We start from the raw sequence: 71,898 nt of genomic DNA, 5'->3' as shown, positions 1-71,898 counted from the left end.
TCCTGTATGTCAGTCAGTTGTGTTGTTCACCCTGTTGGTTTTTGTACTGGCACTAAGGCAGTCTGCAGCGCTGTGCTCCCTGGCTGCACAGTAATACACCGCCGCATCCACAGCCTTAACCTTGAGGACCCTCAGGCTGCATCGTTTGTCCTCGGGCCTTATAATCTTCACCTCCTCTTCAAATTTTCCTTCGTACGTGGGTGAGCTTCCAGTGTAAGAATAGCCCATTAGGGTGAGCCCCTGCCCGGCATACTGCCGATACCACAGCATAACGCTCTTACTACTGTCATTCTGGTAACAGTTTAATTCTGCTGCTTCGCCTCTCTTCACTGCCACCAGAGTTGGCCACTGGTGTATCACCTCTGCTAGAGTTTTGCCTTGAGAAATAAGGAGAATAGTTTAAAAAAGTTTAGAACATATTGTGACATATGATAACCAACTATAACTATCAAAATAGATAATTAGATAATACTAGATAACTATATAGGCAGACAATATATAGTTAAATGATATATTGGTAGATATATAGATAATAAACAGATAGATATAGTGACTGAAAAATAATGTAGCAAGTGACATGAGAGAGACAAATTAACCCAGAATTAGGGCAAACTTATCGGTTAAAGATAGCTGTAGTAGCGTCACGAATATATAAGTAACTTTCATTCAGTCAACAATTTCATTAAGTAAATATTATTTACAGTGAAAGTAAAGTATGTAGTTTAAGAAATGACAGAAAATCGACTGCAATGATGTTTTATCAATCTAGTTTGATAGAAGTTAGCAGTGAATGAAAACACAGCATGTATTTTAGCACAGGTATCTTTATGAACAATGAATACCTACATGGAAGAAGAGAGCAGACGATTAGGAAGAGTTTGACTAACTGCATCCTGCAGACTGAAGGCTGAATCTGTTCATGAACCAATATCAGGCGGCTGAAGATAAAGCAGAGAGCGGAAATGACAGCACTGGAAACAGGGTTTCCTTCTGACACCTCACTTCTGGGTATGACAGAATAATAACACCCCCTGGCCGAAAGGAGCTTGAATAAGGAACTGCTTCCCGTCTGTATCTGGCTCCCGTTGCTTGTGTCTGATTGGTGTTGAAGGGTAGCTCTTTCGAACAGCCGGGCCAGGCTCGATGGGCTGAATGGCCTCGGCTCTGCTGTAGGATTCTATAAATATATAAGGCACATTAAGTTGCTTGTTTGTATTCGGCAGATCAAAAGTTATTTCCCCTGTGCTAAACGACAATTCAAGGGTTATGTTTTACATTGGGGTGAAATCTTAGATACTTTGAAAAGCGACAGTGTCATGAAGAAGTGGGTTAACTGTTTTGAACAGATGCTCAAACCGCCGTCAGGAGGCAGGTGTTCCAGTGAGAGACCTATCTGGGGAGGTGTCTCACTTTTGCATTGTATGAATCATTGGGGACATGTACAACAGGGAGCTATGTGTAACTCTTGTCAAAAACCACCGACAGCTCATTCAACAGGACCATGAACCCATTTACCCCACCTCGGAATCTGTTCTTTACAGGTAGAGGCTGCCTTAACGAGAAGGATCTGAGCACATTGCTGCAGCATTTTTAATAATTCATAATGTATTGATGTACTCTGAGTCGAAGGAGAGCAAGAAGATGAAACTGTGAGAGACAGAGATGACAAATATATATATATGATCGAGATAAATAGATAGATAAATGGTGCAAATAACCAAAAATGGACAGCGAGATCGATAAATAGATAGATACAGATGGATCGATAGATAGATACAGATGGATTGATAGATACAGATAGATAGATAGAGACAGAGAGACAGACAGACAGACAGGTAAACACAAAGATAGATAGATACAGATAGATTTATAGATAGATTGATAGACACGTAGATAGATGGAAAGATAGATAGACATAGATAGATACAGATCGATAGACAGATAGACAGATAGATAGATGCAGAGACGCACAAAGAGACACAGAAACTCGCAGATAGTCCGAGAGACAGAAAGACACTGAGATAGACAGACAGGTTTATCTCCCACAAGTGCTTTCCTCCCCCTTTAGAGTATTTGCTGAACTCCGGCGCCTTTCTGAGTCACTGTGCTGACTCCAGGCACAGTAATACACGGCTGATTGATTCGCCCACAGGCTGGAGGACTCCAGGTAAAAATGGGTGTTGTCGGGTCTCCTGGCGGTGAAACCGTCCACCTCACCGGAGGGAATGACCGTTCCGGGGACGTTGGAATAGAAAAGGTTCTCGGGCTCACGGTCCAGATGCCACCGGTACCAGTAGAAATAGGAGCCAGCTGTTGCTTCAGGGTAAATACACTGGATACTGACTGGAGAACCTGGGGAATGGGATAGGGAAGCGGGAGTCTGTTGTATCAGCACGGCCCCCACATCTGTAAAACAGAGAGAGAGAGAGAGAAAGATAAACCCAGAGACAATGTTTAAATTGACATCGGCCACAAAGAGGGGAGAGGCATGATGGGCTGAATGACCTCCTGTGTGTTCTCAATGTCCCGTGTTCCTATGTAAGAAGGGAGAGGTGGGAGACGGGGAGATGCACAGAGAGAGAGAGAGAGAGAGAATGAAAAAGAGTGAGAGAAAAGGAGAGAAGCAGAGACAGAGAGAGAGAGGGGGAAGCAAACACACAGAGGGAGAAACACAGCAACAATCTATGCATGGGCAACATACATGAAGGAACTAAGAGGACAGGGAGAGAGAGCAAGAGAGACAGAAAGAAAAGGAGAGTGGGAAGGACAGACATAGAGGTACATATATCGTTAGACAGAGAGAAAGAGAGAGGGGGAGAGAGAAAGGAATTCAAAACGAGAAAGAGAGCAGCTGAATTAACAATCACAGTGACGGTGCCTAGTAAGGGGGTAAACCCCCAATGGGGTCACACAGGCAAAGAGCAGTGAGGATGACTGACAGCTCCCAGTCCAGTTCCACCTTACCCCTTAACACCAGTAACACAACCCAGAGGTGAGACACAGTCATCTCTGGAGGGAGACAGATCCATGTGTTCATTGTGTGAAATCACTGAGCTGCTTTATTGCAGAATATCTCAATGTTCTGAGTGACATTTACTGTCCCCTCCTCCCCAGTGTTTCATGTTCCCATTGGGGGGGAGGCGGGGGGAGGGGCAACTTCCTGATGGTTCATTGGTTCCCACATGTTGACATGTTGACAGGTCATTTCCGGGGCTGAGCGAAGGAGGCCTCAGGGGAATCCGGGGGGCCTCTGGTCAATATTAAAGACCAAACATGATGAAGTCTAACTGCTTTTTTTTGTGTGTGTCTGTCAAATAGTTGAGAAGTGAAACATTTCAGAAGCAGCCAAGTTGACCTGTGGAGCTGCTGTGGGGAAAGCTCACTCTGTCTGAGCATGTTCTGGGCAGCGGCGACAGTGGAGTAACACTGGCACCTAGTGGCTCCAGCTGCAACTGCAAGTACCGATTCTGCAGGCGTTTCAGTGTCAGACCCTGAACCTGTTTCAGTCATTAGTTATATTCTCCAACTCGACTCGTGTTGGCGCTTGTGGCACAGAACCAGATGAAAGTCAATGCACAGATCCGCGCCATTCGGCCCCACAGCTCTCTGCTTCACTCCAGCCTCAAACAGTCAAATACATTTTGAAGTGCAGTCACTGTTGTAATGTTGGGAAGGAGGCAGACAAGCTGCAAGATCAAGTGCAGGGTTATTCAGAAAGAACAGGGAGTGGGAACAATTGGACAGGGAGGATGGAAACCAGGGATCATAAATGTAAGGTAGTACTTAATAAATCCAATTGGGAATTCAGGAGGAGGTTCTTTAACCCAGGGAGCGGTGAGAATGTGGAATTACAGACCAAATGGAATGGGTTGAGGTCGAATAGAGACGATGCAGTTAAGGGGGAGCTGAATAAATACATGAGTGAGAAAGGAATAGAAGAATCTGTTGATAGGGTAAGATGAAGAAAGATGGGAGGAGGTCGCTCTTTCGAGCTGCCAGGCTAGGATCGATGGGCTGAATGGCCTGGATTTGACCTGCATGACACTATGACCCAATAAGACCCGTCAACCTGCTGCCTTGTTTTGGGGCCAAGACAGTTTCTTCACTGTCACTGGGTCAAAATCCTGAAACTCCCTTCCTAACAGCACTGTGGGTTTACCTACCCCACGTGACTGCAGCGGTTCAAGAAGGCAGCTCAGCACCACCTTCTCAATTAGATGATTAGGGATGGACAATAAATGCTGGCCTCAACCAAAATCTCATGAATGAATTGAAAAAGAGAAAATAAACTCAGCAGGGGAAAAAAAACTCCAAAAAATACAACAACAACCTCAACATGCAAAAACCAAATTGAACAACAACTTAAGCAGGGAAGGAACCAAGTACAACTAAAACCTCAGCGGGGAAAACACCAACAAAAACAACAACTACCTCCACCAGTGTATTAACACCTAATCTGTACTCATGCTTTGTCTTTCAACACACCATTAACATATTGTTTGCCTTTGCTCCGTGCCCTTTTGGTCAGCTATGTGGCCTGGTCCAATCTAGACCTCCTTTGTTACCTCTAGCCCCACCCCCACGTCACTTGCTTATAACCTGTGACTTTTCTAATATTTGTCAGTTCCGATGAAGGGTCACTGACCCGAAACTTTAATCCTGCTTCTCTTTTCACAGATGCTGCCAGACCTGCTGAGTGGTTCCAGCATTTCTTGTTTTTATTTCAGATTTCCAGCATCCGCAGTATTTTGCTTTTATTACAACAACTACCTCAGAAGGAGATTCAAGCAACAACAAATCCAACAACCTCAGTCGGAGAAAAACACCAGCAAATACAACAACAAATACAACAACAACTTCAGCAGCAGAATGATACCAACAAATGCAACAGCAACTACTGGCAGCCAATGGTAGAGAGAGGGGCGTGGGTTCCCCATCAGGGAGGGAGGTGTTGGGCAAACCTCAATCACTTGCTTGAGTCTTCATGTGGCTTCTCACAAGACTCAACTCTCTTCTTTCCACTGATTTCCCAATTGCAGGTTCAGCTTCCAGTGAAAGATGTATCTGTTACTGAGTCTCATGGTCTTATTTCAAAGTAAGGGATCTTTCTCACCACCACCCCACACCCCCATTATTTGTGTCAACAGCTGTCTTTCTTATTTTCTTTCTCTCTATCGTTCTCTCGTTCCTTAATTCTTCACATCCCAGATTGTCCCTGTTCACTGACCTTCTTCTCTCCCGGTCTCTTCCTTCAGGCGCGATCTCAGCGAGGGTCCACCAGACTCCCACCGCCGTCTCCAGATTTCCTGGGGAGGGAGTGGGACTGGAGTGCCGTGTGGAGGGCCAGAGTAGCGGTTACATGTTCTGGTACAGACAGGACCTGGGGAAGGAGCTGCGGCTGATGTTTTACTCCGCAGTTACACCAAGTGTGAACTCAGAGGGGACGGTGGAGGGTTTCACTGCCAAACGACCGACTGGTTCCCAGTTCAACCTGGAGTCCTCCAGCCTGCAGGAGAATCGCTCGGCGCTGTATTTCTGTGCCTGGAGTCAGCACAGTGACTCAGAGAGATGGAGCAGTTCAACAAAAACACCAACAGAAACACCTGTTTCAGATAAAAGCCTGCAGCTCTGTATCCTGTTTGGTTTATCTATTGCAGTGTGAACATGTCTTCGACATGAAGAAGACACAGAAAGATGTTCAAGGATGATATCAGAACTGAGAGGTTATAATGATCAGGAAAAGACTGAACAGACTGGGGCTCTTTTCTCCAGAAAAGAGAAGGCTGAGGAGTGACCTGATAGAGCTCTTTAAGATTATGAAAGTGGTTTTGATCAGTTAAATGTAGAGAAGATTTTTTCCATTTGCGGGTGAGTCCAGAAAAAGGGGGAGGGGTCATCAATATAAGACAGTCACCAATAAATCCAATTGGGAATTCGGGAGAAACATCTTCACCCAGAGAGTGGGGAGAATGTGGAACTCATTACCACAGGCTGAGGGGAATAGGCAAGATGTATTTAAGCTGGGGGGTGGGGGTGGGGAAGCTGCATAGGACATGAGGGAGAGAGGAACAGAAGGAGATGTGGCTTGTGGCGAGATGAAGTGGGCGTGGAACGACGTTCGTGTGGACCAAAAAGGCCTGCATGGACGTGTCTGGCCGAATGGTCTGTTTCTGTGCTGTAACTTCCCTGCAGCTGGAGCGAGGAGCAGGAACACCAACACTGTGGGACTAGTCAGTGGAACTGGGGAACTGACTCCTGGGTGAGGAGCAGCTTTCCTTTGTGATCCTCATCTAAACCTGTCACAATCTTGTACACCTCTATCAGGTCTCCACTCAATCTCATTTTCTCCAGGTTTTCCAACCTAACCTTGTAATTAAAATCCCCTATCCCCGGAACCATATTGGTAAATCTCCTCCACACCCTCTCAAGGAAACTCACCTCCTTCCTAAAGTGTGGTGTGCAGAACTGGATGCAATTGTCCAGTTGTGGCCCAACTAGAGCTTTATAAAGATTCAGCATAACTTCCCATATTTTGTAGGCAGTGCCTCTATTTATGAAGCCCAAGATCTCACAGTTTTGCTAATCTCATATGTTTTGCTATTCCCATATTCTTTGCTACTGTTTCGAAGTACAGCCACTGCTGTAATGCAGCAAGTGTGGCAGCCAGTTTCTACAAGGCAAGATCCCACGAACAGACAACGTGCAGATCCTGCTGAAGTTGTTGTTGAATTTGTTGTTTTTTTCTCCTGCTGAAGTTGTTGTTGACTTTGTTGCTGTTTTCCCTGTTGAAGTTGTTCTTGCATTTGTTGCTGTTTATCCTGCTGAGGTTGTTGTTGAATCTTTTAATTTTTTCAAGTGCTTGTCACTATTACAATGTTAGAAAAGCTGCAGGCTGTTTGTGAACAGTAACATGCCACAAGCAGCAGTGTGATAACAGGCAGCTACCCCCCTCCCTTCCTCCCTCACTCACTCCCTCCACTCCTCTGATTCCATCCATGTTTCTCTCACTCTCCTGCCTCTCTCTCACTCACTCACTCACTCACTCCACTCAGAGAGAGAGAGAGAAATCCACTCTCCCAACTCACTGTCAGGTTAAAATGACTGCTGAACGTTTCATTTCAGCCTCCGGTTCAAGGCACTGCCCACAAACAGCAGCTTTATTGGGGCAATTGAAACAAGCCTTTAGACACCTTCACCTTTGCCCAGGTTTCATTTCCTCGCTGCCCCAGAGAGGAAAATGAAAGCTGGGCCGCTGATACAAAGCGACACAACTCACGTGGAGCCACTGGGCTGCAGCCTGTGGACAAGGCCTCACTCTGTCCCCTCTGCAGGAAGGTCCTGTCCAAGGGATTGCTCATCGCCAAACTTTCCCTCTTTCCACCTTCACCATGCAGTTTTCACCATGAAAATTCCTCCAGGCAAAGAAGGAAAGAGAGAGAAACAAAAATAAAAAAAACACATTGCATTTTAAATCCAAAGCGAGGACATTTTAAAACGAATTCGCACAGCAAGAGCCCAGGGTTTCCTCTCTCAGTTCCAGAGACATCAGCAATATTCAAACTGAATCAAATCACAGTTTATAAAGCAGATTGAGAGAGAGAGAGAGAGATCTCCCCCTCACCCTCACCTCACACTGAAACAGACTGCTGGGCTGTCTCTCAATCTCTCTGCCTGCTAGAGCCTGTCCATTGATATGTTAATCCCAGGACAGAACCTTCCTGACTCTTCCAGTCCTTTCATATGTTAATCCCAGCACAGCAATTGCTTTCAGCTATCTCTTAGTTCACTTTAAAACCTTTAACTCTTTCCTTGCTGTTTGAAAATTGGAAAGACTGATCCAACACTCTCACCCACTAAAAACCTTGACACTAAACCCCACAAGACAGGACTGAGCAGATAATGGGGATTAATACTGAGGTTGTGTTTGGGGATTTTTAACTGACATCAGTGTGGATTTTAAAGTTTCTCCCCCCCCTTCTCCCACTTCTAAAGTCTCTCAGGCTTCTTCTTGTTGTTGTGCACTGACAGCTTTTGCAGTGTCTAGTCCCTTGCAACTTTTTAATAAAATCTGTGGAACACAAATAAATGTCAAGTTTCTCCTACAAGCTGTTTTGTATTCCCTCTTCCACTGTCTCTCTCTCTCTCTCTCTCTCTGTCACTCCCTATATCTCTCTCTCAGGACTGGGCAGACACTGGGGATTGTTACTGAGCTTCTGTTGGCCAGTTTTACTAACATCAGTATGGAATGTAAAATCTGTGTGTGTGTGTGTGTGTGTGAGTGAAAATTCCTAAGGCAAGAGAGAGAGAAAATTGATTAAAAGGCATTGTTAAAGAAAATATCACAGCAAGAACCCAGGAATTGACTTTGGTTACACAGACACTCTCTCAGCAGCACGCAAATACAAACAAATCACAGCTAATAAACCAGAGACTAAAAGGGTTCAGACAGTTCCCTCCACCAGTGTGTGTCTGGCTCTGTATCTCTCTCTCTCTCCTGTCTCTCTCTCTCTCTCTGTCCATATCTGTTTTTGTCCTTCTATCTCATATGTGATGTTAACTGAAAATAGCTATGAAATATTTCTGTCTCACCATTTAAAAGTACAACAAATTGCACTGCTGTGTGTGTGTATTTTGACTATTAAAGATCCCACAAGCAGCAGTGTGATAACAGCCAGCTATCCCTCTTCTCCCCCTCTGATTCCCTCACTCTCCTGCATCTCTCTCCCTCCTGTTCCTCTCGCTCAGAGAGAGAAATCCACTCTGCGAACTGACTCTCAAGTTAAAATGGCTGCCGGATGTTTCATGTCACCCTCAGATTTACAAAATTCTTGATAAAAACACTGAGGAATCCACACTCAGACCCTCAGGAAGCTGAATTTTAAAGTGTTCTCATTGTTGTCATGTTGGAAAATTCTGCAAGCTCTTTGTACACAGCAAGATCCCACAAGCAGCAGTGTGATAACAGCCAGCTATTCCTACTCTCCCCCTCTGACGCCCTCACTCTCCTGCATCTCTCTCCCTCCTGTTCCTCTCACTCAGAGAGAAATCCACTCTGCGAACTGACTCTCAAGCTAAAATGGCTGCCGTATGTTTCATTTCACCCTCAGATTTACAATATTGTTGTTAAAAACACCAAGGAATCCACACTCAGACCCTCAGGAAGCTGAATTTTAAAGTGTTCTCATTGTTGTCATGTAGGAAAATTGTTCAGGCTATTTGTACACAGCAAGATCCCAAAAGAAGTAAAATGATAACAGCCAGCTATCCCTCCTCTCCCCTTCTGATTCCCTCACTCTCCTGCGTCTCTCTCCCTCCTGTTCATCTCACTCAGAGAGGGAGAGAAATCCACTCTGCGAACTGACTCTCAAGCTAAAATGGCTGCCGGATGTTTCATGTCACCCTCAGATTTACCAAATTCTTGATAAAAACACTGAGGAATCCACACTCAGACCCTCAGAAAGCTGAATTTTAAAGTGTTCTCATTGTTGTCATGTAGGAAATGTGCAGGGCAAGATCCCACAAGCAGCAGTGTGATAACAGCCAGCTATCCCTCCTCTCCCTCTCTGATTCCCTCACTCTCCTGCATCTCTCTCCCTCCTGTTTGTCTCACTCAGAGAGGGAGAGAAATCCACTCTGCGAACTGACTCTCAAGCTAAAATGGCTGCCGGATGTTTCATTTCACCCTCAGATTTCCAAAATTGTTGTTAAAAACAACAAGGAACCCACACTCAGTCCCTCAGGAGGCAGAATTTTAAAGTGTTCTCATTGTTGTCATGTAGGAAATGTGCAGGGCATTTGTACACAGCAAGATCCCACAAGCAGCAGTGTGATAACAGCCAGCTATCCCTCTTCTCCCCCTCTGATTCCCTCACTCTCCTGCATCTCTCTCCCTCCTGTTCCTCTCACTCAGAGAGAGAAATCCACTCTGTGAACTCGGTCTGAAGCTAAAATGGCTGCAGTATGTTTCATTTCACCCTCAGATTCACAAAATTGTTGTTAAAAACACCGAGGAATCCACACTCAGACCCTCAGGAAGCTGAATTTTAAAGTGTTCTCATTGTTGTCATGTAGGGAAACTGTGCAGGCTATTTGTACACAGCAAGATCCCAAAAGAAGCAAAATGATAACAGCCAGCAATCCCTCCTCTCCCCTTCTGATTCCCTCACTGTCCTGCATCTCTCTCCCTCCTGTTCCTCTCACTCAGAGAGAGAAATCCACTCTGCGAACTGACTCTCAAGCTAAAATGGCTGCCGTATGTTTCATTTCACCCTCAGATTCACAAAATTGTTGTTAAAACACCCAGGAATCCACACTCAGACCCTCAGGAAGCTGAATTTTAAAGTGTTCTCATTGTTGTCATGTAGGAAAATTCTGCAAACTATTTGTACACAGCAAGATCCCACAAGCAGCAGTGTGATAACAGCCAGTAATCCCTCCTCTCCCCCTCTGACACCCTCACTCTCCTGCATCTCTCTCCCTCCTGTTCCTCTCACTCAGAGAGAGAAATCCACTCTGCGAACTCACTCTCAAGCTAAAATGGCTGCCGTATATTTCATTTCACCCTCAGATTGGGAGAATTCTTTTTAAAAACACCAAGGAATCCACACTCAGACCCTCAGGAAGCTGAATTTTAAAGTGTTCTCATTGTTGTCATGTAGGAAAATTGTGCAGGCAATTTGTACACAGCAAGATCCCAAAAGAAGCAAAATGATAACAGCCAGCAATCCCTCCTCTCCCCTTCTGATTCCCTCACTCTCCTGCATCTCTCTCCCTTTTCTTTGTCTCACTCAGTGAGAGAAATCCACTCTGCGAACTGACTCTCAAGCTAAAATGGCTGCCGTATATTTCATTTCACCCTCAGATTGGGAGAATTCTTTTTAAAAACACCAAGGAATCCACACTCAGACCCTCAGGAAGCTGAATTTTAAAGTGTGCTCATTGTTGTCATGTAGGAAATTTGCAGGGCAAGATCCCACAAGCAGCAGTGTGATAACAGCCAGCTATCCCTCCTCTCCCTCTCTGATTCCCTCACTCTCCTGTTCCTCTCACTCAGAGAGGGAGAGAAATCCACTCTGCGAACTGACTCTCAAGCTAAAATGGCTGCCGTATGTTTCATTTCACCTTCAGATTTACAATATTGTTGTTAAAAACACCAAGGAATCCACACTCAGACCCTCAGGAAGCTGAATTTTAAAGTGTCCTCATTGTTGTCATGTAGGAAAATTGTGCAGGCTATTTGTTCACAGCAAGATCCCAAAAGAAGCAAAATGATAACAGCCAGCAATCCCTCCTCTCCCCTTCTGATTCCCTCACTCTCCTGCGTCTCTCTCCCTCCTGTTCCTCTCACTCAGAGAGAGAAATCCACTCTGCGAACTGACTCTCAAGCTAAAATGGCTGCCGTATGTTTAATTTCACCCTCAGATTCTCAAAATTCTTGTAAAAACACTGAGGAATCCACACTCAGTCCCTCAGGAAGCTGAATTTTAAAGTGTTCTCATTGTTGTCATGTAGGAAAATTCTGCAAACTCTTTGTACACAGCAAGATCCCACAAGCAGCAGTGTGATAACAGCCAGCAATCCCTCCTCTCCCCCTCTGACACCCTCACTCTCCTGCATCTCTCTCCCTCCTGTTCCTCTCACTCAGAGAGAGAAATCCACTCTGCGAACTGACTCTCAAGCTAAAATGGCTGCCGTATGTTTCATTTCACCCTCAGATTCACAAAATTGTTGTTAAAAACACCCAGGAATCCACACTCAGACCCTCAGGAAGCTGAATTTTAAAGTGTTCTCATTGTTGTCATGTAGGAAATGTTCAGGGCTTTTGTACACAGCAAGATCCCACAAGCAGCAGTCTGACAGCAGCCAGCTATCCCCCCTCTCCCGCTCTGATTCCCTCACTCTCCTGCGTCTCTCTCCCTCCTTTTCCTCTCACTCAGAGAGAGAAATCCACTCTGCGAACTGACTCTCAAGCTAAAATGGCTGCCGTATGTTTCATTTCACCCTCAGATTTACAAAATTGTTGTTAAAAACACCAAGGAATCCACACTCAGACCCTCAGGAAGATGAATTTTAAAGTGTTCTCATTGTTGTCATGTAGGAAAATTCTGCAAGCTCTTTGTACACAGCAAGATCCCAAAAGCAGCAGTGTGATAACAGCCAGCTATCCCTCCTCTTCCACTCTGATTCCCTCACTCTCCTGCGTCTCTCTCCCTCCTGTTAGTCTCAGAGCGAGAGAGAGAGAAATCCACTCTGCGAACTGACTCTGAAGCGTAAATGGCTGCCGTACGTTTCATTTCACCCTCAGATTCACAAAATTCTTGTTAAAAACACTGAGGAATCCACACTCAGACCCTCAGGAAGCTGAATTTTAAAGTGTTCTCATTGTTGTCATGTAGGAAAATTGTTCAGGCTATTTGTACACAGCAAGATCCCAAAAGAAGTAAAATGATAACAGCCAGCTATCCCTCCTCTCCCCTTCTGATTCCCTCACTCTCCTGCATCACTCTCCCTCCTGTTCCTCTCACTCAGAGAGAGAAATCCACTCTGCGAACTGACTCTCAAGCTAAAATGGCTGCCGTATGTTTCATTTCACCCTCAGATTCGGAGAATTATTTTAAAAACACTGAGGAATCCACACTCAGACCCTCAGGAAGCTGAATTTTAAAGTGTTCTCATTGTTGTCATGTAGGAAATGCAACAGGAGATTTGTACACAGCAAGATCCCAAAAGCAGCAGTGTGATAGCAGCCAGCTATCCCTCCTCTCCCCCTCTGATTCCCTCACTCTCCTGCGTCTCTCTCCCTCCTGTTCCTCTCACTCAGAGTGAGAAATCCACTCTGCGAACTGACTCTCAAGCTAAAATGGCTGCCGTATGTTTCATTTCACCCTCAGATTCACAAAATTCTTGTAAAAACACTGAGGAATCCACACTCAGACCCTCAGGAAGCTAAATTTTAAAGTGTTGTCATTGTTGTCATGTAGGAAATGTTCAGGGCTTTTGTACACAGCAAGATCCCACAAGCAGCAGTCTGATAGCAGCCAGCTATCCCCCCTCTCCCGCTCTGATTCCCTCACTCTCCTGCGTCTCTCTCCCTCCTGTTCCTCTCACTCAGAGAGAGAAATCCACTCTGCGAACTGACTCTCAAGCTAAAATGGCTGCCGTATGTTTCATTTCACCCTCAGATTCTCAAAATTCTTGTAAAAACACTGAGGAATCCACACTCAGTCCCTCAGGAAGCTGAATTTTAAAGTGTTCTCATTGTTGTCATGTAGGAAAATTCTGCAAACTATTTGTACACAGCAAGATCCCACAAGCAGCAGTGTGATAACAGCCAGCAATCCCTCCTCTCCCCCTCTGACACCCTCACTCTCCTGCATCTCTCTCCCTCCTGTTCCTCTCACTCAGAGAGAGAAATCCACTCTGCGAACTGACTCTCAAGCTAAAATGGCTGCCGTATGTTTCATTTCACCCTCAGATTCACAAAATTCTTGTTAAAAACACCCAGGAATCCACACTCAGACCCTCAGGAAGCTGAATTTTAAAGTGTTCTCATTGTTGTCATGCAGGGAAACTGTGCAGGCTATTTGTACACAGCAAGATCCCAAAAGAAGCAAAATGATAACAGCCAGCAATCCCTCCTCTCCCCTTCTGATTCCCTCACTGTCCTGCATCTCTCTCCCTCCTGTTCCTCTCACTCAGAGAGAGAAATCCACTCTGCGAACTGACTCTCAAGCTAAAATGGCTGCCGTATGTTTCATTTCACCCTCAGATTCACAAAATTGTTGTTAAAAACACCCAGGAATCCACACTCAGACCCTCAGGAAGATGAATTTTAAAGTGTTCTCATTGTTGTCATGTAGGAAAATTCTGCAAGCTCTTTGTACACAGCAAGATCCCACAAGCAGCAGTGTGATAACAGCCAGCTATCCCTCCTCTCCCCTTCTGATTCCCTCACTCTCCTGCATCTCTCTCCCTCCTGTTCATCTCACTCAGAGAGGGAGAGAAATCCACTCTGCGAACTGACTCTCAAGCTAAAATGGCTGCCGGATGTTTCATGTCACCCTCAGATTTACCAAATTCTTGATAAAAACACTGAGGAATCCACACTCAAACCCTCAGGAAGCTGAATGTTAAAGTGTTCTCATTGTTGTCATGTAGGAAATGTTCAGGGCATTTGTACACAGCAAGATCCCAAAAGCAGCAGTGTGATAACAGGCAGCTATCCCTCCTCTCCCCCTCTGATTCCCTCACTCTCCTGCCTGTCCGTCTCACTCAGAGAGGGCGAGAAATCCACTCTGCGAACTGACTCTCAAGCTAAAATGGCTGCCGTATGTTTCATTTCACCCTCAGATTCAGAGAATTCTTGTTAAAAACACCCAGGAATCCACACTCAGACCCTCAGGAAGCAGAATTTTAAAGTGTTCTCATTGTTGTCATTTAGGAAAATTCTGCAGGCTATTTGTACACAGCAAGATCCCAAAAGAAGCAAAATGATAACAGCCAGCAATCCCTCCTCTCCCCTTCTGATTCCCTCAGTCTCCTGCGTCTCTCTCCCTCCTGTTCCTCTCACTCAGAGAGAGAAATCCACTCTGCGAACTGACTCAAGCTAAAATGGCTGCCGTATGTTTCATTTCACCCTCAGATTCAGAGAATTCTTGTTAAAAACACCCAGGAATCCACACTCAGACCCTCAGGAAGCTGAATTTTAAAGTGTTCTCATTGTTGTCATTTAGGAAAATTCTGCAGGCTATTTGTACACAGCAAGATCCCAAAAGAAGCAAAATGATGACAGCCAGCAATCCCTCCTCTCCCCCTCTGACACCCTCACTCTCCTGCATCTCTCTCCCTCCTTTTCCTCTCACTCAGAGAGAGAAATCCACTCTGCGAACTGACTCTGAAGCTAAAATGGCTGCCGTATGTTTCATTTCACCCTCAGATTTACAAATTTGTTGTTAAAAACACCCAGGAATCCACACTCAGACCCTCAGGAAGCTGAATTTTAAAGTGTCCTCATTGTTGTCATGTAGGGAAACTGTGCAGGCTATTTGTACACAGCAAGATCCCAAAAGAAGCAAAATGATAACAGCCAGCAATCCCTCCTCTCCCCTTCTGATTCCCTCACTCTCCTGCATCACTCTCCCTCCTGTTCCTCACACTGAGAGGGAGAAATCCACTCTGCAAACTCACTCTCAAGCTAAAATGGCTGCCGTATGTTTCATTTCACCCTCAGATTTACAAATTTGTTGTTAAAAACACCAAGGAATCCACACTCAGACCCTCAGGAAGCTGAATTTTAAAGTGTTCTCATTGTTGTCATGTAGGAAATTTGCAGGGCAAGATCCCACAAGCAGCAGTGTGATAACAGCCAGCTATCCCTCCTCTCCCTCTCTGATTCCCTCACTCTCCTGTTTGTCTCACTCAGAGAGGGAGAGAAATCCACTCTGCGAACTGACTCTGAAGCGAAAATGGCTGCCGTATGTTTCATTTCACCTTCAGATTTACAATATTGTTGTTAAAAACACCAAGGAATCCACACTCAGACCCTCAGGAAGCTGAATTTTAAAGTGTCCTCATTGTTGTCATGTAGGAAAATTGTGCAGGGCATTTGTTCACAGCAAGATCCCAAAAGAAGCAAAATGATAACAGCCAGCAATCCCTCCTCTCCCCTTCTGATTCCCTCACTCTCCTGCGTCTCTCTCCCTCCTGTTCCTCTCACTCAGAGAGAGAGAAATCCACGCTGCGAACTCACTCTCAAGCTAAAATGGCTGCCGTATGTTTAATTTCACCCTCAGATTCTCAAAATTCTTGTAAAAACACTGAGGAATCCACACTCAGTCCCTCAGGAAGCTGAATTTTAAAGTGTTCTCATTGTTGTCATGTAGGAAAATTCTGCAAACTATTTGTACACAGCAAGATCCCACAAGCAGCAGTGTGATAACAGCCAGCAATCCCTCCTCTCCCCCTCTGACACCCTCACTCTCCTGCATCTCTCTCCCTCCTGTTCCTCTCACTCAGAGAGAGAAATCCACTCTGCGAACTGACTCTCAAGCTAAAATGGCTGCCGTATGTTTCATTTCACCCTCAGATTCACAAAATTCTTGTTAAAAACACCCAGGAATCCACACTCAGACCCTCAGGAAGCTGAATTTTAAAGTGTTCTCATTGTTGTCATGTAGGGAAACTGTGCAGGCTATTTGTACACAGCAAGATCCCAAAAGAAGCAAAATGATAACAGCCAGCAATCCCTCCTCTCCCCTTCTGATTCCCTCACTGTCCTGCATCTCTCTCCCTCCTGTTCCTCTCACTCAGAGAGAGAAATCGACTCTGCGAACTGACTCTCAAGCTAAAATGGCTGCCGTATGTTTCATTTCACCCTCAGATTCAGAGAATTCTTGTTAAAAACACCCAGGAATCCACACTCAGACCCTCAGGAAGCTGAATTTTAAAGTGTTCTCATTGTTGTCATTTAGGAAAATTCTGCAGGCTATTTGTACACAGCAAGATCCCAAAAGAAGCAAAATGATGACAGCCAGCAATCCCTCCTCTCCCCTTCTGATTCCCTCAGTCTCCTGCGTCTCTCTCCCTCCTGTTCCTCTCACTCAGAGAGAGAAATCCACTCTGCGAACTGACTCAAGCTAAAATGGCTGCCGTATGTTTCATTTCACGCTCAGATTCACAAAATTCTTGTAAAAACACTGAGGAATCCACACTCAGACCCTCAGGAAGCTGAATTTTAAAGTGTTCTCATTGTTGTCATGTAGGAAATTGTGCAGGGCATTTGTACACAGCAAGATCCCAAAAGCAGCAGTGTGATAACAGCAAGCAATCCCTCCTCTCCCCCTCTGATTCCCTCAGTCTCCTGCGTCTCTCTCCCTCCTGTTCCTCTCACTCAGAGAGAGAAATCCACTCTGCGAACTGACTCTCAAGCTAAAATGGCTGCCGTATGTTTCATTTCACCCTCAGATTCAGAGAAATCCTGTAAAAACACCAAGGAATCCACACTCAGACCCTCAGGAAGCTGAATTTTAAAGTGTTCTCATTGTTGTCATGTAGGAAATGTTCAGGGCATTTGTACACAGCAAGATCCCAAAAGCAGCAGTGTGATAACAGCCAGCAATCCCTCCTCTCCCCCTCTGATTCCCTCACTCTCCTGCATCTCTCTCCCTCCTGTTCCTCTCACTCATAGAGAAATCCACTCTGCGAACTGACTCTCAAGCTAAAATGGCTGCCGTATGTTTCATTTCACCCTCAGATTTACAGAATTGTTGTTAAAAACACCAAGGAATCCACACTCAGACCCTCAGGAAGCTGAATTTTAAAGTGTGCTCATTGTTGTCATGTAGGAAATTTGCAGGGAAAGATCCCACAAGCAGCAGTGTGATAACAGCCAGCTATCCCTCCTCTCCCTCTCTGATTCCCTCACTCTCCTGTTTGTCTCACTCAGAGAGGGAGAGAAATCCACTCTGCGAACTGACTCTGAAGCGAAAATGGCTGCCATATGTTTCATTTCACCCTCAGATTCACAGAATTCTTGTTAAAACACCAAGGAATCCACACTCAGACCCTCAGGAGGCTGAATTTTAAAGTGTCCTCATTGTTGTCATGTAGGAAAATTGTGCAGGCTATTTGTTCACAGCAAGATCCCAAAAGAAGCAAAATGATAACAGCCAGCAATCCCTCCTCTCCCCTTCTGATTCCCTCACTCTCCTGCGTCTCTCTCCCTCCTGTTCCTCTCACTCAGAGAGAGAAATCCACTCTGCGAACTCACTCTCAAGCTAAAATGGCTGCCGTATGTTTAATTTCACCCTCAGATTCTCAAAATTCTTGTAAAAACACTGAGGAATCCACACTCAGTCCCTCAGGAAGCTGAATTTTAAAGTGTTTTCATTGTTGTCATGTAGGAAATGCTACAGGAGATTTGTACACAGCAAGATCCCAAAAGCAGCAGTGTGATAACAGCCAGCTATCCCTCCTGTCCCACTCTGATTCCCTCACTCTCCTGCATCTCTCTCCCTCCTGTTCCTCTCACTCAGAGAGAGAAATCCACTCTGCGAACTGACTCAAGCTAAAATGGCTGCCGTATGTTTCATTTCACCCTCAGATTCAGAGAATTCTTGTTAAAAACACCCAGGAATCCACACTCAGACCCTCAGGAAGCAGAATTTTAAAGTGTTCTCATTGTTGTCATGTAGGAAAATTGTGCAGGGCATTTGTACACAGCAAGATCCCAAAAGCAGCAGTGTGATAACAGCCAGCTATCCCTCCTCTCCCACTCTGATTCCCTCACTCTCCTGCATCTCTCTCCCTCCTGTTCCTCTCACTCAGAGAGAGAAATCCACTCTGCGAACTGACTCAAGCTAAAATGGCTGCCGTATGTTTCATTTCACCCTCAGATTGACAAAATTGTTGTTAAAAACACCAAGGAATCCACACTCAGACCCTCAGGAAGCTGAATTTTAAAGTGTTCTCATTGTTGTCATGTAGGAAATGCAACAGGAGATTTGTGCACAGCAAGATCCCAAAAGCAGCAGTGTGATAACAGCCAGCTATCCCTCCTCTTCCACTCTGATTCCCTCACTCTCCTGCGTCTCTCTCCCTCCTGTTCCTCTCACTCAGAGAGAGAAATCCACTCTGCGAACTGACTCTCAAGCTAAAATGGCTGCCGTATGTTTCATTTCACGCTCAGATTCACAAAATTCTTGTAAAAACACCCAGGAATCCACACTCAGACCCTCAGGAAGCTGAATTTTAAAGTGTTCTCATTGTTGTCATGTAGGAAATTGTGCAGGGCATTTGTACACAGCAAGATCCCAAAAGCAGCAGTGTGATAACAGCAAGCAATCCCTCCTCTCCCCCTCTGATTCCCTCAGTCTCCTGCGTCTCTCTCCCTCCTGTTCCTCTCACTCAGAGAGAGAAATCCACTCTGCGAACTGACTCTCAAGCTAAAATGGCTGCCGTATGTTTCATTTCACCCTCAGATTCAGAGAAATCTTGTAAAAACACCAAGGAATCCACACTCAGACCCTCAGGAAGCTGAATTTTAAAGTGTTCTCATTGTTGTCATGTAGGAAATGTTCAGGGCATTTGTACACAGCAAGATCCCAAAAGCAGCAGTGTGATAACAGCCAGCAATCCCTCCTCTCCCCCTCTGATTCCCTCACTCTCCTGCATCTCTCTCCCTCCTGTTCCTCTCACTCATAGAGAAATCCACTCTGCGAACTGACTCTCAAGCTAAAATGGCTGCCGTATGTTTCATTTCACCCTCAGATTTACAGAATTGTTGTTAAAAACACCAAGGAATCCACACTCAGACCCTCAGGAAGCTGAATTTTAAAGTGTGCTCATTGTTGTCATGTAGGAAATTTGCAGGGAAAGATCCCACAAGCAGCAGTGTGATAACAGCCAGCTATCCCTCCTCTCCCTCTCTGATTCCCTCACTCTCCTGTTTGTCTCACTCAGAGAGGGAGAGAAATCCACTCTGCGAACTGACTCTGAAGCGAAAATGGCTGCCATATGTTTCATTTCACCCTCAGATTCACAGAATTCTTGTTAAAACACCAAGGAATCCACACTCAGACCCTCAGGAGGCTGAATTTTAAAGTGTCCTCATTGTTGTCATGTAGGAAAATTGTGCAGGCTATTTGTTCACAGCAAGATCCCAAAAGAAGCAAAATGATAACAGCCAGCAATCCCTCCTCTCCCCTTCTGATTCCCTCACTCTCCTGCGTCTCTCTCCCTCCTGTTCCTCTCACTCAGAGAGAGAAATCCACTCTGCGAACTCACTCTCAAGCTAAAATGGCTGCCGTATGTTTAATTTCACCCTCAGATTCTCAAAATTCTTGTAAAAACACTGAGGAATCCACACTCAGTCCCTCAGGAAGCTGAATTTTAAAGTGTTTTCATTGTTGTCATGTAGGAAATGCTACAGGAGATTTGTACACAGCAAGATCCCAAAAGCAGCAGTGTGATAACAGCCAGCTATCCCTCCTGTCCCACTCTGATTCCCTCACTCTCCTGCATCTCTCTCCCTCCTGTTCCTCTCACTCAGAGAGAGAAATCCACTCTGCGAACTGACTCAAGCTAAAATGGCTGCCGTATGTTTCATTTCACCCTCAGATTCAGAGAATTCTTGTTAAAAACACCCAGGAATCCACACTCAGACCCTCAGGAAGCAGAATTTTAAAGTGTTCTCATTGTTGTCATGTAGGAAAATTGTGCAGGGCATTTGTACACAGCAAGATCCCAAAAGCAGCAGTGTGATAACAGCCAGCTATCCCTCCTCTCCCACTCTGATTCCCTCACTCTCCTGCATCTCTCTCCCTCCTGTTCCTCTCACTCAGAGAGAGAAATCCACTCTGCGAACTGACTCAAGCTAAAATGGCTGCCGTATGTTTCATTTCACCCTCAGATTGACAAAATTGTTGTTAAAAACACCAAGGAATCCACACTCAGACCCTCAGGAAGCTGAATTTTAAAGTGTTCTCATTGTTGTCATGTAGGAAATGCAACAGGAGATTTGTGCACAGCAAGATCCCAAAAGCAGCAGTGTGATAACAGCCAGCTATCCCTCCTCTTCCACTCTGATTCCCTCACTCTCCTGCGTCTCTCTCCCTCCTGTTCCTCTCACTCAGAGAGAGAAATCCACTCTGCGAACTGACTCTCAAGCTAAAATGGCTGCCGTATGTTTCATTTCACGCTCAGATTCACAAAATTCTTGTAAAAACACCCAGGAATCCACACTCAGACCCTCAGGAAGCTGAATTTTAAAGTGTTCTCATTGTTGTCATGTAGGAAATTGTGCAGGGCATTTGTACACAGCAAGATCCCAAAAGCAGCAGTGTGATAACAGCAAGCAATCCCTCCTCTCCCCCTCTGATTCCCTCAGTCTCCTGCGTCTCTCTCCCTCCTGTTCCTCTCACTCAGAGAGAGAAATCCACTCTGCGAACTGACTCTCAAGCTAAAATGGCTGCCGTATGTTTCATTTCACCCTCAGATTCAGAGAAATCTTGTAAAAACACCAAGGAATCCACACTCAGACCCTCAGGAAGCTGAATTTTAAAGTGTTCTCATTGTTGTCATGTAGGAAATGTTCAGGGCATTTGTACACAGCAAGATCCCAAAAGCAGCAGTGTGATAACAGCCAGCAATCCCTCCTCTCCCCCTCTGATTCCCTCACTCTCCTGCATCTCTCTCCCTCCTGTTCCTCTCACTCATAGAGAAATCCACTCTGCGAACTGACTCTCAAGCTAAAATGGCTGCCGTATGTTTCATTTCACCCTCAGATTTACAGAATTGTTGTTAAAAACACCAAGGAATCCACACTCAGACCCTCAGGAAGCTGAATTTTAAAGTGTGCTCATTGTTGTCATGTAGGAAATTTGCAGGGAAAGATCCCACAAGCAGCAGTGTGATAACAGCCAGCTATCCCTCCTCTCCCTCTCTGATTCCCTCACTCTCCTGTTTGTCTCACTCAGAGAGGGAGAGAAATCCACTCTGCGAACTGACTCTGAAGCGAAAATGGCTGCCATATGTTTCATTTCACCCTCAGATTCACAGAATTCTTGTTAAAACACCAAGGAATCCACACTCAGACCCTCAGGAGGCTGAATTTTAAAGTGTCCTCATTGTTGTCATGTAGGAAAATTGTGCAGGCTATTTGTTCACAGCAAGATCCCAAAAGAAGCAAAATGATAACAGCCAGCAATCCCTCCTCTCCCCTTCTGATTCCCTCACTCTCCTGCGTCTCTCTCCCTCCTGTTCCTCTCACTCAGAGAGAGAAATCCACTCTGCGAACTCACTCTCAAGCTAAAATGGCTGCCGTATGTTTAATTTCACCCTCAGATTCTCAAAATTCTTGTAAAAACACTGAGGAATCCACACTCAGTCCCTCAGGAAGCTGAATTTTAAAGTGTTTTCATTGTTGTCATGTAGGAAATGCTACAGGAGATTTGTACACAGCAAGATCCCAAAAGCAGCAGTGTGATAACAGCCAGCTATCCCTCCTGTCCCACTCTGATTCCCTCACTCTCCTGCATCTCTCTCCCTCCTGTTCCTCTCACTCAGAGAGAGAAATCCACTCTGCGAACTGACTCAAGCTAAAATGGCTGCCGTATGTTTCATTTCACCCTCAGATTCAGAGAATTCTTGTTAAAAACACCCAGGAATCCACACTCAGACCCTCAGGAAGCAGAATTTTAAAGTGTTCTCATTGTTGTCATGTAGGAAAATTGTGCAGGGCATTTGTACACAGCAAGATCCCAAAAGCAGCAGTGTGATAACAGCCAGCTATCCCTCCTCTCCCACTCTGATTCCCTCACTCTCCTGCATCTCTCTCCCTCCTGTTCCTCTCACTCAGAGAGAGAAATCCACTCTGCGAACTGACTCAAGCTAAAATGGCTGCCGTATGTTTCATTTCACCCTCAGATTGACAAAATTGTTGTTAAAAACACCAAGGAATCCACACTCAGACCCTCAGGAAGCTGAATTTTAAAGTGTTCTCATTGTTGTCATGTAGGAAATGCAACAGGAGATTTGTGCACAGCAAGATCCCAAAAGCAGCAGTGTGATAACAGCCAGCTATCCCTCCTCTTCCACTCTGATTCCCTCACTCTCCTGCGTCTCTCTCCCTCCTGTTCCTCTCACTCAGAGAGAGAAATCCACTCTGCGAACTGACTCTCAAGCTAAAATGGCTGCCGTATGTTTCATTTCACGCTCAGATTCACAAAATTCTTGTAAAAACACCCAGGAATCCACACTCAGACCCTCAGGAAGCTGAATTTTAAAGTGTTCTCATTGTTGTCATGTAGGAAATTGTGCAGGGCATTTGTACACAGCAAGATCCCAAAAGCAGCAGTGTGATAACAGCAAGCAATCCCTCCTCTCCCCCTCTGATTCCCTCAGTCTCCTGCGTCTCTCTCCCTCCTGTTCCTCTCACTCAGAGAGAGAAATCCACTCTGCGAACTGACTCTCAAGCTAAAATGGCTGCCGTATGTTTCATTTCACCCTCAGATTCAGAGAAATCTTGTAAAAACACCAAGGAATCCACACTCAGACCCTCAGGAAGCTGAATTTTAAAGTGTTCTCATTGTTGTCATGTAGGAAATGTTCAGGGCATTTGTACACAGCAAGATCCCAAAAGCAGCAGTGTGATAACAGCCAGCAATCCCTCCTCTCCCCCTCTGATTCCCTCACTCTCCTGCATCTCTCTCCCTCCTGTTCCTCTCACTCATAGAGAAATCCACTCTGCGAACTGACTCTCAAGCTAAAATGGCTGCCGTATGTTTCATTTCACCCTCAGATTTACAGAATTGTTGTTAAAAACACCAAGGAATCCACACTCAGACCCTCAGGAAGCTGAATTTTAAAGTGTGCTCATTGTTGTCATGTAGGAAATTTGCAGGGAAAGATCCCACAAGCAGCAGTGTGATAACAGCCAGCTATCCCTCCTCTCCCTCTCTGATTCCCTCACTCTCCTGTTTGTCTCACTCAGAGAGGGAGAGAAATCCACTCTGCGAACTGACTCTGAAGCGAAAATGGCTGCCATATGTTTCATTTCACCCTCAGATTCACAGAATTCTTGTTAAAACACCAAGGAATCCACACTCAGACCCTCAGGAGGCTGAATTTTAAAGTGTCCTCATTGTTGTCATGTAGGAAAATTGTGCAGGCTATTTGTTCACAGCAAGATCCCAAAAGAAGCAAAATGATAACAGCCAGCAATCCCTCCTCTCCCCTTCTGATTCCCTCACTCTCCTGCGTCTCTCTCCCTCCTGTTCCTCTCACTCAGAGAGAGAAATCCACTCTGCGAACTGACTCTCAAGCTAAAATGGCTGCCGTATGTTTAATTTCACCCTCAGATTCTCAAAATTCTTGTAAAAACACTGAGGAATCCACACTCAGTCCCTCAGGAAGCTGAATTTTAAAGTGTTTTCATTGTTGTCATGTAGGAAATGCTACAGGAGATTTGTACACAGCAAGATCCCAAAAGCAGCAGTGTGATAACAGCCAGCTATCCCTCCTGTCCCACTCTGATTCCCTCACTCTCCTGCATCTCTCTCCCTCCTGTTCCTCTCACTCAGAGAGAGAAATCCACTCTGCGAACTGACTCAAGCTAAAATGGCTGCCGTATGTTTCATTTCACCCTCAGATTCAGAGAATTCTTGTTAAAAACACCCAGGAATCCACACTCAGACCCTCAGGAAGCAGAATTTTAAAGTGTTCTCATTGTTGTCATGTAGGAAAATTGTGCAGGGCATTTGTACACAGCAAGATCCCAAAAGCAGCAGTGTGATAACAGCCAGCTATCCCTCCTCTCCCACTCTGATTCCCTCACTCTCCTGCATCTCTCTCCCTCCTGTTCCTCTCACTCAGAGAGAGAAATCCACTCTGCGAACTGACTCAAGCTAAAATGGCTGCCGTATGTTTCATTTCACCCTCAGATTGACAAAATTGTTGTTAAAAACACCAAGGAATCCACACTCAGACCCTCAGGAAGCTGAATTTTAAAGTGTTCTCATTGTTGTCATGTAGGAAATGCAACAGGAGATTTGTGCACAGCAAGATCCCAAAAGCAGCAGTGTGATAACAGCCAGCTATCCCTCCTCTTCCACTCTGATTCCCTCACTCTCCTGCGTCTCTCTCCCTCCTGTTCCTCTCACTCAGAGAGAGAAATCCACTCTGCGAACTGACTCTCAAGCTAAAATGGCTGCCGTATGTTTCATTTCACGCTCAGATTCACAAAATTCTTGTAAAAACACCCAGGAATCCACACTCAGACCCTCAGGAAGCTGAATTTTAAAGTGTTCTCATTGTTGTCATGTAGGAAATTGTGCAGGGCATTTGTACACAGCAAGATCCCAAAAGCAGCAGTGTGATAACAGCAAGCAATCCCTCCTCTCCCCCTCTGATTCCCTCAGTCTCCTGCGTCTCTCTCCCTCCTGTTCCTCTCACTCAGAGAGAGAAATCCACTCTGCGAACTGACTCTCAAGCTAAAATGGCTGCCGTATGTTTCATTTCACCCTCAGATTCAGAGAAATCTTGTAAAAACACCAAGGAATCCACACTCAGACCCTCAGGAAGCTGAATTTTAAAGTGTTCTCATTGTTGTCATGTAGGAAATGTTCAGGGCATTTGTACACAGCAAGATCCCAAAAGCAGCAGTGTGATAACAGCCAGCAATCCCTCCTCTCCCCCTCTGATTCCCTCACTCTCCTGCATCTCTCTCCCTCCTGTTCCTCTCACTCATAGAGAAATCCACTCTGCGAACTGACTCTCAAGCTAAAATGGCTGCCGTATGTTTCATTTCACCCTCAGATTTACAAATTTGTTGTTAAAAACACCAAGGAATCCACACTCAGACCCTCAGGAAGCTGAATTTTAAAGTGTTCTCATTGTTGTCATGTAGGGAAACTGTGCAGGCTATTTGTACACAGCAAGATCCCAAAAGAAGCAAAATGATAACAGCCAGCAATCCCTCCTCTCCCCTTCTGATTCCCTCACTCTCCTGCGTCTCTCTCCCTCCTGTTCCTCTCACTCAGAGAGAGAAATCCACTCTGCGAACTCACTCTCAAGCTAAAATGGCTGCCGTATGTTTAATTTCACCCTCAGATTCTCAAAATTCTTGTAAAAACACTGAGGAATCCACACTCAGACCCTCAGGAAGCTGAATTTTAAAGTGTTCTCATTGTTGTCATGTAGGAAAATTCTGCAAACTATTTGTACACAGCAAGATCCCACAAGCAGCAGTGTGATAACAGCCAGCAATCCCTCCTCTCCCCTTCTGATTCCCTCACTCTCCTGCGTCTCTCTCCCTCCTGTTCCTCTCACTCAGAGAGAGAAATCCACTCTGCGAACTGACTCTCAAGCTAAAATGGCTGCCGTATGTTTCATTTCACCCTCAGATTTACAAATTTGTTGTTAAAAACACCAAGGAATCCACACTCAGACCCTCAGGAAGCTGAATTTTAAAGTGTTCTCATTGTTGTCATGTAGGAAATGTTCAGGGCATTTGTACACAGCAAGATCCCAAAAGCAGCAGTGTGATAACAGCCAGCTATCCCTCCTCTCCCCTCTGATTCCCTCACTCTCCCTCCTGTTCCTCTCAGTCAGAGAGGGAGAGAAATCCACTCTGCGAACTCACTCTCAAGCTAAAATGGCTGCCGTATGTTTCATTTCACCCTCAGATTCACAAACGTCTTGTAAAAACACTGAAGAATCCACACTCAGACCCTCAGGAAGCTGAATTTTAAAGTGTCCTCATTGTTGTCATGTAGGAAAATTGTGCAGGCTATTTGTTCACAGCAAGATCCCAAAAGAAGCAAAATGATAACAGCCAGCAATCCCTCCTCTCCCCTTCTGATTCCCTCAGTCTCCTGCGTCTCTCTCCCTCCTGTTCCTCTCACTCAGAGAGAGAAATCCACTCTGCGAACTCACTCTCAAGCTAAAATGGCTGCCGTATATTTCATTTCACCCTCAGATTCGGAGAATTCTTTAAAAACACTGAGGAATTCACACTCAGACCCTCAGGAAGCTGAATTTTAAAGTGTTCTCATTGTTGTCATGTAGGAAATGTTCAGGGCATTTGTACACAGCAAGATCCCAAAAGCAGCAGTGTGATAACAGCCAGCTATCCCTCTGATTCCCTCACTCTCCTGCGTCTCTCTCCCTCCTGTTCCTCTCACTCAGTGAGAGAAATCCACTCTGCGAACTGACTCTCAAGCTAAAATGGCTGCCGTATATTTCATTTCACCCTCAGATTCGGAGAATTCTTGTAAAAACACCAAGGAATCCACACTCAGACCCTCAGGAAGCTGAATTTTAAAGTGTTCTCATTGTTGTCATGTAGGAAATTGTGCAGGGCATTTGTACACAGCAAGATCCCAAAAGCAGCAGTGTGTTCACAGCCAGCTATCCCTCCTCTCCCCCTCTGATTCCCTCAGTCTCCTGCGTCTCTCTCCCTCCTGTTCCTCTCACTCAGAGAGAGAAATCCACTCTGCGAACTGACTCTCAAGCTAAAATGGCTGCCGTATGTTTCATTTCACCCTCAGATTTACAAATGTGTTGTTAAAAACACCAAGGAATCCACACTCAGACCCTCAGGAAGCTGAATTTTAAAGTGTTCTCATTGTTGTCATGTAGGAAATGTTCAGGGCATTTGTACACAGCAAGATCCCAAAAGCAGCAGTGTGATAACAGCCAGCTATCCCTCCTCTCCCCCTCTGATTCCCTCACTCTCCTGCCCGTCCCTCTCACTCAGAGAGAGAGAGAAATCCACTCTGCGAACTGACTCTCAAGCTAAAATGGCTGCCGTATGTTTCATTTCACCCTCAGATTCAGAGAATTCTTTTAAAAACACCCAGGAATCCACACTCAAACCCTCAGGAAGCTGAATTTTAAAGTGTTGTCATTGTTGTCATGTAGGAAATTGTGCAGGGATTTGTACACAGCAAGATACCAAAAGCAGCAGTGTGATAACAGCCAGCTATCCCTCCTCTCCCCCTCTGATTCCCTCACTCTCCTGCGTCTCTCTCCCTCCTGTTCCTCTCACTCAGAGAGAGAAATCCACTCTGCGAACTGACTCTCAAGCTAAAATGGCTGCCGTATGTTTCATTTCACCCTCAGATTCAGAGAAATCTTGTAAAAACACCCAGGAATCCACACTCAGACCCTCAGGAAGCTGAATTTTAAAGTGTTCTCATTGTTGTCATGTAGGAAATGTTCAGGGCATTTGTACACAGCAAGATCCCAAAAGCAGCAGTGTGATAACAGCCAGCTATCCCTCTGATTCCCTCACTCTCCTGCGTCTCTCTCCCTCCTGTTCCTCTCACTCAGAGAGAGAAATCCACTCTGCGAACTGACTCTCAAGCTAAAATGGCTGCCGTATGTTTCATTTCACCCTCAGATTTACAAATGTGTTGTTAAAAACACCAAGGAATCCACACTCAGACCCTCAGGAAGCTGAATTTTAAAGTGTTCTCATTGTTGTCATGTAGGGAAACTGTGCAGGCTATTTGTACACAGCAAGATCCCAAAAGAAGCAAAATGATAACAGCCAGCAATCCCTCCTCTCCCCTTCTGATTCCCTCACTCTCCTGCATCACTCTCCCTCCTGTTCCTCTCACTCAGAGAGAAATCCACTCTGCGAACTGACTCTCAAGCTAAAATGGCTGCCGTATGTTTCATTTCACCCTCAGATTTACAAATTTGTTGTTAAAAACACCAAGGAATCTACACTCAGACCCTCAGGAAGCTGAATTTTAAAGTGTTGTCATTGTTGTCATGTAGGAAAATTGTTCAGGCTATTTGTACACAGCAAGATCCCAAAAGAAGTAAAATGATAACAGCCAGCTATCCCTCCTCTCCCCCTCTGATTCCCTCACTCTCCTGCATCTCTCTCCCTCCTGTTCCTCTCACTCCGAGAGAGAAATCCACTCTGCGAACTGACTCTCAAGCTAAAATGGCTGCCGTATGTTTCATTTCACGCACAGATTCAGAAAATTCTTGTAAAAACACCCAGGAATCCACACTCAGACCCTCAGGAAGCTGAATTTTAAAGTGTTCTCATTGTTGTCATGTAGGAAATGCAACAGGAGATTTGTACACAGCAAGATCCCAAAAGCAGCAGTGTAATAACAGCCAGCAATCCCTTCTGATTCCCTCACTCTCCTGCATCTCTCTCCCTCCTTTTCCTCTCACTCACAGAGAAATCCACTCTGCGAACTGACTCTCAAGCTAAAATGGCTGCCGTATGTTTCATTTCACCCTCAGATTTACAAATTTGTTGTTAAAAACACCAAGGAATCCACACTCAGACCCTCAGGAAGCTGAATTTTAAAGTGTTCTCATTGTTGTCATGTAGGAAATGCAACAGGAGATTTGTACACAGCAAGATCCCAAAAGCAGCAGTGTAATAACAGCCAGCAATCCCTTCTGATTCCCTCACTCTCCTGCATCTCTCTCCCTCCTTTTCCTCTCACTCACAGAAAAATCCACTCTGCGAACTGACTCTCAAGCTAAAATGGCTGCCGTATGTTTCATTTCACCCTCAGATTTACAAATTTGTTGTTAAAAACACCAAGGAATCCACACTCAGACCCTCAGGAAGCTGAATTTTAAAGTGTTCTCTTTGTTGTCATGTAGGAAATGTTCAGGGCATTTGTACACAGCAAGATCCCAAAAGCAGCAGTGTGATAACAGCCAGCTATCCCTCCTCTCCCCTCTGATTCCCTCACTCTCCCTCCTGTTCCTCTCAGTCAGAGAGGGAGAGAAATCCACTCTGCGAACTGACTCTCAAGCTAAAATGGCTGCCGTATGTTTCATTTCACCCTCAGATTCACAAACTTCTTGTAAAAACACTGAAGAATCCACACTCAGACCCTCAGGAAGCTGAATTTTAAAGTGTCCTCATTGTTGTCATGTAGGAAAATTGTGCAGGCTATTTGTTCACAGCAAGATCCCAAAAGAAGCAAAATGATAACAGCCAGCAATCCCTCCTCTCCCCTTCTGATTCCCTCAGTCTCCTGCGTCTCTCTCCCTCCTGTTCCTCTCACTCAGAGAGGGAAAGAAATCCACTCTGCAGGGACAGAGAGATCTGGGATTTCATTTGCGTCACTTTTTTTATATCGGGAAGATTCAATTTGGGGCTTGGAGTCTTGTCAGTTGAATCGAGCTTCATCGTGAAAAGTTTTAGCAAACGTGTTGGGAAATGTGTCCAAAGCTGTTTCCATTCAGACATTCCTGCATTGGGGAAGTGTGAGCTATCTTTGCAGAGACAGGAAATAGGGGGTGTTTGAATGGACCTGTAGCTTTTGGTTGATGCAATAAGGTGAGAATTTGAATTGTGTCCCTTGCAGATACACAGAATGGAAGTTATTTACAGAACACCACATGAAGTAGTTTACCAATGTCTGACAAACTTCAAAGACTTCAGACACATGGAAGAAGTGGAGAATGGAACAATATTCAAAAAAAACCCTGAGACAGTCAGACAAGAGGAGGAGGAGGGAAATGAATCTGTGTTTATGTTTTAATTTGAAGACCCCCCCAGGAACAGAGTCACATTTAAATACTTCCCCAGGAACAGAGTCACATTTAAATACTTCCCCCGGAAGAGTCACATTTAAATAGTTCCCCCGGAAGAGTCACATTTAAATACTTCCCCAGGAACAGAGTCACATTTAAATACTTCCCCAGGAACAGAGTCACATTTAAATACTTCCCCCGGAAGAGTCACATTTAAATACTTCCCCCGGAAGAGTCACATTTAAATACTTCCCCAGGAACAGAGTCACATTTAAATAGTTCCCCAGGAACAGAGTCACATTTAAATAGTTCCCCCGGAAGAGTCACATTTAAATACTTCCCCAGGAGCAGAGTCACATTTAAATAGTTCCCCCGGAAGAGTCACATTTAAATACTTCCCCAGGAACAGAGTCACATTTAAATACTTCCCCAGGAACAGAGTCACATTTAAATACTTCCCCAGGAACAGAGTCACATTTAAATACTTCCCCAGGAACACAGTTACATTTAAATAGTTCCCCCGGAAGAGTCACATTTAAATACTTCCCCAGGAACAGAGTCACATTTAAATACTTCCCCAGGAACAGAGTCACATTTAAATACTTCCCCAGGAACAGAGTCACATTTAAATATTTCCCCAGGAACAGAGTCACATTCAAATACTTCCCCCGTTTACAGAGTCACACTTAAATACTTCCCCAGGAACAGAGTCACATTTAAATACTTCCCCAGGGACAGATTCACATTTAAATACTTCCCCAGGAACAGAGTCATATTTAAATAGTTCCCCCGGAAGAGTCACATTTAAATACTTCCCCAGGAACAGAGTCACACTTAAATACTTCCCCAGGAACAGAGTCACATTCAAATACTTCCCCCGTTTACAGAGTCACACTTAAATACTTCCCCAGGAACAGAGTCACATTCAAATACTTCCCCCGTTTACAGAGTCACACTTAAATACTTCCCCAGGAACAGAGTCACATTCAAATACTTCCCCCGTTTACAGAGTCACACTTAAATACTTCCCCAGGAACAGAGTCACACTTAAATACTTCCCCAGGAACAGAGTCACATTTAAATAGTTCCCCCGTTTAGAGTCCCACATTTAAATAGTTCCCCCGTTTAGAGTCCCACATTTAAATACTTCCCCCGTTTACAGAGTCCCATTTAAATAGTTCCCCCGTTTAGAGTCCCACATTTAAATAGTTCCCCCGTTTAGAGTCCCACATTTAAATAGTTCCCCCGTTTACAGAGTCCCACATTTAAATAGTTCCCCCGTTTACAGAGTCCCACATTTAAATAGTTCCCCCGTTTAGAGTCCCACATTTAAATAGTTCCCCCGTTTACAGAGTCCCACATTTAAATAGTTCCCCCGTTTACAGAGTCCCACATTTAAATAGTTCCCCCGTTTACAGAGTCCCACATTTTAATAGTTCCCCCGTTTGCAGAGTCACATTTAAATAGTTCCCCCGGACTCTGTTCGACGGCGGCTGATGACGACACGCAAACATGGCGGCCGATGACGTCTCCTTCCCGCCAGGGCGTCAGTGTGAGCTCTGATTGGCTGCCTCTCCCCACGTGTCTGGAGATCAAGGGTCAGAGAAAAGGCGCCAGCCGAGATTCCCCGGTTTCGGGTGGGGTCGGCACCAGATTCTTAAAGGGACCCAACATGGAGAGACAGAGCGAGTAATAGAGAGGGAAATAGAAATATTCCCACTCCCCCTGGGTCACAAGGAGACAGGCAGAGATAGAAAGGATGTTGAGAGATACAGAGATAGGGATTTAAAGATGTGAAGAAACACAAGTTAGGAAGAAGGTTCAGGGAACAAGTTGCAGCAAGAGATGGAGAGAGAGAGAGAGAGAGAGGGGGAAATGTAGGGAATTACATTGACTGTCCTGGAGCAGCTCTTCCCAAACTATTCCCTTTGGGAGCAAACACTCCAACCCCCTCCCTCGTGGATAAAATAAATCCACAGACCCCCCCCCGGAAAACATCAAATCAAAATAGTGCGGATACTGGAAATGTGAAATAAAAAGTGTGTTCGAAATACTGAGCATTTGCAGCACTTTGTTTTTCTATCAGCCCCGTTTTCTGCTCTGTATCTAGAAATGAATTTGACAATGACACATATCTATTTATTATTATTTTCCCTCCCTTGTCTGAGAATTCCACGCGGCCAAAAGATTCTCCCTCTGCATCGTCCGAAAAGATTCTCCTTGGGAATAAGAGAAATAAAATTGATTCAAACACAGCAAAGCATTTTTGAAGAGAAATAAAACACAGCGAGAGCCCAGAGCTCTTTCTCTCACACACTGACATAAAACAATCTCTCAGTGACTCCCCGTCTTCCAAATACATCCCTCGACACAGAGCCAGAGACTGGGAAGCGTGGATGTGTTTACCCTGTCCTTTCCTGCTCTCTCTCTCTCTATTTGTGTGTGTGTGTGTGTGTCTCTCTCTCTCTCTCTCAGCCTGCCTGTGTGTCTCTCTCTCACTCTCAGCCTGCCTGTGTGTGTGTGTGTCTCTCTCTCTCTCTCTCTCTCTCAGCCTGTCTGTGTGTGTGTCTGTCTCTCTGTCTCTCTCAGCCTGCCTGTGTGTCTCTCTCTCACTCTCAGCCTGCCTGTGTGTCTCTCTCTCTCTCTCTCAGCCTGTCTGTGTGTGTGTCTGTCTCTCTCTCTCTCTCAGCCTGCCTGTGTGTCTCTCTCTCACTCTCAGCCTGCCTGTGTGTGTGTGTCTCTCTCTCTCTCTCAGCCTGTCTGTGTGTGTGTCTCTCTGCCTGTCTGTGTGTGTGTCTCTCTCTCCCTCTCTCAGCCTGTCTGTCTCTCTGTGTAATCTGCCAACTCCAGCACAGCAGGAGTCCAGGAATTGCCCAAGGTTACACAAACACTCTCTCAGCAACACCCAATTCCAGACAAATAAGAGTTATAAACCGAAGGATCAAAGGATTGAGACAGCAACCTCCACCTCTGTGTGTGTGTGCGTGTCAGTCTCTGTATCTCTCTCTGTTCCTATCTCATTCTCCCCCTGTCTCTCTCCCTATCTGATTCTCTCCCCCTCTGTCCATGATTCTGTCTCTCTCTCTCTCTCTCTCACACACCTTTTCTGCTTCTCTCTATTTCTCTCTCCCTCCATCTCTCCTTCTCCCTCTTTTTCTCTCTCTCCCTTTGTCGGTCTCTCTCCATCTCCCTTTGTAGTCTATTTGTGTCCTCCTCAAAGTTTACTGTTTCTCTCTGTCTCTCTCTCCCCCTCACCCCAATGCACCAGTTAAGAATGTATTTGACCACGCCTCTGTTTATATGATACTCGGCCCTGTTTCTGGTATAAAAATGTTTAAAAAGTGTTTTAAAATGGGTGAAGTGTCTGTGGGATCCCCTCCATTTTATATGTACAGGTGGAACACCCTCTATTTTATACGTAGAGAGGTATCTCCCTCCATTTTATGTGTAGAGGGGGATTCTCCCTCCATTTTACGTGAAGGGGAGAATTCTCCCTCCATTTAACGTGCAGGGGGGTATTCTCCCTCCATTTTACGTGAAGGGGGGATTTTCCCTCCATTTTACGTGAAGGGGTGGATTCTCCCTCCATTTTACGTGAAGGGGTGGATTCTCCCTCCATTTTACGTGAAGGGGTGGATTCTCCCTCCATTTTACGTGAAGGGGAGAATTCTCCCTCCATTTAACGTGCAGGGGGGGATTCTACCTCCATTTTACATGAAGGGGGGATTTTCCCTCCATTTTACGTGAAGGGGTGGATTCTCCCTCCATTTTACGTGAAGGGGTGGATTCTCCCTCCATTTTACGTGAAGGGGTGGATTCTCCCTCCATTTTACGTGAAGGGGTGGATTCTCCCTCCATTTTACGTGCAGGGGGGGATTCTCCCTCCATTTTACGTGCAGGGGGGGATTCTCCCTCCATTTTACATGCAGGGGGGGATTCTCCCTCCATTTTACATGCAGGGGGGGATTCTCCCTCCATTTTACGTGCAGGGGGGGATTCTCCCTCCATTTTACGTGCAGGGGGGGATTCTCCCTCCATTTTACGTGCAGGGGGGGATTCTCCCTCCATTTTACGTGCAGGGGGGATTCTCCCTCCATTTTACGTGCAGGGGGGGATTCTCCCTCCATTTTACGTGCAGGGGGGGATTCTCCCTCCATTTTACGTGCAGGGGGGGATTCTCCCTCCATTTTACGTGCAGGGGGGGATTCTCCCTCCATTTTACGTGCAGGGGGGGATTCTCCCTCCATTTTACGTGCAGGGGGGGATTCTCCCTCCATTTTACGTGCAGGGGGGGATTCTCCCTCCATTTTACGTGCAGGGGGGATTCTCCCTCCATTTAACGTGCAGGGGGGGATTCTCCCTCCATTTAACGTGCAGGGGGGGATTCTCCCTCCATATTACGTGCAGGGGGGGATTCTACCTCCATTTTACGTGAAGGGGGGGATTCTCCCTCCATTTTATGTGCAGGGGGGATTCTACCTCCATTTTACGTGCAGGGCGGGAATTCTCCCTCCATTTTATGTGCAGGGCGGGATTTAAACGGAGCTTTTCTCGGTTTCTAAACCGTGCGGTACGTTCTTCGAGAGTGTTCGACGGGACAGGGTAGACGTGGAGAAATGATTCCTTCCGAGTGTTTTTTTATACGCGATGAGGGTTTCTACCACCCTTTCAGGCTGTGAATTCCAGTTCCCTACCTGGGTGAAAAAATTAGCCCTCATCTCTCTTCCAATTACTTGAATTGTCTGTGAAGGGAAATGGGTCCTTCCTATCTATCCACTCTATCTCAGCCCATCGTCATTTTATACACTTCAATTAAATCTCGCCTCAGTTCCAAAAAAAACAATTCCAGCCTGTTCCAATCTTTCCTCCTATATGTCGTGGTCTAACTAGAGCTTTCCACAGTTCGAGCATAACCTCTCTGCTCTTATATTCTGTACATAAGCCAATAAAGGAAAGTTCAGTCGACAATCCGGCAGGAAAAACTATCAGCGGTCGTCACAGGGCAAGAGGAGTGTGAATGAGTAAACTTTGAACACAGCGGTGCGAATGAGTAAACTTTGAACACAGCGGTGCGAATGAGTAAACTTTGAACACAGCGGTGCGAATGAGTAAACTTTGAACACAGCGGTGCGAATGAGTAAACTTTGAACACAGCGGTGCGAATGAGTAAACTTTGAACACAGCGGTGCGAATGAGTAAACTTTGAACACACCGGTGCGAATGAGTAAACTTTGAACACAGCGGTGCGAATGAGTAAACTTTGAACACAGCGGTGCGAATGAGTAAACTTTGAACACAGCGGTGCGAATGAGTAAACTTTGAACACACCGGTGCGAATGAGTAAACTTTGAACACAGCGGTGTGAATGAGTAAACTTTGAACACAGCGGTGTGAATGAGTAAACTTTAAACACAGCGGTGTGAATGAGTAAACTTTAAACACAGCGGTGCGAATGAGTAAACTTTGAACACAGCGGTGCGAATGAGTAAACTTTGAACACACCGGTGCGAATGAGTAAACTTTGAACACAGCGGTGCGAATGAGTAAACTTTGAACACAGCGGTGCGAATGAGTAAACTTTGAACACACTGGTGAGAATGAGTAAACTTTAAACACAGCGGTGTGAATGAGTAAACTTTGAACACAGCGGTGCGAATGAGTAAACTTTGAACACAGCGGTGCGAATGAGTAAACTTTGAACACAGCGGTGCGAATGAGTAAACTTTGAACACAGCGGTGCGAATGAGTAAACTTTGAACACAGCGGTGCGAATGAGTAAACTTTGAACACAGCGGTGCGAATGAGTAAACTTTGAACACACCGGTGCGAATGAGTAAACTTTGAACACAGCGGTGTGAATGAGTAAACTTTGAACACAGCGGTGTGAATGAGTAAACTTTAAACACAGCGGTGTGAATGAGTAAACTTTAAACACACCGGTGCGAATGAGTAAACTTTAAACACAGCGGTGTGAATGAGTAAACTTTGAACACAGCGGTGTGAATGAGTAAACTTTGAACACAGCGGTGAGAATGAGTAAACTTTGAACACACCGGTGTGAATGAGTAAACTTTAAAACCACACAGAGTTTGTCACTAAGTCATGGAAAATACATTGCACTATTACTGACCTTTACTCCAGTCCCTCAATCTCACTTCATTTCTGGGGAGAGAGAATTGTTATCAGATTCACCCATCATTTCAAACACAAATATTAACTCCCGTTGTAGTCAGCGGGACGAGGTACCGATCGTACCCGCGAATTGGATCCCGAATCCCCGCAGGATTTGGTGGTCCGACCCGATAGATTTCAAAGTCCCTCCCGGGCGGATCCCGAAGGTCCGAGATAGCGGAGAAAACCGAGTCTGAGCTCAGGCTCCATGAAACCCATTGTAGTCAATGGGGGAACCGGACAGCGGGACGAGGTACCGATCGTACCCGCGAATTGGATCCCGAATCCCCGCAGGATTTGGTGGTCCGACCCGATAGATTTGAAAGTCCCTCCCCGGGCGGATCCCGATCGTCCGACCGGCCTGGATCGAGCAGCGGCGGATGCCCCTGTCCTCACATAGACACAGGTACCGAGGAAGAGGGGAGGCTCTCCTTCTCCTTCTCCCTCTCCCCCGCCTCAACCCTCCCCAGGATGGGCTCTCAGACCCTGGCCGGACACCCGGACACCCATCAATGAACCACCGACCCAACCTTGCAAAAACATGCCGGGAAAGGTGCATGGAAACACGGCCTCCTCGGCAAAAACGCCCCGAACGCCGACTATTAAGCCCGGCAAGACTCATTGTAACCAACCGCAGTGAAAAGTTGTAGTGACAACTCATAAACCAATTGTAAAATGTGGACAAATCATTAACCAGTTTCTGCATTTGCATTTTGGTTAATGATTTCCCACTTCCAACTCTCTTCTTTTTTTTTTTGGTTAATGAGTTGTCACTTCAACTTCTGACTGCGGTTCTTTCCAATGAGTTTTGCCGCTTTTAATAGGCAGCCCGGGGAAGGTTGATTTGCTTCATTATTTCCCCTTTCACACTGAGGTCTCTGGACATTATTGGACGGATTTTCTGGTTAACCATTTGCCCTTTCGGACTTAGTCTCTGGACATTATTTTCGGGTTTTTGGTTAATGATTTCCCACTCGGAACTTTTTTTTGTGTTTTTTGGTTAATGATTTCCCCTTTCACACTGAGTCTCTGGACATTATTTCCCACTTTCTGGTTAATGATTTCCCACTCAGAACTTTCTTTAGTGTTTTTTGGTTAATGATTTCCCCTTTCACACTTAGTCTCTGGACATTATTTCCCACTTTCTGGTTAATGATTTCCCACTTCCAACTTTTTTTTTGTGTTTTTTGCTTAATGATTCCTCTGTTTACTGGTTAATGATTTCCCCTTTCACACTTAGTCTCTGGACATTATTTCCCACTTTCAAATCATAACCATTCCACACAAAATAGACAACTGGATTTCCCCAAGTCTGCTCGTTCATAGTGACTGGTTTGAGCAACACTTGTGATATACTAAAACAGATGATCTGAAGGAAGTAAAGAGGGGAAGAAAAGTCAGAAAACAGTGAAAGAAAAATGGAGAAGGAGGCATTTTATAGAAAAACACATATTCAGGGATGCTGATAGAGTTGTTTAAGATTATGAAAGTGGTTTTGATCAGTTAAATGTAGAGAAGATTTTTTCCATTTGCGGGTGAGTCCAGAAAAAGGGGTCATCAATATAAGACAGTCAGCAATAAATCCAATTGGGAATTCGGGAGAAACATCTTCACCCAGAGAGTGGGGAGAATGTGGAACTCATTACCACAGGCTGAGGGGAATAGGCAAGATGTATTTAAGCTGGGGGGTGGGGGTGGGGAAGCTGCATAGGACATGAGGGAGAGAGGAACAGAAGGAGATGTGGCTTGTGGCGAGATGAAGTGGGCGTGGAACGACGTTCGTGTGGACCAAAAAGGCCTGCATGGACGTGTCTGGCCGAATGGTCTGTTTCTGTGCTGTAACTTCCCTGCAGCTGGAGCGAGGAGCAGGAACACCAACACTGTGGGACTAGTCAGTGGAACTGGGGAACTGACTCCTGGGTGAGGAGCAGCTTTCCTTTGTGATCCTCATCTAAACCTGTCACAATCTTGTACACCTCTATCAGGTCTCCACTCAATCTCATTTTCTCCAGGTTTTCCAACCTAACCTTGTAATTAAAATCCCCTATCCCCGGAACCATATTGGTAAATCTCCTCCACACCCTCTCAAGGAAACTCACCTCCTTCCTAAAGTGTGGTGTGCAGAACTGGATGCAATTGTCCAGTTGTGGCCCAACTAGAGCTTTATAAAGATTCAGCATAACTTCCCATATTTTGTAGGCAGTGCCTCTATTTATGAAGCCCAAGATCTCACAGTTTTGCTAATCTCATATGTTTTGCTATTCCCATATTCTTTGCTACTGTTTCGAAGTACAGCCACTGCTGTAATGCAGCAAGTGTGGCAGCCAGTTTCTACAAGGCAAGATCCCACGAACAGACAACGTGCAGATCCTGCTGAAGTTGTTGTTGAATTTGTTGTTTTTTTCTCCTGCTGAAGTTGTTGTTGACTTTGTTGCTGTTTTCCCTGTTGAAGTTGTTCTTGCATTTGTTGCTGTTTATCCTGCTGAGGTTGTTGTTGAATCTTTTAATTTTTTCAAGTGCTTGTCACTATTACAATGTTAGAAAAGCTGCAGGCTGTTTGTGAACAGTAACATGCCACAAGCAGCAGTGTGATAACAGGCAGCTACCCCCCTCCCTTCCTCCCTCACTCACTCCCTCCACTCCTCTGATTCCATCCATGTTTCTCTCACTCTCCTGCCTCTCTCTCACTCACTCACTCACTCACTCCACTCAGAGAGAGAGAGAGAAATCCACTCTCCCAACTCACTGTCAGGTTAAAATGACTGCTGAACGTTTCATTTCAGCCTCCGGTTCAAGGCACTGCCCACAAACAGCAGCTTTATTGGGGCAATTGAAACAAGCCTTTAGACACCTTCACCTTTGCCCAGGTTTCATTTCCTCGCTGCCCCAGAGAGGAAAATGAAAGCTGGGCCGCTGATACAAAGCGACACAACTCACGTGGAGCCACTGGGCTGCAGCCTGTGGACAAGGCCTCACTCTGTCCCCTCTGCAGGAAGGTCCTGTCCAAGGGATTGCTCATCGCCAAACTTTCCCTCTTTCCACCTTCACCATGCAGTTTTCACCATGAAAATTCCTCCAGGCAAAGAAGGAAAGAGAGAGAAACAAAAATAAAAAAAACACATTGCATTTTAAATCCAAAGCGAGGACATTTTAAAACGAATTCGCACAGCAAGAGCCCAGGGTTTCCTCTCTCAGTTCCAGAGACATCAGCAATATTCAAACTGAATCAAATCACAGTTTATAAAGCAGATTGAGAGAGAGAGAGAGAGATCTCCCCCTCACCCTCACCTCACACTGAAACAGACTGCTGGGCTGTCTCTCAATCTCTCTGCCTGCTAGAGCCTGTCCATTGATATGTTAATCCCAGGACAGAACCTTCCTGACTCTTCCAGTCCTTTCATATGTTAATCCCAGCACAGCAATTGCTTTCAGCTATCTCTTAGTTCACTTTAAAACCTTTAACTCTTTCCTTGCTGTTTGAAAATTGGAAAGACTGATCCAACACTCTCACCCACTAAAAACCTTGACACTAAACCCCACAAGACAGGACTGAGCAGATAATGGGGATTAATACTGAGGTTGTGTTTGGGGATTTTTAACTGACATCAGTGTGGATTTTAAAGTTTCTCCCCCCCCTTCTCCCACTTCTAAAGTCTCTCAGGCTTCTTCTTGTTGTTGTGCACTGACAGCTTTTGCAGTGTCTAGTCCCTTGCAACTTTTTAATAAAATCTGTGGAACACAAATAAATGTCAAGTTTCTCCTACAAGCTGTTTTGTATTCCCTCTTCCACTGTCTCTCTCTCTCTCTCTCTCTCTGTCACTCCCTATATCTCTCTCTCAGGACTGGGCAGACACTGGGGATTGTTACTGAGCTTCTGTTGGCCAGTTTTACTAACATCAGTATGGAATGTAAAATCTGTGTGTGTGTGTGTGTGTGTGAGTGAAAATTCCTAAGGCAAGAGAGAGAGAAAATTGATTAAAAGGCATTGTTAAAGAAAATATCACAGCAAGAACCCAGGAATTGACTTTGGTTACACAGACACTCTCTCAGCAGCACGCAAATACAAACAAATCACAGCTAATAAACCAGAGACTAAAAGGGTTCAGACAGTTCCCTCCACCAGTGTGTGTCTGGCTCTGTATCTCTCTCTCTCTCCTGTCTCTCTCTCTCTCTCTGTCCATATCTGTTTTTGTCCTTCTATCTCATATGTGATGTTAACTGAAAATAGCTATGAAATATTTCTGTCTCACCATTTAAAAGTACAACAAATTGCACTGCTGTGTGTGTGTATTTTGACTATTAAAGATCCCACAAGCAGCAGTGTGATAACAGCCAGCTATCCCTCTTCTCCCCCTCTGATTCCCTCACTCTCCTGCATCTCTCTCCCTCCTGTTCCTCTCGCTCAGAGAGAGAAATCCACTCTGCGAACTGACTCTCAAGTTAAAATGGCTGCCGGATGTTTCATGTCACCCTCAGATTTACAAAATTCTTGATAAAAACACTGAGGAATCCACACTCAGACCCTCAGGAAGCTGAATTTTAAAGTGTTCTCATTGTTGTCATGTTGGAAAATTCTGCAAGCTCTTTGTACACAGCAAGATCCCACAAGCAGCAGTGTGATAACAGCCAGCTATTCCTACTCTCCCCCTCTGACGCCCTCACTCTCCTGCATCTCTCTCCCTCCTGTTCCTCTCACTCAGAGAGAAATCCACTCTGCGAACTGACTCTCAAGCTAAAATGGCTGCCGTATGTTTCATTTCACCCTCAGATTTACAATATTGTTGTTAAAAACACCAAGGAATCCACACTCAGACCCTCAGGAAGCTGAATTTTAAAGTGTTCTCATTGTTGTCATGTAGGAAAATTGTTCAGGCTATTTGTACACAGCAAGATCCCAAAAGAAGTAAAATGATAACAGCCAGCTATCCCTCCTCTCCCCTTCTGATTCCCTCACTCTCCTGCGTCTCTCTCCCTCCTGTTCATCTCACTCAGAGAGGGAGAGAAATCCACTCTGCGAACTGACTCTCAAGCTAAAATGGCTGCCGGATGTTTCATGTCACCCTCAGATTTACCAAATTCTTGATAAAAACACTGAGGAATCCACACTCAGACCCTCAGAAAGCTGAATTTTAAAGTGTTCTCATTGTTGTCATGTAGGAAATGTGCAGGGCAAGATCCCACAAGCAGCAGTGTGATAACAGCCAGCTATCCCTCCTCTCCCTCTCTGATTCCCTCACTCTCCTGCATCTCTCTCCCTCCTGTTTGTCTCACTCAGAGAGGGAGAGAAATCCACTCTGCGAACTGACTCTCAAGCTAAAATGGCTGCCGGATGTTTCATTTCACCCTCAGATTTCCAAAATTGTTGTTAAAAACAACAAGGAACCCACACTCAGTCCCTCAGGAGGCAGAATTTTAAAGTGTTCTCATTGTTGTCATGTAGGAAATGTGCAGGGCATTTGTACACAGCAAGATCCCACAAGCAGCAGTGTGATAACAGCCAGCTATCCCTCTTCTCCCCCTCTGATTCCCTCACTCTCCTGCATCTCTCTCCCTCCTGTTCCTCTCACTCAGAGAGAGAAATCCACTCTGTGAACTCGGTCTGAAGCTAAAATGGCTGCAGTATGTTTCATTTCACCCTCAGATTCACAAAATTGTTGTTAAAAACACCGAGGAATCCACACTCAGACCCTCAGGAAGCTGAATTTTAAAGTGTTCTCATTGTTGTCATGTAGGGAAACTGTGCAGGCTATTTGTACACAGCAAGATCCCAAAAGAAGCAAAATGATAACAGCCAGCAATCCCTCCTCTCCCCTTCTGATTCCCTCACTGTCCTGCATCTCTCTCCCTCCTGTTCCTCTCACTCAGAGAGAGAAATCCACTCTGCGAACTGACTCTCAAGCTAAAATGGCTGCCGTATGTTTCATTTCACCCTCAGATTCACAAAATTGTTGTTAAAACACCCAGGAATCCACACTCAGACCCTCAGGAAGCTGAATTTTAAAGTGTTCTCATTGTTGTCATGTAGGAAAATTCTGCAAACTATTTGTACACAGCAAGATCCCACAAGCAGCAGTGTGATAACAGCCAGTAATCCCTCCTCTCCCCCTCTGACACCCTCACTCTCCTGCATCTCTCTCCCTCCTGTTCCTCTCACTCAGAGAGAGAAATCCACTCTGCGAACTCACTCTCAAGCTAAAATGGCTGCCGTATATTTCATTTCACCCTCAGATTGGGAGAATTCTTTTTAAAAACACCAAGGAATCCACACTCAGACCCTCAGGAAGCTGAATTTTAAAGTGTTCTCATTGTTGTCATGTAGGAAAATTGTGCAGGCAATTTGTACACAGCAAGATCCCAAAAGAAGCAAAATGATAACAGCCAGCAATCCCTCCTCTCCCCTTCTGATTCCCTCACTCTCCTGCATCTCTCTCCCTTTTCTTTGTCTCACTCAGTGAGAGAAATCCACTCTGCGAACTGACTCTCAAGCTAAAATGGCTGCCGTATATTTCATTTCACCCTCAGATTGGGAGAATTCTTTTTAAAAACACCAAGGAATCCACACTCAGACCCTCAGGAAGCTGAATTTTAAAGTGTGCTCATTGTTGTCATGTAGGAAATTTGCAGGGCAAGATCCCACAAGCAGCAGTGTGATAACAGCCAGCTATCCCTCCTCTCCCTCTCTGATTCCCTCACTCTCCTGTTCCTCTCACTCAGAGAGGGAGAGAAATCCACTCTGCGAACTGACTCTCAAGCTAAAATGGCTGCCGTATGTTTCATTTCACCTTCAGATTTACAATATTGTTGTTAAAAACACCAAGGAATCCACACTCAGACCCTCAGGAAGCTGAATTTTAAAGTGTCCTCATTGTTGTCATGTAGGAAAATTGTGCAGGCTATTTGTTCACAGCAAGATCCCAAAAGAAGCAAAATGATAACAGCCAGCAATCCCTCCTCTCCCCTTCTGATTCCCTCACTCTCCTGCGTCTCTCTCCCTCCTGTTCCTCTCACTCAGAGAGAGAAATCCACTCTGCGAACTGACTCTCAAGCTAAAATGGCTGCCGTATGTTTAATTTCACCCTCAGATTCTCAAAATTCTTGTAAAAACACTGAGGAATCCACACTCAGTCCCTCAGGAAGCTGAATTTTAAAGTGTTCTCATTGTTGTCATGTAGGAAAATTCTGCAAACTCTTTGTACACAGCAAGATCCCACAAGCAGCAGTGTGATAACAGCCAGCAATCCCTCCTCTCCCCCTCTGACACCCTCACTCTCCTGCATCTCTCTCCCTCCTGTTCCTCTCACTCAGAGAGAGAAATCCACTCTGCGAACTGACTCTCAAGCTAAAATGGCTGCCGTATGTTTCATTTCACCCTCAGATTCACAAAATTGTTGTTAAAAACACCCAGGAATCCACACTCAGACCCTCAGGAAGCTGAATTTTAAAGTGTTCTCATTGTTGTCATGTAGGAAATGTTCAGGGCTTTTGTACACAGCAAGATCCCACAAGCAGCAGTCTGACAGCAGCCAGCTATCCCCCCTCTCCCGCTCTGATTCCCTCACTCTCCTGCGTCTCTCTCCCTCCTTTTCCTCTCACTCAGAGAGAGAAATCCACTCTGCGAACTGACTCTCAAGCTAAAATGGCTGCCGTATGTTTCATTTCACCCTCAGATTTACAAAATTGTTGTTAAAAACACCAAGGAATCCACACTCAGACCCTCAGGAAGATGAATTTTAAAGTGTTCTCATTGTTGTCATGTAGGAAAATTCTGCAAGCTCTTTGTACACAGCAAGATCCCAAAAGCAGCAGTGTGATAACAGCCAGCTATCCCTCCTCTTCCACTCTGATTCCCTCACTCTCCTGCGTCTCTCTCCCTCCTGTTAGTCTCAGAGCGAGAGAGAGAGAAATCCACTCTGCGAACTGACTCTGAAGCGTAAATGGCTGCCGTACGTTTCATTTCACCCTCAGATTCACAAAATTCTTGTTAAAAACACTGAGGAATCCACACTCAGACCCTCAGGAAGCTGAATTTTAAAGTGTTCTCATTGTTGTCATGTAGGAAAATTGTTCAGGCTATTTGTACACAGCAAGATCCCAAAAGAAGTAAAATGATAACAGCCAGCTATCCCTCCTCTCCCCTTCTGATTCCCTCACTCTCCTGCATCACTCTCCCTCCTGTTCCTCTCACTCAGAGAGAGAAATCCACTCTGCGAACTGACTCTCAAGCTAAAATGGCTGCCGTATGTTTCATTTCACCCTCAGATTCGGAGAATTATTTTAAAAACACTGAGGAATCCACACTCAGACCCTCAGGAAGCTGAATTTTAAAGTGTTCTCATTGTTGTCATGTAGGAAATGCAACAGGAGATTTGTACACAGCAAGATCCCAAAAGCAGCAGTGTGATAGCAGCCAGCTATCCCTCCTCTCCCCCTCTGATTCCCTCACTCTCCTGCGTCTCTCTCCCTCCTGTTCCTCTCACTCAGAGTGAGAAATCCACTCTGCGAACTGACTCTCAAGCTAAAATGGCTGCCGTATGTTTCATTTCACCCTCAGATTCACAAAATTCTTGTAAAAACACTGAGGAATCCACACTCAGACCCTCAGGAAGCTAAATTTTAAAGTGTTGTCATTGTTGTCATGTAGGAAATGTTCAGGGCTTTTGTACACAGCAAGATCCCACAAGCAGCAGTCTGATAGCAGCCAGCTATCCCCCCTCTCCCGCTCTGATTCCCTCACTCTCCTGCGTCTCTCTCCCTCCTGTTCCTCTCACTCAGAGAGAGAAATCCACTCTGCGAACTGACTCTCAAGCTAAAATGGCTGCCGTATGTTTCATTTCACCCTCAGATTCTCAAAATTCTTGTAAAAACACTGAGGAATCCACACTCAGTCCCTCAGGAAGCTGAATTTTAAAGTGTTCTCATTGTTGTCATGTAGGAAAATTCTGCAAACTATTTGTACACAGCAAGATCCCACAAGCAGCAGTGTGATAACAGCCAGCAATCCCTCCTCTCCCCCTCTGACACCCTCACTCTCCTGCATCTCTCTCCCTCCTGTTCCTCTCACTCAGAGAGAGAAATCCACTCTGCGAACTGACTCTCAAGCTAAAATGGCTGCCGTATGTTTCATTTCACCCTCAGATTCACAAAATTCTTGTTAAAAACACCCAGGAATCCACACTCAGACCCTCAGGAAGCTGAATTTTAAAGTGTTCTCATTGTTGTCATGCAGGGAAACTGTGCAGGCTATTTGTACACAGCAAGATCCCAAAAGAAGCAAAATGATAACAGCCAGCAATCCCTCCTCTCCCCTTCTGATTCCCTCACTGTCCTGCATCTCTCTCCCTCCTGTTCCTCTCACTCAGAGAGAGAAATCCACTCTGCGAACTGACTCTCAAGCTAAAATGGCTGCCGTATGTTTCATTTCACCCTCAGATTCACAAAATTGTTGTTAAAAACACCCAGGAATCCACACTCAGACCCTCAGGAAGATGAATTTTAAAGTGTTCTCATTGTTGTCATGTAGGAAAATTCTGCAAGCTCTTTGTACACAGCAAGATCCCACAAGCAGCAGTGTGATAACAGCCAGCTATCCCTCCTCTCCCCTTCTGATTCCCTCACTCTCCTGCATCTCTCTCCCTCCTGTTCATCTCACTCAGAGAGGGAGAGAAATCCACTCTGCGAACTGACTCTCAAGCTAAAATGGCTGCCGGATGTTTCATGTCACCCTCAGATTTACCAAATTCTTGATAAAAACACTGAGGAATCCACACTCAAACCCTCAGGAAGCTGAATGTTAAAGTGTTCTCATTGTTGTCATGTAGGAAATGTTCAGGGCATTTGTACACAGCAAGATCCCAAAAGCAGCAGTGTGATAACAGGCAGCTATCCCTCCTCTCCCCCTCTGATTCCCTCACTCTCCTGCCTGTCCGTCTCACTCAGAGAGGGCGAGAAATCCACTCTGCGAACTGACTCTCAAGCTAAAATGGCTGCCGTATGTTTCATTTCACCCTCAGATTCAGAGAATTCTTGTTAAAAACACCCAGGAATCCACACTCAGACCCTCAGGAAGCAGAATTTTAAAGTGTTCTCATTGTTGTCATTTAGGAAAATTCTGCAGGCTATTTGTACACAGCAAGATCCCAAAAGAAGCAAAATGATAACAGCCAGCAATCCCTCCTCTCCCCTTCTGATTCCCTCAGTCTCCTGCGTCTCTCTCCCTCCTGTTCCTCTCACTCAGAGAGAGAAATCCACTCTGCGAACTGACTCAAGCTAAAATGGCTGCCGTATGTTTCATTTCACCCTCAGATTCAGAGAATTCTTGTTAAAAACACCCAGGAATCCACACTCAGACCCTCAGGAAGCTGAATTTTAAAGTGTTCTCATTGTTGTCATTTAGGAAAATTCTGCAGGCTATTTGTACACAGCAAGATCCCAAAAGAAGCAAAATGATGACAGCCAGCAATCCCTCCTCTCCCCCTCTGACACCCTCACTCTCCTGCATCTCTCTCCCTCCTTTTCCTCTCACTCAGAGAGAGAAATCCACTCTGCGAACTGACTCTGAAGCTAAAATGGCTGCCGTATGTTTCATTTCACCCTCAGATTTACAAATTTGTTGTTAAAAACACCCAGGAATCCACACTCAGACCCTCAGGAAGCTGAATTTTAAAGTGTCCTCATTGTTGTCATGTAGGGAAACTGTGCAGGCTATTTGTACACAGCAAGATCCCAAAAGAAGCAAAATGATAACAGCCAGCAATCCCTCCTCTCCCCTTCTGATTCCCTCACTCTCCTGCATCACTCTCCCTCCTGTTCCTCACACTGAGAGGGAGAAATCCACTCTGCAAACTCACTCTCAAGCTAAAATGGCTGCCGTATGTTTCATTTCACCCTCAGATTTACAAATTTGTTGTTAAAAACACCAAGGAATCCACACTCAGACCCTCAGGAAGCTGAATTTTAAAGTGTTCTCATTGTTGTCATGTAGGAAATTTGCAGGGCAAGATCCCACAAGCAGCAGTGTGATAACAGCCAGCTATCCCTCCTCTCCCTCTCTGATTCCCTCACTCTCCTGTTTGTCTCACTCAGAGAGGGAGAGAAATCCACTCTGCGAACTGACTCTGAAGCGAAAATGGCTGCCGTATGTTTCATTTCACCTTCAGATTTACAATATTGTTGTTAAAAACACCAAGGAATCCACACTCAGACCCTCAGGAAGCTGAATTTTAAAGTGTCCTCATTGTTGTCATGTAGGAAAATTGTGCAGGGCATTTGTTCACAGCAAGATCCCAAAAGAAGCAAAATGATAACAGCCAGCAATCCCTCCTCTCCCCTTCTGATTCCCTCACTCTCCTGCGTCTCTCTCCCTCCTGTTCCTCTCACTCAGAGAGAGAGAAATCCACGCTGCGAACTCACTCTCAAGCTAAAATGGCTGCCGTATGTTTAATTTCACCCTCAGATTCTCAAAATTCTTGTAAAAACACTGAGGAATCCACACTCAGTCCCTCAGGAAGCTGAATTTTAAAGTGTTCTCATTGTTGTCATGTAGGAAAATTCTGCAAACTATTTGTACACAGCAAGATCCCACAAGCAGCAGTGTGATAACAGCCAGCAATCCCTCCTCTCCCCCTCTGACACCCTCACTCTCCTGCATCTCTCTCCCTCCTGTTCCTCTCACTCAGAGAGAGAAATCCACTCTGCGAACTGACTCTCAAGCTAAAATGGCTGCCGTATGTTTCATTTCACCCTCAGATTCACAAAATTCTTGTTAAAAACACCCAGGAATCCACACTCAGACCCTCAGGAAGCTGAATTTTAAAGTGTTCTCATTGTTGTCATGTAGGGAAACTGTGCAGGCTATTTGTACACAGCAAGATCCCAAAAGAAGCAAAATGATAACAGCCAGCAATCCCTCCTCTCCCCTTCTGATTCCCTCACTGTCCTGCATCTCTCTCCCTCCTGTTCCTCTCACTCAGAGAGAGAAATCGACTCTGCGAACTGACTCTCAAGCTAAAATGGCTGCCGTATGTTTCATTTCACCCTCAGATTCAGAGAATTCTTGTTAAAAACACCCAGGAATCCACACTCAGACCCTCAGGAAGCTGAATTTTAAAGTGTTCTCATTGTTGTCATTTAGGAAAATTCTGCAGGCTATTTGTACACAGCAAGATCCCAAAAGAAGCAAAATGATGACAGCCAGCAATCCCTCCTCTCCCCTTCTGATTCCCTCAGTCTCCTGCGTCTCTCTCCCTCCTGTTCCTCTCACTCAGAGAGAGAAATCCACTCTGCGAACTGACTCAAGCTAAAATGGCTGCCGTATGTTTCATTTCACGCTCAGATTCACAAAATTCTTGTAAAAACACTGAGGAATCCACACTCAGACCCTCAGGAAGCTGAATTTTAAAGTGTTCTCATTGTTGTCATGTAGGAAATTGTGCAGGGCATTTGTACACAGCAAGATCCCAAAAGCAGCAGTGTGATAACAGCAAGCAATCCCTCCTCTCCCCCTCTGATTCCCTCAGTCTCCTGCGTCTCTCTCCCTCCTGTTCCTCTCACTCAGAGAGAGAAATCCACTCTGCGAACTGACTCTCAAGCTAAAATGGCTGCCGTATGTTTCATTTCACCCTCAGATTCAGAGAAATCCTGTAAAAACACCAAGGAATCCACACTCAGACCCTCAGGAAGCTGAATTTTAAAGTGTTCTCATTGTTGTCATGTAGGAAATGTTCAGGGCATTTGTACACAGCAAGATCCCAAAAGCAGCAGTGTGATAACAGCCAGCAATCCCTCCTCTCCCCCTCTGATTCCCTCACTCTCCTGCATCTCTCTCCCTCCTGTTCCTCTCACTCATAGAGAAATCCACTCTGCGAACTGACTCTCAAGCTAAAATGGCTGCCGTATGTTTCATTTCACCCTCAGATTTACAGAATTGTTGTTAAAAACACCAAGGAATCCACACTCAGACCCTCAGGAAGCTGAATTTTAAAGTGTGCTCATTGTTGTCATGTAGGAAATTTGCAGGGAAAGATCCCACAAGCAGCAGTGTGATAACAGCCAGCTATCCCTCCTCTCCCTCTCTGATTCCCTCACTCTCCTGTTTGTCTCACTCAGAGAGGGAGAGAAATCCACTCTGCGAACTGACTCTGAAGCGAAAATGGCTGCCATATGTTTCATTTCACCCTCAGATTCACAGAATTCTTGTTAAAACACCAAGGAATCCACACTCAGACCCTCAGGAGGCTGAATTTTAAAGTGTCCTCATTGTTGTCATGTAGGAAAATTGTGCAGGCTATTTGTTCACAGCAAGATCCCAAAAGAAGCAAAATGATAACAGCCAGCAATCCCTCCTCTCCCCTTCTGATTCCCTCACTCTCCTGCGTCTCTCTCCCTCCTGTTCCTCTCACTCAGAGAGAGAAATCCACTCTGCGAACTCACTCTCAAGCTAAAATGGCTGCCGTATGTTTAATTTCACCCTCAGATTCTCAAAATTCTTGTAAAAACACTGAGGAATCCACACTCAGTCCCTCAGGAAGCTGAATTTTAAAGTGTTTTCATTGTTGTCATGTAGGAAATGCTACAGGAGATTTGTACACAGCAAGATCCCAAAAGCAGCAGTGTGATAACAGCCAGCTATCCCTCCTGTCCCACTCTGATTCCCTCACTCTCCTGCATCTCTCTCCCTCCTGTTCCTCTCACTCAGAGAGAGAAATCCACTCTGCGAACTGACTCAAGCTAAAATGGCTGCCGTATGTTTCATTTCACCCTCAGATTCAGAGAATTCTTGTTAAAAACACCCAGGAATCCACACTCAGACCCTCAGGAAGCAGAATTTTAAAGTGTTCTCATTGTTGTCATGTAGGAAAATTGTGCAGGGCATTTGTACACAGCAAGATCCCAAAAGCAGCAGTGTGATAACAGCCAGCTATCCCTCCTCTCCCACTCTGATTCCCTCACTCTCCTGCATCTCTCTCCCTCCTGTTCCTCTCACTCAGAGAGAGAAATCCACTCTGCGAACTGACTCAAGCTAAAATGGCTGCCGTATGTTTCATTTCACCCTCAGATTGACAAAATTGTTGTTAAAAACACCAAGGAATCCACACTCAGACCCTCAGGAAGCTGAATTTTAAAGTGTTCTCATTGTTGTCATGTAGGAAATGCAACAGGAGATTTGTGCACAGCAAGATCCCAAAAGCAGCAGTGTGATAACAGCCAGCTATCCCTCCTCTTCCACTCTGATTCCCTCACTCTCCTGCGTCTCTCTCCCTCCTGTTCCTCTCACTCAGAGAGAGAAATCCACTCTGCGAACTGACTCTCAAGCTAAAATGGCTGCCGTATGTTTCATTTCACGCTCAGATTCACAAAATTCTTGTAAAAACACCCAGGAATCCACACTCAGACCCTCAGGAAGCTGAATTTTAAAGTGTTCTCATTGTTGTCATGTAGGAAATTGTGCAGGGCATTTGTACACAGCAAGATCCCAAAAGCAGCAGTGTGATAACAGCAAGCAATCCCTCCTCTCCCCCTCTGATTCCCTCAGTCTCCTGCGTCTCTCTCCCTCCTGTTCCTCTCACTCAGAGAGAGAAATCCACTCTGCGAACTGACTCTCAAGCTAAAATGGCTGCCGTATGTTTCATTTCACCCTCAGATTCAGAGAAATCTTGTAAAAACACCAAGGAATCCACACTCAGACCCTCAGGAAGCTGAATTTTAAAGTGTTCTCATTGTTGTCATGTAGGAAATGTTCAGGGCATTTGTACACAGCAAGATCCCAAAAGCAGCAGTGTGATAACAGCCAGCAATCCCTCCTCTCCCCCTCTGATTCCCTCACTCTCCTGCATCTCTCTCCCTCCTGTTCCTCTCACTCATAGAGAAATCCACTCTGCGAACTGACTCTCAAGCTAAAATGGCTGCCGTATGTTTCATTTCACCCTCAGATTTACAGAATTGTTGTTAAAAACACCAAGGAATCCACACTCAGACCCTCAGGAAGCTGAATTTTAAAGTGTGCTCATTGTTGTCATGTAGGAAATTTGCAGGGAAAGATCCCACAAGCAGCAGTGTGATAACAGCCAGCTATCCCTCCTCTCCCTCTCTGATTCCCTCACTCTCCTGTTTGTCTCACTCAGAGAGGGAGAGAAATCCACTCTGCGAACTGACTCTGAAGCGAAAATGGCTGCCATATGTTTCATTTCACCCTCAGATTCACAGAATTCTTGTTAAAACACCAAGGAATCCACACTCAGACCCTCAGGAGGCTGAATTTTAAAGTGTCCTCATTGTTGTCATGTAGGAAAATTGTGCAGGCTATTTGTTCACAGCAAGATCCCAAAAGAAGCAAAATGATAACAGCCAGCAATCCCTCCTCTCCCCTTCTGATTCCCTCACTCTCCTGCGTCTCTCTCCCTCCTGTTCCTCTCACTCAGAGAGAGAAATCCACTCTGCGAACTCACTCTCAAGCTAAAATGGCTGCCGTATGTTTAATTTCACCCTCAGATTCTCAAAATTCTTGTAAAAACACTGAGGAATCCACACTCAGTCCCTCAGGAAGCTGAATTTTAAAGTGTTTTCATTGTTGTCATGTAGGAAATGCTACAGGAGATTTGTACACAGCAAGATCCCAAAAGCAGCAGTGTGATAACAGCCAGCTATCCCTCCTGTCCCACTCTGATTCCCTCACTCTCCTGCATCTCTCTCCCTCCTGTTCCTCTCACTCAGAGAGAGAAATCCACTCTGCGAACTGACTCAAGCTAAAATGGCTGCCGTATGTTTCATTTCACCCTCAGATTCAGAGAATTCTTGTTAAAAACACCCAGGAATCCACACTCAGACCCTCAGGAAGCAGAATTTTAAAGTGTTCTCATTGTTGTCATGTAGGAAAATTGTGCAGGGCATTTGTACACAGCAAGATCCCAAAAGCAGCAGTGTGATAACAGCCAGCTATCCCTCCTCTCCCACTCTGATTCCCTCACTCTCCTGCATCTCTCTCCCTCCTGTTCCTCTCACTCAGAGAGAGAAATCCACTCTGCGAACTGACTCAAGCTAAAATGGCTGCCGTATGTTTCATTTCACCCTCAGATTGACAAAATTGTTGTTAAAAACACCAAGGAATCCACACTCAGACCCTCAGGAAGCTGAATTTTAAAGTGTTCTCATTGTTGTCATGTAGGAAATGCAACAGGAGATTTGTGCACAGCAAGATCCCAAAAGCAGCAGTGTGATAACAGCCAGCTATCCCTCCTCTTCCACTCTGATTCCCTCACTCTCCTGCGTCTCTCTCCCTCCTGTTCCTCTCACTCAGAGAGAGAAATCCACTCTGCGAACTGACTCTCAAGCTAAAATGGCTGCCGTATGTTTCATTTCACGCTCAGATTCACAAAATTCTTGTAAAAACACCCAGGAATCCACACTCAGACCCTCAGGAAGCTGAATTTTAAAGTGTTCTCATTGTTGTCATGTAGGAAATTGTGCAGGGCATTTGTACACAGCAAGATCCCAAAAGCAGCAGTGTGATAACAGCAAGCAATCCCTCCTCTCCCCCTCTGATTCCCTCAGTCTCCTGCGTCTCTCTCCCTCCTGTTCCTCTCACTCAGAGAGAGAAATCCACTCTGCGAACTGACTCTCAAGCTAAAATGGCTGCCGTATGTTTCATTTCACCCTCAGATTCAGAGAAATCTTGTAAAAACACCAAGGAATCCACACTCAGACCCTCAGGAAGCTGAATTTTAAAGTGTTCTCATTGTTGTCATGTAGGAAATGTTCAGGGCATTTGTACACAGCAAGATCCCAAAAGCAGCAGTGTGATAACAGCCAGCAATCCCTCCTCTCCCCCTCTGATTCCCTCACTCTCCTGCATCTCTCTCCCTCCTGTTCCTCTCACTCATAGAGAAATCCACTCTGCGAACTGACTCTCAAGCTAAAATGGCTGCCGTATGTTTCATTTCACCCTCAGATTTACAGAATTGTTGTTAAAAACACCAAGGAATCCACACTCAGACCCTCAGGAAGCTGAATTTTAAAGTGTGCTCATTGTTGTCATGTAGGAAATTTGCAGGGAAAGATCCCACAAGCAGCAGTGTGATAACAGCCAGCTATCCCTCCTCTCCCTCTCTGATTCCCTCACTCTCCTGTTTGTCTCACTCAGAGAGGGAGAGAAATCCACTCTGCGAACTGACTCTGAAGCGAAAATGGCTGCCATATGTTTCATTTCACCCTCAGATTCACAGAATTCTTGTTAAAACACCAAGGAATCCACACTCAGACCCTCAGGAGGCTGAATTTTAAAGTGTCCTCATTGTTGTCATGTAGGAAAATTGTGCAGGCTATTTGTTCACAGCAAGATCCCAAAAGAAGCAAAATGATAACAGCCAGCAATCCCTCCTCTCCCCTTCTGATTCCCTCACTCTCCTGCGTCTCTCTCCCTCCTGTTCCTCTCACTCAGAGAGAGAAATCCACTCTGCGAACTCACTCTCAAGCTAAAATGGCTGCCGTATGTTTAATTTCACCCTCAGATTCTCAAAATTCTTGTAAAAACACTGAGGAATCCACACTCAGTCCCTCAGGAAGCTGAATTTTAAAGTGTTTTCATTGTTGTCATGTAGGAAATGCTACAGGAGATTTGTACACAGCAAGATCCCAAAAGCAGCAGTGTGATAACAGCCAGCTATCCCTCCTGTCCCACTCTGATTCCCTCACTCTCCTGCATCTCTCTCCCTCCTGTTCCTCTCACTCAGAGAGAGAAATCCACTCTGCGAACTGACTCAAGCTAAAATGGCTGCCGTATGTTTCATTTCACCCTCAGATTCAGAGAATTCTTGTTAAAAACACCCAGGAATCCACACTCAGACCCTCAGGAAGCAGAATTTTAAAGTGTTCTCATTGTTGTCATGTAGGAAAATTGTGCAGGGCATTTGTACACAGCAAGATCCCAAAAGCAGCAGTGTGATAACAGCCAGCTATCCCTCCTCTCCCACTCTGATTCCCTCACTCTCCTGCATCTCTCTCCCTCCTGTTCCTCTCACTCAGAGAGAGAAATCCACTCTGCGAACTGACTCAAGCTAAAATGGCTGCCGTATGTTTCATTTCACCCTCAGATTGACAAAATTGTTGTTAAAAACACCAAGGAATCCACACTCAGACCCTCAGGAAGCTGAATTTTAAAGTGTTCTCATTGTTGTCATGTAGGAAATGCAACAGGAGATTTGTGCACAGCAAGATCCCAAAAGCAGCAGTGTGATAACAGCCAGCTATCCCTCCTCTTCCACTCTGATTCCCTCACTCTCCTGCGTCTCTCTCCCTCCTGTTCCTCTCACTCAGAGAGAGAAATCCACTCTGCGAACTGACTCTCAAGCTAAAATGGCTGCCGTATGTTTCATTTCACGCTCAGATTCACAAAATTCTTGTAAAAACACCCAGGAATCCACACTCAGACCCTCAGGAAGCTGAATTTTAAAGTGTTCTCATTGTTGTCATGTAGGAAATTGTGCAGGGCATTTGTACACAGCAAGATCCCAAAAGCAGCAGTGTGATAACAGCAAGCAATCCCTCCTCTCCCCCTCTGATTCCCTCAGTCTCCTGCGTCTCTCTCCCTCCTGTTCCTCTCACTCAGAGAGAGAAATCCACTCTGCGAACTGACTCTCAAGCTAAAATGGCTGCCGTATGTTTCATTTCACCCTCAGATTCAGAGAAATCTTGTAAAAACACCAAGGAATCCACACTCAGACCCTCAGGAAGCTGAATTTTAAAGTGTTCTCATTGTTGTCATGTAGGAAATGTTCAGGGCATTTGTACACAGCAAGATCCCAAAAGCAGCAGTGTGATAACAGCCAGCAATCCCTCCTCTCCCCCTCTGATTCCCTCACTCTCCTGCATCTCTCTCCCTCCTGTTCCTCTCACTCATAGAGAAATCCACTCTGCGAACTGACTCTCAAGCTAAAATGGCTGCCGTATGTTTCATTTCACCCTCAGATTTACAGAATTGTTGTTAAAAACACCAAGGAATCCACACTCAGACCCTCAGGAAGCTGAATTTTAAAGTGTGCTCATTGTTGTCATGTAGGAAATTTGCAGGGAAAGATCCCACAAGCAGCAGTGTGATAACAGCCAGCTATCCCTCCTCTCCCTCTCTGATTCCCTCACTCTCCTGTTTGTCTCACTCAGAGAGGGAGAGAAATCCACTCTGCGAACTGACTCTGAAGCGAAAATGGCTGCCATATGTTTCATTTCACCCTCAGATTCACAGAATTCTTGTTAAAACACCAAGGAATCCACACTCAGACCCTCAGGAGGCTGAATTTTAAAGTGTCCTCATTGTTGTCATGTAGGAAAATTGTGCAGGCTATTTGTTCACAGCAAGATCCCAAAAGAAGCAAAATGATAACAGCCAGCAATCCCTCCTCTCCCCTTCTGATTCCCTCACTCTCCTGCGTCTCTCTCCCTCCTGTTCCTCTCACTCAGAGAGAGAAATCCACTCTGCGAACTGACTCTCAAGCTAAAATGGCTGCCGTATGTTTAATTTCACCCTCAGATTCTCAAAATTCTTGTAAAAACACTGAGGAATCCACACTCAGTCCCTCAGGAAGCTGAATTTTAAAGTGTTTTCATTGTTGTCATGTAGGAAATGCTACAGGAGATTTGTACACAGCAAGATCCCAAAAGCAGCAGTGTGATAACAGCCAGCTATCCCTCCTGTCCCACTCTGATTCCCTCACTCTCCTGCATCTCTCTCCCTCCTGTTCCTCTCACTCAGAGAGAGAAATCCACTCTGCGAACTGACTCAAGCTAAAATGGCTGCCGTATGTTTCATTTCACCCTCAGATTCAGAGAATTCTTGTTAAAAACACCCAGGAATCCACACTCAGACCCTCAGGAAGCAGAATTTTAAAGTGTTCTCATTGTTGTCATGTAGGAAAATTGTGCAGGGCATTTGTACACAGCAAGATCCCAAAAGCAGCAGTGTGATAACAGCCAGCTATCCCTCCTCTCCCACTCTGATTCCCTCACTCTCCTGCATCTCTCTCCCTCCTGTTCCTCTCACTCAGAGAGAGAAATCCACTCTGCGAACTGACTCAAGCTAAAATGGCTGCCGTATGTTTCATTTCACCCTCAGATTGACAAAATTGTTGTTAAAAACACCAAGGAATCCACACTCAGACCCTCAGGAAGCTGAATTTTAAAGTGTTCTCATTGTTGTCATGTAGGAAATGCAACAGGAGATTTGTGCACAGCAAGATCCCAAAAGCAGCAGTGTGATAACAGCCAGCTATCCCTCCTCTTCCACTCTGATTCCCTCACTCTCCTGCGTCTCTCTCCCTCCTGTTCCTCTCACTCAGAGAGAGAAATCCACTCTGCGAACTGACTCTCAAGCTAAAATGGCTGCCGTATGTTTCATTTCACGCTCAGATTCACAAAATTCTTGTAAAAACACCCAGGAATCCACACTCAGACCCTCAGGAAGCTGAATTTTAAAGTGTTCTCATTGTTGTCATGTAGGAAATTGTGCAGGGCATTTGTACACAGCAAGATCCCAAAAGCAGCAGTGTGATAACAGCAAGCAATCCCTCCTCTCCCCCTCTGATTCCCTCAGTCTCCTGCGTCTCTCTCCCTCCTGTTCCTCTCACTCAGAGAGAGAAATCCACTCTGCGAACTGACTCTCAAGCTAAAATGGCTGCCGTATGTTTCATTTCACCCTCAGATTCAGAGAAATCTTGTAAAAACACCAAGGAATCCACACTCAGACCCTCAGGAAGCTGAATTTTAAAGTGTTCTCATTGTTGTCATGTAGGAAATGTTCAGGGCATTTGTACACAGCAAGATCCCAAAAGCAGCAGTGTGATAACAGCCAGCAATCCCTCCTCTCCCCCTCTGATTCCCTCACTCTCCTGCATCTCTCTCCCTCCTGTTCCTCTCACTCATAGAGAAATCCACTCTGCGAACTGACTCTCAAGCTAAAATGGCTGCCGTATGTTTCATTTCACCCTCAGATTTACAAATTTGTTGTTAAAAACACCAAGGAATCCACACTCAGACCCTCAGGAAGCTGAATTTTAAAGTGTTCTCATTGTTGTCATGTAGGGAAACTGTGCAGGCTATTTGTACACAGCAAGATCCCAAAAGAAGCAAAATGATAACAGCCAGCAATCCCTCCTCTCCCCTTCTGATTCCCTCACTCTCCTGCGTCTCTCTCCCTCCTGTTCCTCTCACTCAGAGAGAGAAATCCACTCTGCGAACTCACTCTCAAGCTAAAATGGCTGCCGTATGTTTAATTTCACCCTCAGATTCTCAAAATTCTTGTAAAAACACTGAGGAATCCACACTCAGACCCTCAGGAAGCTGAATTTTAAAGTGTTCTCATTGTTGTCATGTAGGAAAATTCTGCAAACTATTTGTACACAGCAAGATCCCACAAGCAGCAGTGTGATAACAGCCAGCAATCCCTCCTCTCCCCTTCTGATTCCCTCACTCTCCTGCGTCTCTCTCCCTCCTGTTCCTCTCACTCAGAGAGAGAAATCCACTCTGCGAACTGACTCTCAAGCTAAAATGGCTGCCGTATGTTTCATTTCACCCTCAGATTTACAAATTTGTTGTTAAAAACACCAAGGAATCCACACTCAGACCCTCAGGAAGCTGAATTTTAAAGTGTTCTCATTGTTGTCATGTAGGAAATGTTCAGGGCATTTGTACACAGCAAGATCCCAAAAGCAGCAGTGTGATAACAGCCAGCTATCCCTCCTCTCCCCTCTGATTCCCTCACTCTCCCTCCTGTTCCTCTCAGTCAGAGAGGGAGAGAAATCCACTCTGCGAACTCACTCTCAAGCTAAAATGGCTGCCGTATGTTTCATTTCACCCTCAGATTCACAAACGTCTTGTAAAAACACTGAAGAATCCACACTCAGACCCTCAGGAAGCTGAATTTTAAAGTGTCCTCATTGTTGTCATGTAGGAAAATTGTGCAGGCTATTTGTTCACAGCAAGATCCCAAAAGAAGCAAAATGATAACAGCCAGCAATCCCTCCTCTCCCCTTCTGATTCCCTCAGTCTCCTGCGTCTCTCTCCCTCCTGTTCCTCTCACTCAGAGAGAGAAATCCACTCTGCGAACTCACTCTCAAGCTAAAATGGCTGCCGTATATTTCATTTCACCCTCAGATTCGGAGAATTCTTTAAAAACACTGAGGAATTCACACTCAGACCCTCAGGAAGCTGAATTTTAAAGTGTTCTCATTGTTGTCATGTAGGAAATGTTCAGGGCATTTGTACACAGCAAGATCCCAAAAGCAGCAGTGTGATAACAGCCAGCTATCCCTCTGATTCCCTCACTCTCCTGCGTCTCTCTCCCTCCTGTTCCTCTCACTCAGTGAGAGAAATCCACTCTGCGAACTGACTCTCAAGCTAAAATGGCTGCCGTATATTTCATTTCACCCTCAGATTCGGAGAATTCTTGTAAAAACACCAAGGAATCCACACTCAGACCCTCAGGAAGCTGAATTTTAAAGTGTTCTCATTGTTGTCATGTAGGAAATTGTGCAGGGCATTTGTACACAGCAAGATCCCAAAAGCAGCAGTGTGTTCACAGCCAGCTATCCCTCCTCTCCCCCTCTGATTCCCTCAGTCTCCTGCGTCTCTCTCCCTCCTGTTCCTCTCACTCAGAGAGAGAAATCCACTCTGCGAACTGACTCTCAAGCTAAAATGGCTGCCGTATGTTTCATTTCACCCTCAGATTTACAAATGTGTTGTTAAAAACACCAAGGAATCCACACTCAGACCCTCAGGAAGCTGAATTTTAAAGTGTTCTCATTGTTGTCATGTAGGAAATGTTCAGGGCATTTGTACACAGCAAGATCCCAAAAGCAGCAGTGTGATAACAGCCAGCTATCCCTCCTCTCCCCCTCTGATTCCCTCACTCTCCTGCCCGTCCCTCTCACTCAGAGAGAGAGAGAAATCCACTCTGCGAACTGACTCTCAAGCTAAAATGGCTGCCGTATGTTTCATTTCACCCTCAGATTCAGAGAATTCTTTTAAAAACACCCAGGAATCCACACTCAAACCCTCAGGAAGCTGAATTTTAAAGTGTTGTCATTGTTGTCATGTAGGAAATTGTGCAGGGATTTGTACACAGCAAGATACCAAAAGCAGCAGTGTGATAACAGCCAGCTATCCCTCCTCTCCCCCTCTGATTCCCTCACTCTCCTGCGTCTCTCTCCCTCCTGTTCCTCTCACTCAGAGAGAGAAATCCACTCTGCGAACTGACTCTCAAGCTAAAATGGCTGCCGTATGTTTCATTTCACCCTCAGATTCAGAGAAATCTTGTAAAAACACCCAGGAATCCACACTCAGACCCTCAGGAAGCTGAATTTTAAAGTGTTCTCATTGTTGTCATGTAGGAAATGTTCAGGGCATTTGTACACAGCAAGATCCCAAAAGCAGCAGTGTGATAACAGCCAGCTATCCCTCTGATTCCCTCACTCTCCTGCGTCTCTCTCCCTCCTGTTCCTCTCACTCAGAGAGAGAAATCCACTCTGCGAACTGACTCTCAAGCTAAAATGGCTGCCGTATGTTTCATTTCACCCTCAGATTTACAAATGTGTTGTTAAAAACACCAAGGAATCCACACTCAGACCCTCAGGAAGCTGAATTTTAAAGTGTTCTCATTGTTGTCATGTAGGGAAACTGTGCAGGCTATTTGTACACAGCAAGATCCCAAAAGAAGCAAAATGATAACAGCCAGCAATCCCTCCTCTCCCCTTCTGATTCCCTCACTCTCCTGCATCACTCTCCCTCCTGTTCCTCTCACTCAGAGAGAAATCCACTCTGCGAACTGACTCTCAAGCTAAAATGGCTGCCGTATGTTTCATTTCACCCTCAGATTTACAAATTTGTTGTTAAAAACACCAAGGAATCTACACTCAGACCCTCAGGAAGCTGAATTTTAAAGTGTTGTCATTGTTGTCATGTAGGAAAATTGTTCAGGCTATTTGTACACAGCAAGATCCCAAAAGAAGTAAAATGATAACAGCCAGCTATCCCTCCTCTCCCCCTCTGATTCCCTCACTCTCCTGCATCTCTCTCCCTCCTGTTCCTCTCACTCCGAGAGAGAAATCCACTCTGCGAACTGACTCTCAAGCTAAAATGGCTGCCGTATGTTTCATTTCACGCACAGATTCAGAAAATTCTTGTAAAAACACCCAGGAATCCACACTCAGACCCTCAGGAAGCTGAATTTTAAAGTGTTCTCATTGTTGTCATGTAGGAAATGCAACAGGAGATTTGTACACAGCAAGATCCCAAAAGCAGCAGTGTAATAACAGCCAGCAATCCCTTCTGATTCCCTCACTCTCCTGCATCTCTCTCCCTCCTTTTCCTCTCACTCACAGAGAAATCCACTCTGCGAACTGACTCTCAAGCTAAAATGGCTGCCGTATGTTTCATTTCACCCTCAGATTTACAAATTTGTTGTTAAAAACACCAAGGAATCCACACTCAGACCCTCAGGAAGCTGAATTTTAAAGTGTTCTCATTGTTGTCATGTAGGAAATGCAACAGGAGATTTGTACACAGCAAGATCCCAAAAGCAGCAGTGTAATAACAGCCAGCAATCCCTTCTGATTCCCTCACTCTCCTGCATCTCTCTCCCTCCTTTTCCTCTCACTCACAGAAAAATCCACTCTGCGAACTGACTCTCAAGCTAAAATGGCTGCCGTATGTTTCATTTCACCCTCAGATTTACAAATTTGTTGTTAAAAACACCAAGGAATCCACACTCAGACCCTCAGGAAGCTGAATTTTAAAGTGTTCTCTTTGTTGTCATGTAGGAAATGTTCAGGGCATTTGTACACAGCAAGATCCCAAAAGCAGCAGTGTGATAACAGCCAGCTATCCCTCCTCTCCCCTCTGATTCCCTCACTCTCCCTCCTGTTCCTCTCAGTCAGAGAGGGAGAGAAATCCACTCTGCGAACTGACTCTCAAGCTAAAATGGCTGCCGTATGTTTCATTTCACCCTCAGATTCACAAACTTCTTGTAAAAACACTGAAGAATCCACACTCAGACCCTCAGGAAGCTGAATTTTAAAGTGTCCTCATTGTTGTCATGTAGGAAAATTGTGCAGGCTATTTGTTCACAGCAAGATCCCAAAAGAAGCAAAATGATAACAGCCAGCAATCCCTCCTCTCCCCTTCTGATTCCCTCAGTCTCCTGCGTCTCTCTCCCTCCTGTTCCTCTCACTCAGAGAGGGAAAGAAATCCACTCTGCAGGGACAGAGAGATCTGGGATTTCATTTGCGTCACTTTTTTTATATCGGGAAGATTCAATTTGGGGCTTGGAGTCTTGTCAGTTGAATCGAGCTTCATCGTGAAAAGTTTTAGCAAACGTGTTGGGAAATGTGTCCAAAGCTGTTTCCATTCAGACATTCCTGCATTGGGGAAGTGTGAGCTATCTTTGCAGAGACAGGAAATAGGGGGTGTTTGAATGGACCTGTAGCTTTTGGTTGATGCAATAAGGTGAGAATTTGAATTGTGTCCCTTGCAGATACACAGAATGGAAGTTATTTACAGAACACCACATGAAGTAGTTTACCAATGTCTGACAAACTTCAAAGACTTCAGACACATGGAAGAAGTGGAGAATGGAACAATATTCAAAAAAAACCCTGAGACAGTCAGACAAGAGGAGGAGGAGGGAAATGAATCTGTGTTTATGTTTTAATTTGAAGACCCCCCCAGGAACAGAGTCACATTTAAATACTTCCCCAGGAACAGAGTCACATTTAAATACTTCCCCCGGAAGAGTCACATTTAAATAGTTCCCCCGGAAGAGTCACATTTAAATACTTCCCCAGGAACAGAGTCACATTTAAATACTTCCCCAGGAACAGAGTCACATTTAAATACTTCCCCCGGAAGAGTCACATTTAAATACTTCCCCCGGAAGAGTCACATTTAAATACTTCCCCAGGAACAGAGTCACATTTAAATAGTTCCCCAGGAACAGAGTCACATTTAAATAGTTCCCCCGGAAGAGTCACATTTAAATACTTCCCCAGGAGCAGAGTCACATTTAAATAGTTCCCCCGGAAGAGTCACATTTAAATACTTCCCCAGGAACAGAGTCACATTTAAATACTTCCCCAGGAACAGAGTCACATTTAAATACTTCCCCAGGAACAGAGTCACATTTAAATACTTCCCCAGGAACACAGTTACATTTAAATAGTTCCCCCGGAAGAGTCACATTTAAATACTTCCCCAGGAACAGAGTCACATTTAAATACTTCCCCAGGAACAGAGTCACATTTAAATACTTCCCCAGGAACAGAGTCACATTTAAATATTTCCCCAGGAACAGAGTCACATTCAAATACTTCCCCCGTTTACAGAGTCACACTTAAATACTTCCCCAGGAACAGAGTCACATTTAAATACTTCCCCAGGGACAGATTCACATTTAAATACTTCCCCAGGAACAGAGTCATATTTAAATAGTTCCCCCGGAAGAGTCACATTTAAATACTTCCCCAGGAACAGAGTCACACTTAAATACTTCCCCAGGAACAGAGTCACATTCAAATACTTCCCCCGTTTACAGAGTCACACTTAAATACTTCCCCAGGAACAGAGTCACATTCAAATACTTCCCCCGTTTACAGAGTCACACTTAAATACTTCCCCAGGAACAGAGTCACATTCAAATACTTCCCCCGTTTACAGAGTCACACTTAAATACTTCCCCAGGAACAGAGTCACACTTAAATACTTCCCCAGGAACAGAGTCACATTTAAATAGTTCCCCCGTTTAGAGTCCCACATTTAAATAGTTCCCCCGTTTAGAGTCCCACATTTAAATACTTCCCCCGTTTACAGAGTCCCATTTAAATAGTTCCCCCGTTTAGAGTCCCACATTTAAATAGTTCCCCCGTTTAGAGTCCCACATTTAAATAGTTCCCCCGTTTACAGAGTCCCACATTTAAATAGTTCCCCCGTTTACAGAGTCCCACATTTAAATAGTTCCCCCGTTTAGAGTCCCACATTTAAATAGTTCCCCCGTTTACAGAGTCCCACATTTAAATAGTTCCCCCGTTTACAGAGTCCCACATTTAAATAGTTCCCCCGTTTACAGAGTCCCACATTTTAATAGTTCCCCCGTTTGCAGAGTCACATTTAAATAGTTCCCCCGGACTCTGTTCGACGGCGGCTGATGACGACACGCAAACATGGCGGCCGATGACGTCTCCTTCCCGCCAGGGCGTCAGTGTGAGCTCTGATTGGCTGCCTCTCCCCACGTGTCTGGAGATCAAGGGTCAGAGAAAAGGCGCCAGCCGAGATTCCCCGGTTTCGGGTGGGGTCGGCACCAGATTCTTAAAGGGACCCAACATGGAGAGACAGAGCGAGTAATAGAGAGGGAAATAGAAATATTCCCACTCCCCCTGGGTCACAAGGAGACAGGCAGAGATAGAAAGGATGTTGAGAGATACAGAGATAGGGATTTAAAGATGTGAAGAAACACAAGTTAGGAAGAAGGTTCAGGGAACAAGTTGCAGCAAGAGATGGAGAGAGAGAGAGAGAGAGAGGGGGAAATGTAGGGAATTACATTGACTGTCCTGGAGCAGCTCTTCCCAAACTATTCCCTTTGGGAGCAAACACTCCAACCCCCTCCCTCGTGGATAAAATAAATCCACAGACCCCCCCCCGGAAAACATCAAATCAAAATAGTGCGGATACTGGAAATGTGAAATAAAAAGTGTGTTCGAAATACTGAGCATTTGCAGCACTTTGTTTTTCTATCAGCCCCGTTTTCTGCTCTGTATCTAGAAATGAATTTGACAATGACACATATCTATTTATTATTATTTTCCCTCCCTTGTCTGAGAATTCCACGCGGCCAAAAGATTCTCCCTCTGCATCGTCCGAAAAGATTCTCCTTGGGAATAAGAGAAATAAAATTGATTCAAACACAGCAAAGCATTTTTGAAGAGAAATAAAACACAGCGAGAGCCCAGAGCTCTTTCTCTCACACACTGACATAAAACAATCTCTCAGTGACTCCCCGTCTTCCAAATACATCCCTCGACACAGAGCCAGAGACTGGGAAGCGTGGATGTGTTTACCCTGTCCTTTCCTGCTCTCTCTCTCTCTATTTGTGTGTGTGTGTGTGTGTCTCTCTCTCTCTCTCTCAGCCTGCCTGTGTGTCTCTCTCTCACTCTCAGCCTGCCTGTGTGTGTGTGTGTCTCTCTCTCTCTCTCTCTCTCTCAGCCTGTCTGTGTGTGTGTCTGTCTCTCTGTCTCTCTCAGCCTGCCTGTGTGTCTCTCTCTCACTCTCAGCCTGCCTGTGTGTCTCTCTCTCTCTCTCTCAGCCTGTCTGTGTGTGTGTCTGTCTCTCTCTCTCTCTCAGCCTGCCTGTGTGTCTCTCTCTCACTCTCAGCCTGCCTGTGTGTGTGTGTCTCTCTCTCTCTCTCAGCCTGTCTGTGTGTGTGTCTCTCTGCCTGTCTGTGTGTGTGTCTCTCTCTCCCTCTCTCAGCCTGTCTGTCTCTCTGTGTAATCTGCCAACTCCAGCACAGCAGGAGTCCAGGAATTGCCCAAGGTTACACAAACACTCTCTCAGCAACACCCAATTCCAGACAAATAAGAGTTATAAACCGAAGGATCAAAGGATTGAGACAGCAACCTCCACCTCTGTGTGTGTGTGCGTGTCAGTCTCTGTATCTCTCTCTGTTCCTATCTCATTCTCCCCCTGTCTCTCTCCCTATCTGATTCTCTCCCCCTCTGTCCATGATTCTGTCTCTCTCTCTCTCTCTCTCACACACCTTTTCTGCTTCTCTCTATTTCTCTCTCCCTCCATCTCTCCTTCTCCCTCTTTTTCTCTCTCTCCCTTTGTCGGTCTCTCTCCATCTCCCTTTGTAGTCTATTTGTGTCCTCCTCAAAGTTTACTGTTTCTCTCTGTCTCTCTCTCCCCCTCACCCCAATGCACCAGTTAAGAATGTATTTGACCACGCCTCTGTTTATATGATACTCGGCCCTGTTTCTGGTATAAAAATGTTTAAAAAGTGTTTTAAAATGGGTGAAGTGTCTGTGGGATCCCCTCCATTTTATATGTACAGGTGGAACACCCTCTATTTTATACGTAGAGAGGTATCTCCCTCCATTTTATGTGTAGAGGGGGATTCTCCCTCCATTTTACGTGAAGGGGAGAATTCTCCCTCCATTTAACGTGCAGGGGGGTATTCTCCCTCCATTTTACGTGAAGGGGGGATTTTCCCTCCATTTTACGTGAAGGGGTGGATTCTCCCTCCATTTTACGTGAAGGGGTGGATTCTCCCTCCATTTTACGTGAAGGGGTGGATTCTCCCTCCATTTTACGTGAAGGGGAGAATTCTCCCTCCATTTAACGTGCAGGGGGGGATTCTACCTCCATTTTACATGAAGGGGGGATTTTCCCTCCATTTTACGTGAAGGGGTGGATTCTCCCTCCATTTTACGTGAAGGGGTGGATTCTCCCTCCATTTTACGTGAAGGGGTGGATTCTCCCTCCATTTTACGTGAAGGGGTGGATTCTCCCTCCATTTTACGTGCAGGGGGGGATTCTCCCTCCATTTTACGTGCAGGGGGGGATTCTCCCTCCATTTTACATGCAGGGGGGGATTCTCCCTCCATTTTACATGCAGGGGGGGATTCTCCCTCCATTTTACGTGCAGGGGGGGATTCTCCCTCCATTTTACGTGCAGGGGGGGATTCTCCCTCCATTTTACGTGCAGGGGGGGATTCTCCCTCCATTTTACGTGCAGGGGGGATTCTCCCTCCATTTTACGTGCAGGGGGGGATTCTCCCTCCATTTTACGTGCAGGGGGGGATTCTCCCTCCATTTTACGTGCAGGGGGGGATTCTCCCTCCATTTTACGTGCAGGGGGGGATTCTCCCTCCATTTTACGTGCAGGGGGGGATTCTCCCTCCATTTTACGTGCAGGGGGGGATTCTCCCTCCATTTTACGTGCAGGGGGGGATTCTCCCTCCATTTTACGTGCAGGGGGGATTCTCCCTCCATTTAACGTGCAGGGGGGGATTCTCCCTCCATTTAACGTGCAGGGGGGGATTCTCCCTCCATATTACGTGCAGGGGGGGATTCTACCTCCATTTTACGTGAAGGGGGGGATTCTCCCTCCATTTTATGTGCAGGGGGGATTCTACCTCCATTTTACGTGCAGGGCGGGAATTCTCCCTCCATTTTATGTGCAGGGCGGGATTTAAACGGAGCTTTTCTCGGTTTCTAAACCGTGCGGTACGTTCTTCGAGAGTGTTCGACGGGACAGGGTAGACGTGGAGAAATGATTCCTTCCGAGTGTTTTTTTATACGCGATGAGGGTTTCTACCACCCTTTCAGGCTGTGAATTCCAGTTCCCTACCTGGGTGAAAAAATTAGCCCTCATCTCTCTTCCAATTACTTGAATTGTCTGTGAAGGGAAATGGGTCCTTCCTATCTATCCACTCTATCTCAGCCCATCGTCATTTTATACACTTCAATTAAATCTCGCCTCAGTTCCAAAAAAAACAATTCCAGCCTGTTCCAATCTTTCCTCCTATATGTCGTGGTCTAACTAGAGCTTTCCACAGTTCGAGCATAACCTCTCTGCTCTTATATTCTGTACATAAGCCAATAAAGGAAAGTTCAGTCGACAATCCGGCAGGAAAAACTATCAGCGGTCGTCACAGGGCAAGAGGAGTGTGAATGAGTAAACTTTGAACACAGCGGTGCGAATGAGTAAACTTTGAACACAGCGGTGCGAATGAGTAAACTTTGAACACAGCGGTGCGAATGAGTAAACTTTGAACACAGCGGTGCGAATGAGTAAACTTTGAACACAGCGGTGCGAATGAGTAAACTTTGAACACAGCGGTGCGAATGAGTAAACTTTGAACACACCGGTGCGAATGAGTAAACTTTGAACACAGCGGTGCGAATGAGTAAACTTTGAACACAGCGGTGCGAATGAGTAAACTTTGAACACAGCGGTGCGAATGAGTAAACTTTGAACACACCGGTGCGAATGAGTAAACTTTGAACACAGCGGTGTGAATGAGTAAACTTTGAACACAGCGGTGTGAATGAGTAAACTTTAAACACAGCGGTGTGAATGAGTAAACTTTAAACACAGCGGTGCGAATGAGTAAACTTTGAACACAGCGGTGCGAATGAGTAAACTTTGAACACACCGGTGCGAATGAGTAAACTTTGAACACAGCGGTGCGAATGAGTAAACTTTGAACACAGCGGTGCGAATGAGTAAACTTTGAACACACTGGTGAGAATGAGTAAACTTTAAACACAGCGGTGTGAATGAGTAAACTTTGAACACAGCGGTGCGAATGAGTAAACTTTGAACACAGCGGTGCGAATGAGTAAACTTTGAACACAGCGGTGCGAATGAGTAAACTTTGAACACAGCGGTGCGAATGAGTAAACTTTGAACACAGCGGTGCGAATGAGTAAACTTTGAACACAGCGGTGCGAATGAGTAAACTTTGAACACACCGGTGCGAATGAGTAAACTTTGAACACAGCGGTGTGAATGAGTAAACTTTGAACACAGCGGTGTGAATGAGTAAACTTTAAACACAGCGGTGTGAATGAGTAAACTTTAAACACACCGGTGCGAATGAGTAAACTTTAAACACAGCGGTGTGAATGAGTAAACTTTGAACACAGCGGTGTGAATGAGTAAACTTTGAACACAGCGGTGAGAATGAGTAAACTTTGAACACACCGGTGTGAATGAGTAAACTTTAAAACCACACAGAGTTTGTCACTAAGTCATGGAAAATACATTGCACTATTACTGACCTTTACTCCAGTCCCTCAATCTCACTTCATTTCTGGGGAGAGAGAATTGTTATCAGATTCACCCATCATTTCAAACACAAATATTAACTCCCGTTGTAGTCAGCGGGACGAGGTACCGATCGTACCCGCGAATTGGATCCCGAATCCCCGCAGGATTTGGTGGTCCGACCCGATAGATTTCAAAGTCCCTCCCGGGCGGATCCCGAAGGTCCGAGATAGCGGAGAAAACCGAGTCTGAGCTCAGGCTCCATGAAACCCATTGTAGTCAATGGGGGAACCGGACAGCGGGACGAGGTACCGATCGTACCCGCGAATTGGATCCCGAATCCCCGCAGGATTTGGTGGTCCGACCCGATAGATTTGAAAGTCCCTCCCCGGGCGGATCCCGATCGTCCGACCGGCCTGGATCGAGCAGCGGCGGATGCCCCTGTCCTCACATAGACACAGGTACCGAGGAAGAGGGGAGGCTCTCCTTCTCCTTCTCCCTCTCCCCCGCCTCAACCCTCCCCAGGATGGGCTCTCAGACCCTGGCCGGACACCCGGACACCCATCAATGAACCACCGACCCAACCTTGCAAAAACATGCCGGGAAAGGTGCATGGAAACACGGCCTCCTCGGCAAAAACGCCCCGAACGCCGACTATTAAGCCCGGCAAGACTCATTGTAACCAACCGCAGTGAAAAGTTGTAGTGACAACTCATAAACCAATTGTAAAATGTGGACAAATCATTAACCAGTTTCTGCATTTGCATTTTGGTTAATGATTTCCCACTTCCAACTCTCTTCTTTTTTTTTTTGGTTAATGAGTTGTCACTTCAACTTCTGACTGCGGTTCTTTCCAATGAGTTTTGCCGCTTTTAATAGGCAGCCCGGGGAAGGTTGATTTGCTTCATTATTTCCCCTTTCACACTGAGGTCTCTGGACATTATTGGACGGATTTTCTGGTTAACCATTTGCCCTTTCGGACTTAGTCTCTGGACATACTTTTCCACTTTCTGGTTAATGATTTCCCACTCGGAACTTTCTTTTGTGTTTTTTGGTTAATGATTTCCCCTTTCACACTTAGTCTCTGGACATTATTTCCCACTTTCTGGTTAATGATTTCCCACTCGGACCTTTTTTTTGTGTTTTTTGGTTAATGATTTCCCCTTTCACACTTAGTCTCTGGACATTATTTCCCACTTTCTGGTTAATGATTTCCCACTTCCAACTTTTTTTTTGTGTTTTTTGCTTAATGATTCCTCTGTTTACTGGTTAATGATTTCCCCTTTCAAACTTAGTCTCTGGACATTATTTCCCACTTTCAAATCATAACCATTCCACACAAAATAGACAACTGGATTTCCCCAAGTCTGCTCGTTCATAGTGACTGGTTTGAGCAACACTTGTGATATACTAAAACAGATGATCTGAAGGAAGTAAAGAGGGGAAGAAAAGTCAGAAAACAGATTTAATGGTAAAGCTCACGATGCACACCACAGCCGATCAGCCGCATGATGCCCCAGCACAGGGGTCATGTGCTGATTCCCAGAATCGCTGGGCATAACTGCAGTGGCGCTAAATAGCGACACTTGTCCTCAACAGCAAAACCAAACCAGTAAATCTCTAACTGATTGGAGCCCTTCGATATCAGCAGGAATTGTGTCTCAAAGCTGATTAACTGGGGCCTGAATTTCCCTCCAAGTAGGAGCAGTAACCTGGGAGCAGCAGAAACAGTAGATGGAGGTAAACAGTACACAGCATGATGTGGGAATTTGAAGCCTCCTATCTCAGCCCCCTTGTCACACTCTGTAGCCCTCTCTCTCCTCCCCTCTGCGCCTTCTCTGGTGTTGCAGTGTGGAGATACTTTCACTGCATGACCGTCCAATAGAACCTCTTGTTTCTCAATGCAAAGCACATTGTTCCTCCTTAGTTGTGAAGAATATTGAATGTACAGCAATGACTTGCAATGTGCAAACAATTCCAGAGGTTCGGGAATCTCCTGAAGGGTGCAATGTGTGGAGGTGTAGATTATTTGGAGAGTTTGGAAGAGTTAGGACTGTCTTCCTCTTTCCAGAGAAGGTGAAGAGGAGATTCAATAGAGGTGTTCAGAACCATGAGGGGTTTTGATAGAGTAAGTAATGAGACACTGTTTGCAGTGACAGGTGGGTCGGTAACCAGAGGGGCACAGATTTGAGATCATGGGCACAAGAACCAGTGTCCCCTCGTCCTTGTACCATCAGCTCATGGGAACAGCTTTTCTTTTGTCTACTTTACCTAAACATCTCTTCATTTTGTACACTTCTACCAAATCTGCCCTCAATTTCCTTTGCTCCAAGGAGAACAAACCACAGCTTCAACAACCTAACCATGTCGCTAAAATCTCTCATCCCTGGAACCATTCCAGTAAATCTCCTCTGCACCCTCGCAAGGACACTACATCCTTCCTCAAGTGTGGTGACCAGAACTGGACTCAATACTCCAGTTGGGGCCTAACTAGAGCTTTATAAAGATTCAGCATAACTTCCCATATTTTGTAGGCAGTGCCTCTATTTATGAAGCCCAAGATCTCACAGTTTTGCTAATCTCATATGTTTTGCTATTCCCATATTCTTTGCTACTGTTTCGAAGTACAGCCACTGCTGTAATGCAGCAAGTGTGGCAGCCAGTTTCTACAAGGCAAGATCCCACGAACAGACAACGTGCAGATCCTGCTGAAGTTGTTGTTGAATTTGTTGTTTTTTTCTCCTGCTGAAGTTGTTGTTGACTTTGTTGCTGTTTTCCCTGTTGAAGTTGTTCTTGCATTTGTTGCTGTTTATCCTGCTGAGGTTGTTGTTGAATCTTTTAATTTTTTCAAGTGCTTGTCACTATTACAATGTTAGAAAAGCTGCAGGCTGTTTGTGAACAGTAACATGCCACAAGCAGCAGTGTGATAACAGGCAGCTACCCCCCTCCCTTCCTCCCTCACTCACTCCCTCCACTCCTCTGATTCCATCCATGTTTCTCTCACTCTCCTGCCTCTCTCTCACTCACTCACTCACTCACTCCACTCAGAGAGAGAGAGAGAAATCCACTCTCCCAACTCACTGTCAGGTTAAAATGACTGCTGAACGTTTCATTTCAGCCTCCGGTTCAAGGCACTGCCCACAAACAGCAGCTTTATTGGGGCAATTGAAACAAGCCTTTAGACACCTTCACCTTTGCCCAGGTTTCATTTCCTCGCTGCCCCAGAGAGGAAAATGAAAGCTGGGCCGCTGATACAAAGCGACACAACTCACGTGGAGCCACTGGGCTGCAGCCTGTGGACAAGGCCTCACTCTGTCCCCTCTGCAGGAAGGTCCTGTCCAAGGGATTGCTCATCGCCAAACTTTCCCTCTTTCCACCTTCACCATGCAGTTTTCACCATGAAAATTCCTCCAGGCAAAGAAGGAAAGAGAGAGAAACAAAAATAAAAAAAACACATTGCATTTTAAATCCAAAGCGAGGACATTTTAAAACGAATTCGCACAGCAAGAGCCCAGGGTTTCCTCTCTCAGTTCCAGAGACATCAGCAATATTCAAACTGAATCAAATCACAGTTTATAAAGCAGATTGAGAGAGAGAGAGAGAGATCTCCCCCTCACCCTCACCTCACACTGAAACAGACTGCTGGGCTGTCTCTCAATCTCTCTGCCTGCTAGAGCCTGTCCATTGATATGTTAATCCCAGGACAGAACCTTCCTGACTCTTCCAGTCCTTTCATATGTTAATCCCAGCACAGCAATTGCTTTCAGCTATCTCTTAGTTCACTTTAAAACCTTTAACTCTTTCCTTGCTGTTTGAAAATTGGAAAGACTGATCCAACACTCTCACCCACTAAAAACCTTGACACTAAACCCCACAAGACAGGACTGAGCAGATAATGGGGATTAATACTGAGG

The 71,898-nt window shown here is 45.4% G+C and overlaps 2 long non-coding RNA genes and 1 gene segment (V, D, J or C); all 3 read right to left on the bottom strand.

Moving 5' to 3' along the window:
* Positions 1-2,035: 2,035 nt before the first annotated feature.
* LOC137362976 (T cell receptor beta variable 2-like) lies at positions 2,036-3,007 on the bottom strand. The segment is given in 2 exon segments: positions 2,036-2,352; positions 2,965-3,007. Coding segments are annotated over 2 exon segments (360 nt in total).
* A 28,421-nt stretch (positions 3,008-31,428) lies between these two features.
* LOC137362967 (uncharacterized) lies at positions 31,429-39,464 on the bottom strand. The gene is made up of 3 exons (XR_010972733.1): positions 39,127-39,464; positions 36,149-36,180; positions 31,429-32,237 (listed from the first exon to the last, which is right to left on the bottom strand). It is a non-coding gene; the product is annotated as an uncharacterized lncRNA (long non-coding RNA).
* A 23,815-nt stretch (positions 39,465-63,279) lies between these two features.
* LOC137362968 (uncharacterized) lies at positions 63,280-71,594 on the bottom strand. The gene is made up of 3 exons (XR_010972734.1): positions 71,257-71,594; positions 67,999-68,030; positions 63,280-64,087 (listed from the first exon to the last, which is right to left on the bottom strand). It is a non-coding gene; the product is annotated as an uncharacterized lncRNA (long non-coding RNA).
* Between the last annotated feature and the right edge of the window lie 304 nt (positions 71,595-71,898).

The sequence above is a fragment of the Heterodontus francisci genome, unplaced genomic scaffold, assembly GCF_036365525.1.
Source record: "Heterodontus francisci isolate sHetFra1 unplaced genomic scaffold, sHetFra1.hap1 HAP1_SCAFFOLD_454, whole genome shotgun sequence".
Classification (NCBI taxonomy): Eukaryota; Metazoa; Chordata; class Chondrichthyes; order Heterodontiformes; family Heterodontidae; genus Heterodontus; species Heterodontus francisci.
This window is presented reverse-complemented; position numbering and strand designations above follow the sequence as displayed.